The sequence below is a fragment of the Pelobates fuscus genome, chromosome 6 (assembly GCF_036172605.1).
Source record: "Pelobates fuscus isolate aPelFus1 chromosome 6, aPelFus1.pri, whole genome shotgun sequence".
NCBI classification, from domain to species: Eukaryota; Metazoa; Chordata; class Amphibia; order Anura; family Pelobatidae; genus Pelobates; species Pelobates fuscus.
Genome location: NC_086322.1, coordinates 177,595,617 through 177,667,705, shown reverse-complemented (window position 1 = coordinate 177,667,705; position 72,089 = coordinate 177,595,617).

Below are 72,089 nucleotides of genomic sequence, written 5' to 3'. Positions count from 1 at the left end.
ACATTCATTGAAACTCCACTCTGCAAAGCTCACATTTGAAGGGCAATATCTAAACTGCGACTGTGCCTTCATTGTTAATATCTCAGAGACATACTATACATCAAAATGTAGGTCTGGGTCTTGTGATTCTCACAATATAAAGCTCTTCACTGTAGGATTTATAGTTTTTAAAATACGACCGTTTGAAGATGGCAACCGCCAAAATACTCTGACCTGTGCAAGGCTGCAGAAGCAAGTGATGTCATAGACAAAGCCTTTTACACCTGCTAATTTTTTTATAACTGTATGTTTTAATGTAACTGTGAAGCACTTTGGGCAACAACATTGCAATTAAATGTGCTATATAAATAAATACTAACAGTTACTCCGCCCACTCTAGTTGTGGACTACTGGTGGAGGCAAGAACACTTCACACAATTTCCCCAGAAATTGTAGCTTTTCTAGTTATTATTATTCTTATTATAGCCAAATTTGCCACCCTAACTCCTCCCACAGTTTTTACACTACATAGACAAAAATATACCAAAACGTGCAGATTGTTCCCGATCGGATTGCTATTACTTTGTGGAACGTTTCGGCGAATGGTTCACGGAATATCGTCATTCTTGTGGCGAAATTTGTCCCATAGGAATGAATGGCAAAGCTAGAGTGGGAACTGGCAAAAGCTGAAAAATCAGGACATGATTTCTAAACTGCCACCACTCCCTCATTTTCAGGCCCACCTACAGAAATCTTATATCAAAACGTTCAGCTATCCCTGCTGCCACTAGAAATGTCCACGACTAAGCCATAGTCCTGATAGTTTTCACAATATGACCATTTGTTTGCAACTCACGCAGTCCATTGACATTCATTGAAACTCCACTCTGCAAAGCTCACATTTGAAGGGCAATTTCTAAACTGCGACTGTGCCTTCCTTGTTAATATCTCAGAGACATACTATACATCAAAATGTAGGTCTGGGTCTTGTGATTCTCACAATATAAAGCTCTTCACTGTAGGATTTATAGTTTTTATAATACGACCGTTTGAAGATGGCAACCGCAAAAATACTCTGACCTGTGCAAGGCTGCAGCAGCAAGTGATGTCATAGACAGGGCCATTTGCACCTGCTAATGTTTTTATAACTGTATGTTTTAATGTAACTGTGCAACAACGTTGCAATTAAATGTGCTATATAAATAAATAATAACAGTTACTCCGCCCACTCCAGTTGTAGACTACTGGTGGAGGCAAGAACACTTCACACAATTTCCCCAGAAATTTTAGCTTTTCTAGTTATTATTATTCTTATTATAGCCAAATTTACCACCCTAACTCCTCCCACAGTCTTTACACTACATAGAGAGAAATATACCAAAACTTGCGGATTGTTCCCAATTGGATTGCTATTACTTTGTGGAATGTTTCGCCGAATGGTTCACGGAATATCGTCTTTCTTGTGGTGAAATTGGTCCCATAGGAATGAATGGCAAAATGTTCAAAACTAGAGTGGGAGCTTGAAAAAGCTGAAAAATCAGGACATGATTTCTAAACTGCCACCACTCCCTCATTTTCAAGCCCACCTACACAAATCTTATATCAAAACGTTCAGCTATCCCTGCTGCCACTAGAAATGTCCACGGCTAAGCCATAGTCCTGATAGTTTTCACAATATGACCATGTGTTTGCAACTCACGCCGTCCATTGACATTCATTGAAACTTCACTCTAGCCAGCTCAAACTTGAAGGGCAATTTCTAAACTGCGACTGTGCCTTCATTTTTAATACTTCAGAGACATACTATGCATCAAAATGTAGGTGTGGGTCTTGTGATCGCTGTAGGATTTATAGATGGCAACCATTTGAAGATGGCAACCGCCAAAATACTCTGACCTGTGCCAGGCTGGAGCAGCAAGTGATGTCATAGACAGGGCCTTTTGTACACATGCTAATCTTTTTATAAATGTATGTTTTAATGAAACTGTGAAGCACTTTGGGCAACAACGTTCCAATTAAATGTGCTATATAAATAAATAATAACAGTTACTCCACCCACTACAGTTGTAGACTACTGGTGGAGGCAATAACACTTCACACAATTTCCCCAGAAATTTTAGCTTTTCTAGTTAAATCTGATATTGCCCATAGTTTACTGCCCTCTCATGGTTTCTGTTACAGTGCCCGATTAGCACATTCCTACGACAGTTCTTTGTAGTTTCCAGTTTCTTTGTAATTTCCTTGGCTTGTTTTTTTTGTTTGTTTTGAGCACCTCTGTGTTCCTGACCTAACTATTTGTTTTACACTATTATGTGATCCTGACATTGGCTTGTCTACTGACCATGATTTCTCCGTTTCTATATGCCACTCTAAGGTAAGCAATAAGTCTATTTTGTCTATTTTGTTTGTTTACCCAAGTTCTGTGTATTAGGGTGTATTCACCGTGACATGTCCCTCCCTTTGATTCCTTCATACTATATATTCATTAACATTAGTTGGGCATGACATTTGTTCCAGAGATGGGTAAAATAAACTCTATACACTTCATTGATATGCATTTATTCATCGAAGATTAAAAAAAAATTCTATATGAGACTTATCTTCAAGAACCAGTTATTAAGAATATCCTAAAAAAAATTGTATAGGACAAGGAAAGTGATGAATAACAACAATTGAGATAATTTATTAGAGGGACAGTGCTAGCTTAATAGAGTGGTTTTGATGTATAGATCATGCTACTGCAGCCAAACTGCTCAATTCTCTTCATTACGTCACTTCGTTTATGTAGCCCTAGCCTGAGCACCAATAGGTGGTTGTAATTTCCTGAGAGTGTAAGCTGAACATTTTCAGCCTATCACAGTGCCCATTGTAGGTATGAATCGGTATGGTTAGAAGGAAGTGTGTAATGTGTGCCTTAGCCACATCCCAAATAGGGCCAGGCTGTGGGGGCAGGGACCCTTATTTAGTGTTAATTTACTAGAAATAGGTTTAACACTGAATGCAGAGACAGCACCGCTGTACTCCGGGCACTACATCAAATTCAATTCGATATAGTGTACTTCATAATGAAATTTTGAATAAATTGACAAAATTGACAAAATCAAGAAGTCAATGTGAATTTCTGATTCTGAAATATGTCTATTACACCAAAAAGAGAGATGATTGATGGAAAGTAAGGTGAATGATGACTAGGTGACAGTCACACACTGTTGATTTTGTGTGAACTGAGCAATAGAGAGAAAAAGGAGAAGCAGTAAAACAAAACATATAACATTTAATATAGATTTTAATTTTTACCAATCTTCCTCCCTTTCTCTCTATTGGTTTTTTTTCTCACTTGATCTGTGAACCAAATGGGGGGAAACTATCCTTTCAGTGCACTGCAAAATATATAGATACTATTTATATAATGAATCAAAGCTTTTGCACTCCAGCTATATAATAAAGCAACCTGGTGCTCAGTAAGACATAGACATAACTCCACAGAAATGCCAGCATCGTGCTGTCCTGATGAAAGTTCCTGTTGGAAACTGAAATGTTAACTTGATGTTAACATTGATATTGACATGATGGCTTTTATCTGAATGTTATTTGAGAACATATTTGGCTTTACAATAATGATATCATGATTTTAATTCAATCTCTTTCACATGGATGTGTAAGAAAACCTAGAGGTGAGACTTTGTCATTGGAAATATAAGAGTATCTGTAAAATAAGAAGACATTTTGTTGTTAGCTATTAGATTGATGGGACTAAGTATTTATAAATGGAATGCGGTTTGAATGATTCTTATATGTAGACTGTAGAACGCCATTTCTGTCCAAGGATTCTACCCTTTGCCTTGTTTTTAGGAGTTACCGGCTGTAGCCTTTCTCTTGAAACTTTTTTTGACATGGTGGAAATACAGATACCCAATACTGAATAATTGCTGACTTAGAAAAAAAATCCCCAATACAGAATACTACTTGCTTGTATGAACAGACAGAGTTTTTATTTTTTATTTTCTTGGATCTAAGCTGCATGCATCTATTGAGCTGTTGGGTTTGCTGTTCAAATCAGTGCGTAAGCCATTCAGTTGTTTAGACACCTACATCCAAGTAATGCACAGTAGTCTCAGCAGCTCTATAAGTAAATTGGATATTGGGATAACAGGCATTTTAAAAGACTACAAAGTATTCCAATTGTTTACGGCTACCTGTTGAAATCTTAAAACAACCATCAATGTATATAAGCCATATTTTAACATGGTTGGATACACCAAATGAGTAGTCCATAATGTGAATGATGCCAGTCAGAACTTTACAACAAGCCCAGATCACATCAAATAGTATTATAAGTAGTGTGTCATCTTGTGGAGTTAAATAAACACTGTAGGCACTTCATCTTATTACACTTGTTTCCATATTAAGCATTGCAAAATATGTGTTATCCACTAGGTATACAACACCCCTTATGGTGAAATACATCTCTACAGTGTAGAGAAACAAGCAACTCCAAAGCATAGAGTACTATTTTAATATTAATGAGAGAAAAACAACACTCTTGTGCTTTGTTTTTTGCTCTCCATAAGTTTAAAGGGTAATCCAGACGTGGACCCCTTGCTCACGTTGCCTAGAGAGATATCAACTATGCCTCACTGATGATGCCTAACAAGGTTGAAACGATCGTGTAGGGTTGATGTGTCTCTTGTGTAGAGGAAACTTGCTGGCATCGCGGATTAGGACTGCCCGTATGGGTGGGACCAGTCTGATATGCTTCGGATATCTTCTCCTACTCTAATGAACCCATAGGTCTTACTGGGGCTGCTGGGGAACCACAAGATTAGCTAAAACCAGCTTGAGATCTGAGCGGGGACCCACTGAAGGGCAGGTTATTTCAGCTGCTGTCCATTCTCAGTACACTCATGCACTTTGTTTTTTGCTCTCCAGAATATTTTAATATTATCTGTGTATGTTAAATTTGAACCTACACTTTGGCCCTAAATTAACCATTTTCTTTATATATATATATCACATATTTCCTAGTATGTCATCTTTGGGTCACACACCCTTTAATTTACAGGAAATACTTAGATTCACCTAACCTCTTACTGTAGGTAGGGCACACAAATAAAACAAACAATGGATGAACAATTTAATTTCTTTCAGGATTCACAGTGCCATTCATGGTATAGAAAATAGTGTTTACAAAAATGTTCATTGATGGCTAGAGGACAGCCAATAAATATTGATTTTATTCACAAACTAGGTGAGTTGGTCCACCATACCTGCCTATGAGAAAAGGAACAGGCAGGGGGGATGATACCTACCGCGAAGGAGATAGGCAGATGAGCCTGTGCACTGTGACCAGCTGGTTAACCAGCTTGACCCTGGTTTCAGCATTGATCCTTCTGTGAGGTGACAGACCAAGAAAGGTGTTCCAGAAAATGTTTGTCATTGACAAGTTGCAATATCCTTGCAGACTTTCTTGCATAGGTAAAACTTGCACAAATATACGTCAGAGAATTAGGGAGCATCATTCCTCAATTTGCATTACTTTCTAGGATGGTATGTCTGACAAACCAGTTGCCAGTCCTTTTCTCCAGATGGGACATAAATCATAATCCCTATGATTTATGCTAATGTACCAGAACCAACCCGCGGTGGTGACCGGGCCTATGAATTACTTAAACGTGAGTGCTTCTGGATTTTCACGCTGAACAAATTGGCCCCTACTGATCTAAATGAAAAAGTCCCCTGCATTGCTTTCTATCAACCAGCCAGTGATAATGTGTATATTTATAATGCTATCCTATGGTTTGAAAAGCAATTGTCAACTATAACTTGCATAGCTCATTCTGTAGTTACAATGTATAAGGATATCTATTTTGCTAGTATGTATCAATGTGACTTGGTTTAGTTTATTTCAGCAAGTCTGAATAGTACCTGAGCATCAGTGAGAATTAGTAATTTTGAGTTCATGCAGTAGAAATTAGTCTATTTGAAGCGTATTAAGTGAATATGTCCCTGTCTGTGATTTGGGGATTTATATATCTCCTTTGCATTATAGCAGCCTCCTCATGTGTAGTTATCATCTTTTTTCCCACCTATATATTCTGACATAAGTATTTTTTTTAAATTCACATTTCCTGTGATATACATTTGGGTTAAATTTTAATCTCACTGTTTAATTTGTTTCCAATCCATTTCCACCTTTTCACCTGTCTTTGAACACGGCACAATGGTGGCAGGGCCGGACTGGCCCACCGGGATACCGGGAAATTTCCCGTTGGGCCGCGGCACCTGGGGCTGGGCTGACAGCCCTATTCATCACTGGCCAGGCTCCTGTAATCCCGGCCGGCCCGAGCAGTGCGGCCGCACAGAGCCCCATGGGAGCAGCTCGCACATGGCCGGCCGGGATTTAAAAAAAAAAGAGAAAAATATATATATATTGCAGCGGGGGCGGAGCTTACCGGCAGGCGGGGGTGGAGCTAAGCGGGCGGCGGGGGCGGAGCTAAGCGGCAGGCGGGGGCCCTGGTAATTGCAGCATGGGAAGCAGGAAGGAGTCCCTGCTTCCCCAACAAGCAGTCTCCAGGAGCTCCAAGCAGGAGGTAAGAAGCAGGTCAGTGTGTATGTGACTGTCTGTGTGTGTGTGTACTTAACTGCCTGTGAGTGTGTGACTGCCTGTGAGTGTGTGACTGTCTGTGTTTGTTTGACTGCATGTTACTGTCTGTGTATGTGTGACTGCCTGTGAGTGTGTGACTGTCTGTGCATGTGTGACTTCCTGTGAGTGTGTGACTGTCTGTGTATGTGTGACTGTCTGTGTTTGTTTGACTGCCTGTGACTGTCTGTGTATGTGTGACTGCCTGTGAGTGTGTGACTGTCTGTGTGTGTGACTGTCTGTGTGTGTGACTGTCTGTGTGTGTGACTGTGTGTGTAACTGCCTGCCTGTGAGTGTATGACTGTCTGCCTATGTGTGTGTGTGACTGTCTGCCTGTGAGTGTGTGACTGTCTGCCTGTGAGTGTGTGACTGTCTGCCTGTGTGTGTGGCTGTCTGCCTGTGTGTGTGGCTGTCTGCCTGTGTGTGTGGCTGTCTGCCTGTGTGTGTGGCTGTCTGCCTGTGTGTGTGGCTGTCTGTGTGTGCGCGGCTTTCTGTGTGTGCGTGTGTGTGTGTGGCTGTTTGTGTGTGGCCGTCTGCCTGCCTCTGTGTGTGTGGATGCCTACCTTTGTGTGTGTGGATGTCTGTCTCTCTGTGTGTGGATGTCTTTGTGTGTGTGCATTTGCGAGTGAGTGAGCTTCAGTGTGTGTGTGTGTGTGCGCGCGCACATATGCTAGTGAGTGAGCTTCTGTGTGTGTGTGCATCTGCAAGTGAGGGAGCTTCTGTGTGTGTGTGCCTGCTAGTGATTTTGTGTTTGTGTGTGTGCCTGCTAGTGAGTGAGCTTGTATGTGTGTCAGTGAGCTTGTCTGTAGGGATCATGTGTGTGAGTGTTAGTGAGCTTGTCTGTAGGGAGCATGGGTGTGTCTGAGCCTGTCTGTGCAGAGCATGTGTGTGCAGGGCCAGCCTTTGGGGTGTGCGAGCTGTGCGGCCGCACAGGGTGCCATGGCAACAGAGGCGCTGGGGCGGCCGACACAGCTTGCAGTCGATCACAAAGAGGCCAGTCCAAGTTATGAGGGGAGAGGCAAGCTGTGGCCAGAATCCGTTGCAGAATGAAGAGGTCTGTAGCATGGAGGAGATGGAGCGTGGGGGCACAACGTCCATGTGCTCCGCCTTCACAGGGAGCCGCGGCAGGATCCACTTGGTGCGTGTGAGGTCGGCAGCCGGAGCTCTTAAATAAGCGACGCGGCGGAGTGGGAAGCTCAATCCAGGGGCAGCAGCCATTAAAGTGAGTTCTAGTTCTTATTGCTTTTTTTTTTTTTACTAAATATATTGCCTTTTATTGAAGGGGTGCAGGGTTGTTGGTGATTGATTAAGGTGGCAGGGTCTGAAAAAGGGGGGCAGGGGATTGATGATAGGGGGCAGGAATTGATGGAAGGGGGGCAGGGAATTGGTTAAGGGGGCAGGGTCTGATGAATGGGGGCAGGGGATTGATGAAGGAGGGCAGGAGACTGGTAAAGGGGGGCAGGGGACTGGTAAAGGGGGGGAAGAGGATTGGTGAATGGGGCAGGGGACTGGTAAGGGGGGGAAGGGGATTGTGAAGGAGGGCAGGGTCTGATGAAGGGGGGCAGGGGTCTAGTGAAGGGGGCAGGGGACTGGTGAAGTGGGGCAGGGGACTGGTGAAGGTGGGCAGAGCATTGATGCAGGGTTCAGAGGATTGGTGAATGGGGGCAGGGGACTGGTAAGGGGGTCCAGGGGATTGTTGAAGGGTGTCAAGGTCTGACGAAGGGGTGCAGAGGATTGATGAAGGGGGTCAGGGCATTGATGAATGGATAGCCAGGTGTTTTGGTGAAGAGCGCAGGGGTTAAGTGAATAGGGGCTGGGGTTTTGGTGAAGGGGGGGAGGGTTTGTAGAAGGGGGTGGAGGCGGCAGATTGTGTGCCTGAAATTGTCTAGAGGGGGCCAGATTCGTGGGGTGAAGAAATTAGGGAGAGGGTATACATGATTTAACACTTAAATAGCAGATAATTGAGCAGTTACATAGCAGGGACATGCTCTATACACCTAAACTGCTTCATTAAGATAACGTTGTTTTGATGACTATAGTGTCCCCTTAATGTACATTATTGTTACCAGCCTATCCAGTTATTTATTATTGTAATTGTTTGCAAGATTGGGGCACAAGATTGGCTTGCACAGGGTGCCTAAACACCTAAGGACGGCCCTGTGTGTGTGCAGTGAGCTTGTCTGTAGTAAGCATGTGTGTGATTGTGAGCTTGTCTGTAGTGACCATATGTGTGTCAGTGAGTTTGTCTGTAGTGAGCATGTGTGTGTCAGTGAGCTTGTCTGTAGTGAATCTGTGTGTTAATGAGCTCTTCTGTAGGGAGCATGTGTGTGTCAATGGACTTGTCTGTAGAGAGAATGTGTGTGCATCAGTAAGCTTGTCTGTAGTAAGCTTGTGTGTATATCAGAGTTTGTCTGTACTAAATGTGTGTGTGTACCAGTAACTTTATCTGTGTGTCGTTGAGATTGTCTGTCAGTGAGCCTATTTGTGTGCATCGGTAAGATTGTCTGCATGTGAGTATGCGTTACTGTATGATTTTAATTACCCTGAAGGGACTAATATTTTGAATTAGAAAAAGTAATATACCAATAATATATATATATATATATATATATATATATATATATATATATATATATATAGAGAGAGAGAGAGGTGTGTGTGTGTGTATATGTATATAAATATATAACACACAACAATATATATATATATATATATATATATATATATAAAACACACACTACATAGCACAATGACATATGGGGCTGGCATAGATTTTTTTCCAGGGCTGCTTCGTATCCCAGTCCGGTCCTGAATGGTGGTTTTCCTACGTCCACTGAATGTGATTGAGGTCTGGTATCAGTTTCTTCTGCACCTATCCACCCTTTACTTTGAAGTTAACACAGCTGTCGACTCTACCCTTTTTTTCCCATTAATTTGAGTTTGGGCATGTATTTAAACTTTGCAATATAGGTGTAGCACTGTCTTGATAAAAGTCCACAGGAGGACTGAAAAGTTGATTTTGTTTGTTTGTGTGCCTTTATGCTGGCTGTTTAAATGAATACTTCAGTCACCATTACAACTTAATCTAAATGAAGTTGTTATGTTACCTGGAGGCCCCCAGGCATCCTCTTCCCTTAAGGGGTTAAACAGTGCCAAACTCAAGGTCCACCAGGTGGAATCTGGATTCTGAATCTGAGTTACAGGAAAGGCGCTGTGCTGCCGGACAGGGGCACCACTGATTGACTAGAGGGGTCAGCTAACACTCTAATCCAATCAGTATCTCCCCATTCATAGAAAATGTGAAAATTAATGAACCACATATCCTTTCACGTCTGTTAAATTATTTATATACTTGAATATTTCCTAAATCAGTTTCGTAAAAACACACGTTCATGCAAATGGCCTTTTCTTGCATATGATCATTAACATTTATATAGCATGAGCATATTATGCAGCTCTTTACAATCATAGAAAGATAATTATGTGAAGAAGACCCTTCTCAAACAAGCTTACAACATATGAGGATTTTTAATTGACGGATATATATCATTATGTGCCTTACACAAGGAAAGTTATGGGTGAGGTAGTCTGACCTAGATTTTAGCCTGGGTATCTCAGCTCTAAGTTGGTGATGTTGCCACTGCTCAACCAGTATATATACGTAATATAAACATGTTTTTTTTTTTTTAACTGTTCCCCCTTTCAATTATGTCTTTATATTTATGTTACTTTTTCAAGTGAAAATACAATCATTATAATTTGAAGGATGTATTGTGTAGTCACTTCAACCTCCACTTTAAATACTGCCACTAATGCTAATTGGGCTATGCATCAAACTTTTGATATGTCTGGATTAACGTGCTACATAGTAGATTGTGAGTAAAGCTATATTAAGATACAAGATTTTAACCTGGTTGAGCGGATATATACTGGTTGAGCAGCAGCAACATCACCAACTTAGAGCTGAGATACCCAGGTTAAAATATTATATTGCTTAACTCACAATCTACAATGTAGCACATTTATCCAGACATATCAATAGTTCGATACAAAGCCCAAGTAGTATTAGTGGCAGTATTTAAATTTGAGGTTGAGGTGACTACGCAATACATCCTTTAAATTATAGTGATTGCATTTTTCACTTGAATAGTAAAATAATGATGAAGAATTTTTTGAAAGGGAAACAGTTAAAAAAATATACACAACATTCTAAACTGTAACACATTCTACTTAGCTTATTTGCGATTAAGATAGGTTTGAGTACTTTCTTGATTATTCAGCTAGATAATAGGCTAATTTATCATTTAAGTCACAATTCTTCCACTAGCCGACAGCACTTTCAAATGTGAAAGCAAATCTAGAATCCCATGGTAATAAGTAGCATTTTTAGAATTTTGGAAGAGTGCAATAAATAATTTTCAATGAAATAATAAATAGTTGTACTTGTAAATGAATTACTAGTTGCAGTGAAATTTGCATAACTGCATTGTTATTGTGTATTTGTTCTTTATTTACCTTTGAAGTTCTAGAAACTTTGTTTTACTTTTCAAATATACTTGTTAAACAACTTGGTATTCAATAGACATACAAGGATAGACTTATCACAAGAAGATGTGAACACAGAGAATAGTGAATATAAAATATAACAAACTTTACAATAATCTATAAAAATTTAATTGGTATAAAGGTGGACTGGACATTGCCACTGATAAACACACTTATCAGATCTATCAGTTATTGCCACAGTATATATTTTTTTTATTCTTTGGACATAGCACATTGTGTTGGCATGTTTTTGTATCCTGTTCTGAGTTTGAAGCAGCCACTTTTACTTTCTGTAAAATTCCTGAATTACACAATAATAAATATATTATATAGTTTTTAATTAAACATTTTCTCTGTTGCTTTGTAGCTTGGTTAAAGGGATAATCTAAAGAAAAGAGATGGTTAAAAATGGGTACTCTCAGTTGGCAGAGGTGTGACTAGGTGTATTGAGCAATGAGAATGCAGGGGCCTGAACTATATCAAAGCAAGAGTTGCTGTTAGAGTGTCTCTCTAAGAGTGAATACTTTAATTTCCTATCAATTTTAATCTACAGTTGAAATCATAGTAATCATACAGTATGTTTAAACATATTTACTACAGATATATCTGCGCTAAAGTGAAATAACTCCTTGTTTGGGAAAATGTATATACATTGACCATCTTCAGTCTGGCTTCTGCCCTCTCCACTCTACTGAGACTGATCTTATTAAAGTTACTAACAACATTATTGCAGCTAAATTCAAAGGTCACTACTCCATACTAATTATTCTTGATCTCTCTGTTGCCTTTGACACTGTTGGTCATGTTCTCCTTCTCCAAACTCTCCAATCACTCGGCCTCTGTGACACTGCCCTCTTGTTGTTTTCTTCCTATCTCTCCCAATGCTCATTCAATGTCTCCTTTTCCAATGATACCTCCTCCCTTTGTCTTGTCTCAGTTGGCTCTGTTCTTGGTCCCCTCCCATTTTCTCTTTATACTGCCTCTCTTGGTAAACATATTACGTCATTTGAATACCACCTGTACATCCATGACACCCAGATAAATCTCTCCTCCCCGGACCTCTATCCTGCCATCCTGCAATGTGTCACTGCTTGCCTTTCTTCCATCTCTGATTAGATGTACTCCCACCTTCTGAAACTCAATCTCTCTAAAACTGAACTTCTTGCCTATCCTCCTCCTAATATTGATCCTCCTCTCTTGCTCTCCCTTCAAGTTGGTGGTACCCACATCAGTCCAACCTTACAAATGCATTTTCTTGGTGTTATATTTGATTTTGGCCTCACCTTTGAGCCTCATACCCAGTTTGTTGTCAAATTCTGCCAATTCAACCTCAAAAACATTGCCTGCATTCATCCCTTCTTACGCAAGATGCTACAAAGGAGTTTGTCCATGCTCTAGTAATCTCTCGCATTCACTATTGTAACTCTCTCCTTATTGGTCTCCCCGGAAGCCGCACTGCCCCGTTACAGTCTGTAATGAATGCTGCTGCCATACTGATTTTCCTTTTCAGTCGCTCCTCTCACACCTCTTCCATCTGTCAGTCCTTACATTGGCTTCCTGTATTATATAGAAGTCAATTCAAAGTTCTAACCCACAACTATAAAGCACCGCACAATTAATTATAGCAGCCTATTAGCCCCTCTCCCGTACTTGGCCCCTCCCTGCATTGCAGAACTGGATCTAACTTAAAACCCTGCATACCAACTCATTATCGCAACGCAGAGTTAGGCTATGTGTAGTTTAGTGGCACTTTATCCCTCCCCTCCTATTCATGAAAAACTTATAACCGGTTGACTTTACTTGTAGACTGGGAGGGAGGTTAAACCCATAGGGGTGTGAAATGTTGTGACACTCATATAAACGCTAACTGCCACACGCATACCCTGGGGAAGAAGCTAGTAAGCCTATATTGTTGTGGAAACATCAACTTATATTACTTCCCCTACTAAATGCCTAACACAACTCTACTCATTTTCTATATAAAATGTGCCAGTAGTCTAAGCGATTGCATTTAAAGGTCATGTAGCTAGTTAATCCTGATTTCTTTTACATTAATGACTGTTAAATGTGTCATTGACATACTAATGTACAAAAAATAAAGAATGTCAAAAAAATAAATCCAAAAATGTAGTAAATGACATTACAATCCAGTTGAATCAGGGCACAGCCAGGGCACACATTGCACATGAATAGGAAAATAGAAACTTTTTTTTTTTCTCCTTTCATCTGAATGATTGCCAGGTACAAGGGAGAGATGCATTGATTGTCAAATGAAGGCATCCAGTTGCAAGATAAAGAGGTTTTAATTTAAATGTTCACACTTCATAAATACATATTTATTAAAGATAAGGGATAAGTAGACACAATATCAAAAATCCTAGAGAGTGATGGCTTCCCTTTAAAAGGGGTGAAGTAAATTCCAATTTCATACTTGATTATAATTATATATTCAAGAAAATATCTGCACTTCCATTTTCAATAAAAATCTAATTTTATTTCATAATTAATAGTAAGACAAAATGCAAGTAAGTTTATATATACCCAGCAAATCAATAATTGATCCTCAATCAATACTACAAGCAGTTTTTATCCATATAACAAATGTATATAGTACAAATTAATTTATATGTATATAATAAATGTATATTAGTAATTAGTTAACCAAAATTCATACACGTAAAGATCAAAATATATAAATTGCTGTACAAAACATTTACCTAACAAGTGGACAGAGCTTGACACCCAACGTTTCGGCTGCAAGGTCTTTGTCTAAGTTTTGTCAAAGCCTTGCAGCCGAAACGTTGGGTGTCCAGCTCTGTCCACTTGATAGGTAAATATTTTGTACAGCTATATATATATATATATATATATATATATATATATATTTTGATCTTTACTTGTATGAATTTTGGTTAACTAATTACTAATATACATTTATTATATACATATAAAACTGTGCTTGAGGATTACTTATTCATTTGATGGGTGTATATAGATTTATAGAATATATGACTATTGATATACCACTAGAGGGGTAGGTCTTGTATACCCTTTGCACCCAAACCCTTGTATACATGCTGTACATTAATTGGTTACCCCTACGTACTTTATTTTTATTGATTATAATTAAATATTTTCTAACTGATAAGAATTAATCCTTTGTGAACTTGTTAATTTTGATATTTTATTTATTTTTCATTAATCTGATCACTTTATCTTTCTAATTAACAAAAATAATGGTCAAATACATAATATTATTGCACTGCATTAGTTTGAGATGTGTATCATCAACCTAACTTTCTTTTTCTCTTTTAAGCTTAGGACATGATTATTTTATAGCGTAGCAGCAAATCAGTCAGTATATATTTTAGTAATAGCTTTTTACCAACATTACAGAATGATATTGGAAAAAAATATTGTTCAACACATGCCCAGATGCAAGTAAAAAATAAAAAATAAATCCCTAAATATTCTAGGCTTAAATCAGAGAAAGATTAGCAAGTGGTAAAATTTCAGCGTCAGGGCCTAATCCAGTTTTTTTTTAACCCTCCTCCTGACTCCACTACATCTAATTGCCACCCTAGTCACCCCCAAATCCTCCTAAGCCCCTCATATTACCTATTTTTTAATCTTCATTTCATGCCCGGACCTAGGTCCTGGGCGCCGCCATCTTTGTGTGGGCAGATGAAGTCCCTGTGGGAGACATCATCTGCCTACACTAGATAGCGCTGTGCAATTCCTGCATGCCCAGTTAAACACTTGGGCATTCGCTTTTGTATGAAAAATCGGACAGGAATTTCGTATATTCATTCATTCATCAGAAAGACGAAGGAATGAATACTGTAGAAATTTCAGATGAACAAACAAACACCATCGGTGTTCGTTTGTTCGTTCACTTTATTAATAGGAGGGAGCTAACAGCATGCAGCTCCCTCCTTGTAATATGTAAAAATAGAAGCGGTAACAGCTGTGCTCCCCGCCACTTCCTAAGCCTCCCATGTCCTCCCTCACTCTATGGGGGTCAATATGACCTCCATATTAGCATGAGGGAGATTGAAATCTCCTGAATGACCCTACTCTCTATGCTGCGAGTAGGGGCATGTCTACTAGACAGTGAGCAGTGTATGCTCACTTTAAACCCCCCCGCCCCACATCCCCTCCAACAAGACTGGTGGGTGGTTGCCCCAAATTAAAAAGAGGAGGACCTATTGTCCTCCCCAGACCCCCACCCATGAGCCGCTCATGGGTGGAGGATCTAATAGACAATAGGGGGGGGGGGCTATTGTCCTCCCACCTTTCCCCACCCACTGCTCATGGGTCCTAAAAGACAATGGGGGGGCCTCAGAGTGCTCTGAGCCATTTTACACAGCGTAGGAAAATTCCAGACTAACCAATAAGAGAGCTCTGATAGGTAAATTTTGAGCCTTGCCTGATTGGTGTCAGGTTACCTTGTGTATCAGTCAGGGGCATGTCACAGACTGGCATCACATTGCAGGGTATTGGAAACATTCCTACCAACTCTCAGCTTGTCCCCAGCGATTCTCACACCAGCTGTGATAACCCCGCCTCCTTGCGATAATGAGCACCAAGGTCATGACGATGAGAACGCCACTGCCTGCCAATGTGTTCGAATGAGAACATTTTGGGTGCGTGGTTACCTTCCTAATTGAACACGGTATTTAAAGAGAAACCAAGGAGAGTCTCATTGCCCTGTTGCGGTTCTTGATAGACCCAAGAGCACGCATCTCGTATTGGTATTCTTGCATTCTGACTTTGCCTTAGTTTGACTATTTCTCCTTCTGTGTTCTTTTGACCTCGGCTATTGCATTATCGTTGATCCTGATGATTTCTAGTACTCCGACCTCAGCTCGCTATTGACTATCCCTTGTATGTGTAGTGTTAGTCTAGCCATTCTAAGGTCTGGTATACATTACTAGTATTTGCATTCTGCGTGTAGGATTCCCGAACATTCCTGACAATTGGTAACTTGCAAAGCTCAAATTCAGAGCACTCTATCAGAGCACTCTTATTGGTTGGCTTAAACCAACCAATCAGCGTGCCCTGAGTCACATAAGCCTTTCCACGCCCTGCGGAGTTAAGTCTGCACAGTTCCCTCGCTGGGTGCAGATGCATTTTTGGGGGGGGCGTCGTTTTTTTTTTTGGTTCGACGGGTGTTATGGATTTTTATTTGGCCTTTTTTGGGGGTGAAAAAAGAAATCAAATGGTAAGTTATTTTTATTTATTTACAGGTATTTAGTTTTAATGTCACCCCCCCTCACTATTTTTAGGGTGAGGGGGGTAGGTAGGTTTTGTATAATTTTTGAACCGCTTGCTGATTTTAGTGCAGCACTGTATAATGGTATTTAACCTCCCTGGCGGTATGATTATGTCAGGAATTTTGTACCAAAAGCGGTACCATTTTTTTGCATGGAAATTTGGTGTTATGTATTGTAGGCCAGTAATTACTTTCTTAAACCTGACCAAAAGTACTCTCAGATGTGATAAAGTTCGAAATATAAAATCATGAATTATAATCTAATAAATAATATACCAGTTCCCATTTTCTGTTCCTGGAAAACTTGCTATGCAGAGTAGCTGATTGCTGCTCGTTGTAGCGATTTGTCTCCGTGACAATCTTTTCAATGACGTCATCTGTGAGAAATAATTTTAGGTATGCCAAAGGATCATTGTGCTCAACGTCTACCTTCATCCCAGGTGATCCAGTAAACGGAAATCTTGGCGGTGGTACCTCATCCATACCGCAATCAATAAGGCACCAAGTGCGCACATCACTGAGCTCGGGTGCAGAATCGTTGCTGTCGCCACTTCTCTGGTCACTGTCAGAGTCGGATGACGAATCTTGCCACGAATCGCTATCGCAGTCGCTCAATTCTGCGAGGGGCTCTGTGTCGCTGCCGCTGTCACTCATCTGATCCAAACCCGCTTTGGAGATGCTAAAGTGACGCTTTGATGCCATGGTAAAAAATGTATTTTATGGGCCGAAATTACAGCAAAAAGGGCAGGCAGGGCAGTGTAGGATGATCAAATTTCAAATCTGAGGTGATACTGTGTCAAATCTGAGGTGATACAATGTAATCTGACAGGATTTCACTGTATCACCTAACTTTATGTGTGTGTGTCACTTTTATGCTTGAAACATTTGAATTACCCGCCCAGTTCCGCCCCCATGAGCCTCTGCGGCTCACAGAGACGGAACCAGGAAGTCAGATGGAGGCATCCGCCGGGGCTCTCATCGGCAATCACAGCGCAGGGACATTGCTGGATCGAAAGGAGAAGGTAAGGAGACTCCGCTGCCAGCTCTGTTATCTACCCCGAGCGTGACTCGGGGTTACCGCTTCTGGCAGCGAAAATTAACCCCGAGTCACGCTCGGGAATACCGCTAGCCTGGTTAATGACTCACCCCTGAGAATTTGGGGTGGTTGAGATAATACATAAAATAAAAAATAAAAGTATATGGTATAATATTGTTGACACAGTGATCTTAGTGATAAAGGTGAGTGATAACAAACTCACATGGTAAAGAGCCTTTAGACATAGGCTCTATACTTTATAGCTGGTGTGCTTTCAGGTAACATACAACCCCTCTATGGATCTTCTGTATGTGTTGATATCTCTTCCGAATATTGTATATAACAAAGAAAAATGGAGAGAAAATACTCTTAGTGTAACAAATTAAAAACTTAATAGTGAGTTTTAACACATGCATAGGTGTGCTCACCTGACATACAGCCTTCCAAACTGGCTCTAATTACAAACGTTTATGTGTCTGTTCTGGTAGACACTTTCCCTTAGGTACCCGGTAATGTAGGAGCTGGATCCGCTTCTTTAAATGCACTTGGTGCTATTTATTAATAAATTACAAATAAAAATACACTAGTAAATATAAAAAACAAAAGTTAAAATATAGTAGTTGCTCCTGGATACTCCGAGACGCGTTTCTCCTATGGCTTTCTCAATAGGCTGTGTTCTTTGTTCCGGCTTCCGGGATTTTGAAGGGTGTTCAGGACCTCCTCTTTTGCCGCTCCTCCAATCGGTGTAGTCCGTTCATATCATATCCTCCTACTTGATCATCTGTCTCTGATGCTGTGGTGATCACTATGTGGAATCTCCAAACTAGCCGATACGTCACTTCCAGGTTTCGGAACTACAGCGCCCATAATCCTTTGTGCTTGTACGTTCCGGTATTTTCGGCATTGTGTAGAAGTTCATGATGATAGAAAATACATGTATATTAATTTATATATAATTCTACAAAGTAGATGATAACATGTCATATTGGGAAAAATGTGACTTAAAACCTTTTGGTAATACTGTGCAATAAAATTGTAATGCAATTATCTAATATATTTTGTATAAAAAATTATATAAAAATACGATCAATTAAAATAAATAAAATAGACCTGATGTTCAATTAAAGTGCAATGTTGTACCTATTTGATGCATGAATTAGACTTCCAAATATTGATATTATAATTAGCAAATTTAAATTATAATTCATATTGAATGTAAACTAAAAATAAAAATTAAGTGCTATATTTGTCTAAAATGTTTATGTTAAGCAATGGTTTTCTAATTAAAAGGGAAAGGCAGGAAATTCACAAAAAATGACATAATTAGAAATCTAAATTTAAACCATGCGGAGTTTGAGTATGCAAGTCAAAGAAGGTGAGTAATCAAGGATGATCAGAACAAAGCTGAAATTCTAAATAATAATTTTTCTTCAGTATATAGGAAAGAGAAATCTATGATTGTTGATTTGAAAATCCCTGTAACAAAATCCTTACAGCAAACAAGTGGTTTGTTAACACAGGAAAATGTGCTTCAGAAATTATATAAAGTTAATGTAAACAAAGCCCCAGAGCCGGATGGTATTTACCCAAAAAAACTTAGGGAGCATACTGTATAAATATCCATACCACTCGTTTTATTTTTTCACGATTGTTTTCTTTCAGGAATTGTACCACAGGTTTGAAAAAAACAGATTTGATGCTTTTATTTAAAATGGTTCAAAAGCTCAACCTGAAAACTACAGACCTGGAGACTACAGAATAATTAATTTGAACAATAATATCATTTGCAGGAATCAACATGCCAAAGTCATGCCAAACTAACTTAATTGCGTTCTATGAATAAGTTAGTGAACCAGTAGATGTGAGCTACTTGATTTTGCTAAGGCATTTGATACCGTTCCACACAAAAGGTCACTAGTAAAACTGAAATCAGTTGGTTTGGACAAAAAATAATGAAAAAAAAATAATGAAAGAACACTGGCTTATAGATTATAGCGTGCAGAGAGTAGTTGTAAATGAAACATTTTCAAATCAGGTAAGTGGAGTGCCTCAGGGTTCTGCCTTAGGTTGACTTCTTAATCCGTTTATACATGATCTTGAAGTGGGCATTGAAAGTAATTTGCTGGTGTTTGCCAATGACACAAAACTGGATAAGAAAATGTAGTCTGAATACGATATAAATTCTTTACAGAGGGATTTGGATAAATTGGGGGAATGGGCAGGCAAGTGCAGGTGAGATTCAATACAGATAAATGCAAAGTCATGCATTTTGGAATAAGGAACCCACAAGACATGTATACATTAAATGGGGGTTAGGCATGACATTAAATGAATAGGATTTAATAACAATTATAGATCACAAACTCGGCTGCTATATGCAATGCCGGTCTGCCATTGCAAAAGCTAGTAAGGTGATTTTATGTATAAAAAAGGGTTTGATTCATATGGTCCCAATATAATTCTACCTCTTTACAAATCAACAGTAAGACCATACCTAGAATATGTGGTGCAATTTTGGACCTCAGTTTTATAGAAGGATATTGCAGAACTAAAAAAAAAGGCAGAGGCGAGCTAGTAAGGGAGATGCAAAGCATTAATTGAAAGGCTAGAAAAACTGGATTTATTTAATTTAGAAAAGAATGTGGGGATATGATAACATTATATAAATATATACATATGCACAACCCTTTTTTGTAGGAAGCAGATAAAATGTTGAGCCAGAAGGACTTGATAAAATCAAATAAAGGTATATTTATTAACTCTTAAAAACAGCAATACAACAAGGCCTCCATATCCTCTTTAAAATGGCTAACTTGCTTCTGATTCATTGATGCTCCCGCTTTGTGTCCAATCACAAGCGCGATTCAAAGGGGAGTTGTTCGTCCAACTGTCTCACTTTATTCTATTATTCCTGGGAGGAAGTGAGAAGACCAAATAGCGCCGCGTCACATCAATACATTTTTGCCATCTTGTGTACTTCTGCATCCAGTCTTTGTTCCACAGAGGTGACACAACTGAATGCCTGCCACGTCACTTCCAAATGTTTCAATATGCCCATGTTTGTGGAGGGAAAACCTCGGTATATAGAAGAAATCCTCAATCCTACAAAGTCAATCATGTGTAGAGTGCCAAGGAAGACACCATAGTGACTCTCCACACATAAGTATTATGACACAGTTCATATAATTAAGGGCAAAGAAAGGAAAAGAGAGTTAGAAAAGAAAAAAATACATATTTCTATATATCACTAACTGATATAATATGAAGGAAATTAACAACTGTGTACCTGAAAATCCACTATACTATAATCTATAAAAATCTATGCAGAATATGTATATAAATATCCACTGTAACAGAGCTTCCTGTACCCCAGTTGGGTACCTCCGCTGACGCATGCTCCTAGTGCTTACCGAGGGCTCCAAGCACTTCTACAGACACCATAAGTACTGTAGACCCCACGAACCACCGCAGCTTGGTTGGGGTCTCGCCGTCTCCTACCCACCCTGGACCTATGACAAGGCTCCAGGTTCCAGTTGGTGAACCTCTCTTCCTCCAGAGAGCGAAGCAGGAACAGCTCTTACAAGAGTTAGTAATTATTCAAGGGAGTATGATAAGCATAGCAATCCCTTGTAGCAGTTTCCCCTAATAAGAGACAAGACTCTAGATTGGGGGTAAAGTTAGAACTGTTTAATGTAAGCAAGCAATTTATACATACACTTAAACCTCCAACAGCCTCATTTAAATGCAATAGGTTACATAGAGCACTATAGTACAAGGAAGGGTGGGGTCAGACAATAGCAAGGGCTGATGAGAGATTGAGGAGGGACAAAGCAGCCAGTTTAAACTGATCTGGCAGTGTCCCTGGGAAAACGCCCTGCCTGGGAAACAATAGGACAGCAAAAAGGGGGAGGGGAAGAGGCACAGACAAGCAATACACTCTGAGAGATAATTCAGCCAGGAACTGTACAAACTCAATTATCTCCAGGTACAGAAAAACACACAATTTACAAACACCCCAAAAGTACAAAAGTACCCCTAAGATCCATGGAAACCACACAAGAGTCACATCCTCGGATAGCCCTGATTTGGGTGACCAACGTATCCAAAAATCACCCAGATCGGTTCAGTGGTTTGGTTTTTCCATGGAAGTAACTTTTTAACATGTCTTTTGCAGGGCAATAGTCACAGGGCAGGAGGCTGGTAAACAGGCCCCTCTAAAAACCAGTGGCAATGTCACTTTCGCCACATACACAATATTTAAAAAAAAGATATTCAGAAAAGAGGAAAAATTCACGAAAAACACTATTCCCCAATATCTACAACACTATACATATAAAACCAATAAATACAATCATGCATCTAAAGTGACCAATAAATGTCTATACAATGATTCACACTAGATAAAAGATTAAATAAAAAGGGCTATAAATGTGACATAATTCAAAGTCACTGTTAAGACCATATGGTAATAAAGAGTTCACAGTAAATATCCATCTCATTTTACACTGACCTAATTTTATAATGAAGTCATCTCCCCTCCTTTAGTTCTTATTTTTTGAATGCCAAAAAACTGGACCTGTCTCGGGTCACTATTATATTTCATCTTAAAATGCAACAATAAATTATGTTTTTTGAAACCATACTTTTGGAAAACGAACTCACATGTTGCTGTATACTAACAATAAGTTCTACCAACATACCCCAGCCCACATGCACAAGCAATTTAAGTATATTACTTTCTTTGTGTGTTATGTAATCAACTCTTTGACAGGGAAGATTTACTTTTTGTTTTGTGGATGTGCAAGTTTTTTTTTATAAACTTATTTTTATTTTTAGTATTCTTGCAGGCTTCACAATTGCCACAGCCATAGAAGCCAACTGATTAGTTATAAAACCTCTTTCAGCTTAATATGGTTGTTTACTAGACTGCCATTTAAACTTGGTACCCCTCTGTATACAATAGCAAGTTTGGCTGGGAGTATTGAGTTCAATATTTTGTTGTCCTTTATCAAGTTAGTTTGTTTTTTATGTTTCAATAATTTGTCTCTATCTTCTAAACTAAATTTTTGCTAAACCTTGTTTAATATATTTTCTTGAGCCCTTGCTTTTAAAATTAATCAAAATCTTACGTTCCTGTGTTTGGAATACCTTTTCATCTGTACGTTTTGTTTTATCGTATTTGAGATTTTGGAACGTTCAACAGCATATAAGAGAAGTAAAAACTACTCTTCTACATAACAGTGGATGTCCACTTTCCTAAAATAAATTTTGGTCTTGATTGCACATCCCTCTATATAAATATTTAAATCTAAAAAGATTAAGAGATGTTTTGCTGTATTCACTAGTTAACTTTATCTCACAATCATCATTTAAAACAGATAAAAAGGAAAAAAAGAGATGATTCACTCCCCTTCCAGATAAAAGAAAAAATATATCATCTTTGTTGTGCTGATAGAGCACCAGGGACGGATCCCATCCGTCATACTGTCATATATATATATATATATCTCAATACCTGGATTTTTCACTATTTTAATGAAAGTTTGGGAGATGATTAAAAAAACAGAATTCTCAAGTAAGTAACATCTAAAAATAAATAAATTATTTCTTACTTAAAATCCCTAATTGTTTCCCTTTATCAAGTTTATTATAACTGCTTTTTATATAATTTGTGGGTCTTTGGCAATTTCTTATAAGTGCTGCTATCCCCCAATAATCTAAAGGAAATCTTATTTTTCCATTAAAACTTTGCTCCCACCCTTAACTGTTGGTTTGATAACCAAAATGTCCCCTTTTTAAAAATTCTTTAAAGCTAACCTCTCTTTATGGTTCAGATCAAACTCTTATTTTTATATATATTTTTATATATTTTGTAAGTCATGCATTTGCATTTTTTTAAAGCCCCCACCCACTGGCTGCTCACTGTTTACTAGACATGCCCCTACTTGCAGTATAGTGAGTAGGAGCTGCATTTACTAATACTAAGTAATCTTTACTTAGTATTAGTAAATTTGGCTGAAATACCAATTTAGGTCTTTCAGCCTTTTGGTAGATAGCTCAATACCGTGGGAATTAGTTAGTTATCTACTAAGTGGCTGCTTATTTTATATTTTATGTTATTTTAAGTGATTTCCCTATCCACATTTGTTTGCAGGGCACTTGTCCTACTCTTACCCCCATTTTACTTCCTTTTGCAGCCCTCTAGCCCTTTCCAGGAGTTTTAGAGCCATTTTTGTGCCCAAAAGTTCGGGTCCCCATTGACTTTAATGAGGTTCAGGTTCTGGGTCAAGTTCGAGCCCGAACCCGGACTTTTTTCCGAAGTTCAGCCGAACCCGCCGGACCCGAACATCCAGGTGTCCGCTCAACTCTATTTAACACCTAATGTTTTTTTAGAGTGTTTTTATTCCAATGTGTGAACTTTCACAATTGTGCACACTGCACTATGGGCTTTTATGTATTTTGCATGCATACAAGAAAATGTAATTTTATCTTGGTATATGGTTCACCTTAACTAAAGATTTTTTTAAGAGATATATTTTTACATTGGTATTTTTTAGCATATTTTACATAGGTAATATTTAAAGTGATTGGCATATACCCAGTATATATATATATATATATATATATATATATATATATATATATATATATATATATATATATATATATATATATACTCATAAATGAAAAAAATCAAAATGCACTCACAGGTCTTCAAATTAGTGGACAAATTGGTGCTTTATTTGGTCATCAAAAAAGTGTACAAAAATCAATCGACGTTTCGACCCTGCCGGGTCTTTTTCAAGATCATAGAGTACATGACAGTACTGTGTTTATATATCAAATACAAATCTAAAAGAAAGTGCACTTACCCAATGGTGAAGTGAGGAGGAGTGAGTCTGTCCGTTACAACCCGGAAGTGATTGGAAGCCGTATAGGACGTCACGTGATCGGGACGTCGGGCGGAGTCAAAGTGGTTGCCGAGGCAACAATATACACAGAACATGATTACATGCCGGGCACAAGTGAAGCATTAGGGAGGACTAAGTGAAAACTGCTGAAGGGTCTACTTAACCCTGATGCCAGAAAAGAGCACTGGTAGACAATAACCAGTGCTGTGCAATACTGTGCGTGGTGTAAAAAAACACACAAGTGATAAAGTGTAGCCACCAAGTGAATGCAAAGTAGTGAGAAAATATATATACATGACATCCTAAATAAAATGAAATAAAATAAAATCAAGAGCAGAGAACAACATATATTCATACATTGCTGTATATGTAAGGTTTGTGCAAGGGTACTGGATCTTGCATGTTCTATGCACTAAAGCATATTATAAGATGTACTAATAAAATGTTAGTACTAATGAGTATGTACTGGACTGCACAGATGACACTGACTTGTTCAACTGTATACATGTACTATCTGAGTATATTTCCTTTCTAGAGGACTAGGATGATCAGAAGGACGACCTACTAAATATCTAACTACCCACAAATAGAATAATCTGAAATACCATGTAGACAGAAAAAATAAAAATAAAAGAGAAGTAAATAAAATAGATGACTGGAAGCCACAAGTAGGAAAATTTAGCATAGTACCTGATATAGACACACGATGAACTGAAAAGCATGTGATTGCTGTATACAGAAGGAAAAACTTGTAGTATATAAAGAAACAGCAGTACAACATGGGTCTAATGTATATGAAAGCTAGACTCCAGCCACAAACTAAAAAGACACCTGTCTCTAAATATTATCCTCAAAAGGATTGATTCCTCAAAAAATCATAATTATAGCATGCTTATAGCATGTGATTGCTGTATACAGAAGGAAAAACTTGTAATATATAAAAAACAACAGAAAAAACATGGGTCTAATGTTTATGAAAGCTAGACTCCAGCCACAAACTAAAAAGACACCTGTCTCTAGATATTATCCTCAAAAGGATTGATTCCTCAAAAAATCATAATTATAGCATGTGTTTGCTGTATACATATCAAAATGCCACAAGTGAATGAAAACACAGGGACTAACCATACGCAACACTCCTGATTCTCTGAACCATGATAGGAGGCCTTTAGGGAAAACATTTGTTAATATACTAAACATGCTATAAGCATATCATTACTACCTACATCAGTTCAGGTATGTGACAGTAGTATCCGCCTGAGCTTAAACAAAAAGAAACTGTGTTACAGGCTTACGCCAGTAATTGTAACGTATGTTTGCTTTATACATATCAAAATGCCAAAAGTAAATAAAAACACAGGGATTAACCATACGCGACACTCCTGATTATCTAAACCATAATCAGTGGCCTTTAGGAAAAACATTTGTTAATATACTAAACAAGCTGGAAGCATATTATTGCTACCTACATCAATTCTGGAATGTAGCGGTAATATCTGCCTGAGCTGAGAAAAAGGAAACTCCATGCTTCCGCCAATCATTGACATAAAGCCACTGGTGAAAAGAAATGAAAAAAAAAAAAAAAAAATAAAACCCATGAAAAAAATAATAAATGAAGAGTATATGAAAGATATAACAGAAAAAATGAAAATGAAGGAATCTTAATACTACAAGGCTCACAGGAACATTGAATATACATTGTTTTCATTTAGTCCCTTGGGTGTAACTGTGTCCAAGTAGTGGATCCAATAGGATTCTCTCTGTAGAAGGATTTTAGAACGATCACCACCACGGACAAGAGGAGGTACATGATCAATTCCGATAAATTTAAGTGTGGGAAGATGGTGCTGCATAGCCAAAACATTTTTAGCCACAGGTTTTTCTGTGGTCTGGTCCCTATATGCCGTCATTATTCCGGATCGATGACCCCGCATCCTATCACGTAATGTGAGGTCTGTCTTCCCGACATACGATAGTCCACATGGACAGGTCACCATATAGATGACATGGTCTGTCGTGCAAGTGATGTAATGCTTGATCGGTATCCGTTTGCCCGTGTGTGGATGGGCAAATGAAGTGCTGGTCAGCATATGGCTGCATGTTACACAACCAGTGCACTTAAAACAGCCCTTCTTTTTGATCCATGTTTTCTTAGTATAACATTGAATGGGGTCATTGCGAACTAGTAGGTCCCTCAGATTACGGTTTCTCTTGTAGCTAATCAAGGGACGTTGTTGGAAGATTGAAGGAAGATTCTTATCAGCTTTATCACGTCCCAGTGTCTGTATATCGTGTTTCTTATTTTTGTAGTTGCTGTATGGTAGGTCATAGGGAGAAACAATTGTGTTTTCATGGTTTTGGTGTTGGCACTGGAATCTAGGCGTACTCTGGCTCTTTGTTCAGCAATCTCCAATGTGCGGGGGGCATAGCCTCTGTCGATAAAACGTTGTTTCATTTCTGCCAGCTGGATGTTCATGTTAGAAGTATCACTATTGTAACGTAGGACTCTGAGGAACTGAGAAATGGGTAAAAAGTCTTTTAAATGTTGAGGGTGAAAACTGGTGGCTGATAGAATGGTATTTCTGTCTGCTTCAATGTTATACTAAGAAAACATGGATCAAAAAGAAGGGCTGTTTTAAGTGCACTGGTTGTGTAACATGCAGCCATATGCTGACCAGCACTTCATTTGCCCATCCACACACGGGCAAACGGATACCGATCAAGCATTACATCACTTGCACGACAGACCATGTCATCTATATGGTGACCTGTCCATGTGGACTATCGTATGTCGGGAAGACAGACCTCACATTACGTGATAGGATGCGGGGTCATCGATCCGGAATAATGACGGCATATAGGGACCAGACCACAGAAAAACCTGTGGCTAAAAATGTTTTGGCTATGCAGCACCATCTTCCCACACTTAAATTTATCGGAATTGATCATGTACCTCCTCTTGTCCGTGGTGGTGATCGTTCTAAAATCCTTCTACAGAGAGAATCCTATTGGATCCACTACTTGGACACAGTTACACCCAAGGGACTAAATGAAAACAATGTATATTCAATGTTCCTGTGAGCCTTGTAGTATTAAGATTCCTTCATTTTCATTTTTTCTGTTATATCTTTCATATACTCTTCATTTATTATTTTTTTCATGGGTTTTATTTTTTTTTTTTATTTTCATTTCTTTTCACCAGTGGCTTTATGTCAATGATTGGCGGAAGCATGGAGTTTCCTTTTTCTCAGCTCAGGCAGATATTACCGCTACATTCCAGAATTGATGTAGGTAGCAATAATATGCTTCCAGCTTGTTTAGTATATTAACAAATGTTTTTCCTAAAGGCCACTGATTATGGTTTAGATAATCAGGAGTGTCGCGTATGGTTAATCCCTGTGTTTTTATTTACTTTTGGCATTTTGATATGTATAAAGCAAACATACGTTACAATTACTGGCGTAAGCCTGTAACACAGTTTCTTTTTGTTTAAGCTCAGGCGGATACTACTGTCACATACCTGAACTGATGTAGGTAGTAATGATATGCTTATAGCATGTTTAGTATATTAACAAATGTTTTCCCTAAAGGCCTCCTATCATGGTTCAGAGAATCAGGAGTGTTGCGTATGGTTAGTCCCTGTGTTTTCATTCACTTGTGGCATTTTGATATGTATACAGCAAACACATGCTATAATTATGATTTTTTGAGGAATCAATCCTTTTGAGGATAATATCTAGAGACAGGTGTCTTTTTAGTTTGTGGCTGGAGTCTAGCTTTCATAAACATTAGACCCATGTTTTTTCTGTTGTTTTTTATATATTACAAGTTTTTCCTTCTGTATACAGCAATCACATGCTATAAGCATGCTATAATTATGATTTTTTGAGGAATCAATCCTTTTGAGGATAATATTTAGAGACAGGTGTCTTTTTAGTTTGTGGCTGGAGTCTAGCTTTCATATACATTAGACCCATGTTGTACTGCTGTTTCTTTATATACTACAAGTTTTTCCTTCTGTATACAGCAATCACATGCTTTTCAGTTCATCATGTGTCTATATCAGGTACTATGCTAAATTTTCCTACTTGTGGCTTCCAGTCATCTATTTTATTTACTTCTCTTTTATTTTTATTTTTTCTGTCTACATGGTATTTCAGATTATTCTATTTGTGGGTAGTTAGATATTTAGTAGGTCGTCCTTCTGATCATCCTAGTCCTCTAGAAAGGAAATATACTCAGATAGTACATGTATACAGTTGAACAAGTCAGTGTCATCTGTGCAGTCCAGTACATACTCATTAGTACTAACATTTTATTAGTACATCTTATAATATGCTTTAGTGCATAGAACATGCAAGATCCAGTACCCTTGCACAAATCTTACATATACAGCAATGTATGAATATATGTTGTTCTCTGCTCTTGATTTTATTTTATTTCATTTTATTTAGGATGTCATGTATATATATTTTCTCACTACTTTGCATTCACTTGGTGGCTACACTTTATCACTTGTGTGTTTTTTTACACCACGCACAGTATTGCACAGCACTGGTTATTGTCTACCAGTGCTCTTTTCTGGCATCAGGGTTAAGTAGACCCTTCAGCAGTTTTCACTTAGTCCTCCCTAATGCTTCACTTGTGCCCGGCATGTAATCATGTTCTGTGTATATTGTTGCCTCGGCAACCACTTTGACTCCGCCCGACGTCCCGATCACGTGACGTCCTATACGGCTTCCAATCACTTCCGGGTTGTAACGGACAGACTCACTCCTCCTCACTTCACCATTGGGTAAGTGCACTTTCTTTTAGATTTGTATTTGATATATAAACACAGTACTGTCATGTACTCTATGATCTTGGAAAAGACCCGGTAGGGTCGAAACGTCGATTGATTTTTGTACACTTTTTTGATGACCAAATAAAGCACCAATTTGTCCACTAATTTGAAGACCTGTGAGTGCATTTTGATTTTTTTCATTTATGAGTATATATATCTGACGCCAGCAATTTGCACCCAGGCACATGTGATATAATTAATTATTTTTGGAGGAGAGTGCCAAGCTTCCATTTGTTTATATATATATATATATATATATATATATATATATATATATATATATATAATATATATTTTTTTATTATCTTTTTCCTTTATCATTTTCGTTTATTCACTACATTATATTTATACTTTTATTTTGTATGTGAGATTTGGAGTTTTAGCCTTGATGGTGCAGATCACTACTAGTTTCGGATTACTAGGCTGAGTCTAGTGGTGCCTGCTACCTCCACAGGTGCAATTGGTAAAAGCTAATGATAGAACACAGTTTTTTCCCTTACCCTAAAAAAAGAAGGGATTGCCCCTCAGTGTGGAAAAAAAGTTGCCATTTAACACTTTTGGACAAACGTTCTCGTCTCAACAATGGGACAAAGCATTAACCTGGCAACATCAGAGTTTCTTCAGCTCACAATACCAGGAGACAAACTATAAACTGTTATCACTGAGGTACAAGACTCCAACTCTATTTCATAGAATATACCCGACGACAACCCCAACATGCTGGAGATGCCAAGCAGAGAGAGGGACGACAATACATATCTGGTGGGAATGCCAAGATATCACCCCATACTGGGAGATGGTTAGAACCAGGGTGGCGGAGATCTAAGGAGACCCTGCCGATTGGTCAGCCGAATTGGCCCTCCTGCATATATCCTCGCAATCTATATCGCAATACAAAAAAAATCTATATATATATATATATTTTACGGCACTTGCTAAACGCGGCCAAGGCACTTATCCTGGTTTACTGGAGGAGGATGGAGATACCCCGCGAGGAGGAATGGATCTGCAGAGCACTATCATCACCAACCCTCTGCTCTGCTTAAGGGTGATAATGGATGAGGAAGCACTGATGGTAGGTTGTGACAACTGTGCAGAATCAGATACAGTACGAGTGGATTTGTTCTAGTACATTTTTCTTCTTTCCTCAGTAATACAGAATTATGGCATGATGTTGCTTCATGCTGCTGGCACTAGTGAAATGATCCGTCATCTCCTACTCACCTCCTTGCAACACAATTTACACTTTGCACTTCTTGAAGGCATTCAAAGTGATCCCAAAGTATGCTTTGTTGGTGCAAACCTCAACCCTTTACATTGGGTTGGCTGGAGATGCAGGTTAATTTGCATTGGTGGCAGTAGAAGCTGTCCCAACACTAACCAGACTAACACGTGGTTCATTAATGCTAACAAAAATGTTGATAGTGCAGGGATGGTGATGTTGATGGTGGTGCTATAGATAGTGGTCATTGTAACACTGATAGTGGGTGAGCTACTTGTGCCAGTGGGAGCAGGTGCAGATACTTTCTCAGCTATCTCCGCTGGAGGAGATGATTCTACAGCAGATACAGTTGGAATTCGAGATGGTAGACAAGATGCAAGTGGTGAGTCCACACTAGCTGCCAGAGAAAATACTGGGTTACTGCCTATCCTCTCCACATTTTCCTCTTCCAATTCCTATGGTTTATCATACTCATAGTTAAGTAACTTAGGGCCATAGGTAAAAGTGCTATGTCTGCAGTGGAGAAGTAAACATAATTCTAACCACTTCTTAGTAACTGCCACCGACACCAGACATGGGGGACACTACTTTAGTACTCCACTGTGAGTCTTAACTAATGATTGACTCTGATGACACCCACAAAATAGATTATGTTATGCTCTGCATTTGTTGCTTCTCAGTTGCACCAAAAAAATATAATGCTTTAACTAGCTGTAGAAAAATGTAGAAGGTTGGGGCATGGGGGGACTAAGGCCCCATCCCAATGCAATGGTCCCTTTTCTAATGACTGGGCAGCAGTTGCTAGGCCCAAAAATGTTAGGAGGTTTGCCCCCCACCTGGATGAAAGTTTTATTTATTTATTTTTTACTTTTTTTATGTGGTGGCTGGCTAGCAAGTGCTGGCCAGCCACTTTATAATTAAACCTTGTTCTTGCAAAATTGTTTTCTTTAACTATTTGCCCACTGACTGCCAGATTGCCAATGGGCATGCAGTACTTAAAACCATCATTAACTTGCATTTATCCTGTGTTTAGTGAGTAACCCCAAAAGCTGCTTATTTCTCTTTATCCCACCCACCAAAAAAACCAACAAACACTCTTTTCTGTAGTCCATCTCCATTCCATCCAAACAAAAAATGGAAAAATTAAAAATGAGCGTGTCACTTCCCTTGAGATTTTGGCAGGTGTCTATTTGGAACTCATTTTGGAATTCTTCCAATCAAATTGGAATTCAGTTTCAAACAAATGTCCATGTCTGGTTGTTATGTACCATGATATTGACACGGTATATATAGGTATTGTTTCTATACCATTTTCCATTAGGTAATTTTGGCACAGTCATCTTGCTGAAATTCATTGCAGTAATATGACTTCAATTTCATCTTTAAGTCTAAGCCATAAAATTATATTGTGATACCTATCTTGAATTCATGAAAATACATTGTGCTTAGTTTAGCATCTTTTTTATGCCATACACACACTGAGTCTATTGTCAGGGTCTTACCTGAGATGGGAGTCTTAAGTACAGATATGTATGTTCACCCGTGCAGATAGACACAGTCCAAGGTGACCAGATAAGAAGCCACCTGGACTGTGAATCTGTGCACGGAGGCTGTGCAGGAAAGGATTCCAATGCAGTACCGGCAAGGACATAAACAGCAGGATAATCAAGGGATAGCCAAAGTCAAAGGATGCCAGAGGTCAGGATTACGAGAAGTGTAGCCGAAGTCAAGGGATGCCAGAGGTCAGAAGCCGGGGTCAATATGAAGTAGAAGATCAAGAGACTGGAACACAGGAACGGAACACACACAACAGGTTCAAAGACTTGATAACGTTCCCAGGGTGAGGCTGTGTTTATATACCCCGCTGATGACTGATCAGAGTCAGGTGAAGCACAGCAATAGACAAAGTCCAGCCCCCAGTATTGCATACAAGCCAGGATGAACAGGACTAGAAATATTTCCAAGGACTAGGAACTGCTGTAGCTCAAAGGTAGATATCAGGCCCGGGACCACAAAGTACCCAGGTTAAAATCCCCTTTTGGGCGGTTCTGGGGCGACCATGTCATGACAACTATACAGTGGGCTTTGTCTATACCTGGTGTAATTATATATTTTTTATGTTTTCTTAAATGACTAAAATAGTGCATTATATGTTTAGTGTTTTCGCCAAAACATGATAGACAGGGACTATATGAGAAATTTCTACATACAAACATCAAATTCTTGAGAAACCTCAAGCATTAGCATATAAGGTATAGTTAAAAATAAACTGCTAGTGATTTTTTTTTCCCTTTGAAAATTTTAGCATTGCATTTATTTCCTTAAGGCTGGAAATGTCTTCTTTTTGCATAAAAAAAATATTTGGTACTGGAAATAGATTTTCAATGGCCCCAAGAGTTATTCAAATTTTTCTGCGTAAGAAATTGATGCATCAGCATTTTAATATCTGTTTGAAGGCTTCATCCATTTCCATCACTGTGATCTTCTTTGCTTTGGATCTAAGTGTTTGACTTCATGCTTTAAGTTCCAAATTTGTCACAATGAGCAAATAGTCTTTTAAGATTAGGACTGTTCCCAAAACCAGTTGAACTCAGATATTTTGGAATATAACAGGAATGACATAGAGTTGATTCTGACATATGTAAAATATATTAAAAGCTTACTCCAAGCACTATGACAATGTCAGTGATTTGAAGTTGTCATTGTGCCTACAGTATGTATGTCAGTGTTTCACTATGAAACGCTACAGATACAGAGTTAACCCCTCTGCTGCTAAAGGTGCAACTCCACTTCTGGCAGCATCACTGTAGCATCTCAAGCCAGCTCAGAACAGGTGTAATGTTAATTGTGTACATATTTTGGGCGTCTGATGTCACCATGCACAGCATGCTGGTTGCGGGCATTCATTAGTGGCACAGGTCTCCCCTCTTAGTCGCCCATGTCCTCCTCTCAGCCCACCTTCCCGGATATCCCTCCCCATCCAGACAAGGGAAGTAAAGTTCATAGATGAAGATCAGGCAAAAGGAAGAACTTGGTGTCAGCACTGGACAGAGTTAAAGGGCCACTCCGAACCTTTAGCTTTAGCTTGCTGAAGTGCTTTATGTGGGAAGCTTGTGTCCTCTTTTTCTTAATTTTGCAAACATGTCAGATTTCAATAAAAATTGGCACTTTTATAAATTAACCTTTTATACCCCTCGACTTTCAAGCAGACAACAGGTCATGTTACTCCCTGGTTTGCATAGCTCAGTGGAGCTAAACTCAAGAGGTCCTATTACCTCCTGGTTTGTTTAGCTCAGTGAAGCTAAACAAGGCAATAATACTAAAATTGATAATTTATGAATAGTAGTATAGGATTAATTAATTCTTAAAACGATACTCCCATCCCATAATAAGTTATTGGGGGTTGAGGTCTCAGGAGCCATCTTTGCAAATGTAGTGGCCAGAGGAGAAGCAAGGAGACAGTGCTGGTGAGCACCTGGGTACAACTTTGTGGTTAAACTATTCATAAACAATTTAATTCCCTTAGGTAAGATGTTGTCCAGTGTCTCCAGCCCCCATATTGACTGGAGTTAAAAAGACACTATAGTCACCAGAACAACTGCAGCTTAATGTAGTTGTTCTGGTGACTATAGTGACCTTTGATAAAAAATAATACTTCCTTATCAAAGGTATACACATTGCTCAGTCAACAACATCCATTAGAAAGAGATTATACTCAGGAACACAGTAGTAAAGATATGACTACCTGACTGTAGTTTCTCTTACTGTCTGCAGCCAGGCTATAAATTAAAAACCACTCACTCAGTGCTGTTGGGGTTGAGATTTTTGGCATACCTTTGATAGGGAAGTCTTTCTAGCACAAGGGGGCATTGCTTATGGTGCAGCCTTCTGCAAAAATACATATTTTAATCATATTTTAAATATAGATAGCAAGGATTCAGTACTGATGAGCACATGGGGACAACTTTGGAGTTAAATTATTCTATTATTTATAAACAACATACCCCCTAAGGTAAGACGTTGTATATATAATATATATATATATATACATATTATCTTAGGATGTCTGGGATATAACACTATCATTGACCTAAGTAGGCTATCCAACAAATCTCTACTCCAAGAGTAGAGATTTACTGCACCAGCAAACACTAGAGACATGCTGGAGAAACAGTCTATTTAGAAGATTAGAATGGACTTTTAGCTTCAAAACAGCTTCAATCTTTTTAAAAAAAAATTTGCCATTCATGTTTTAAACTGTTGTATATTTCTCTATTCTTCTATAATAAAATCCACTTGATTCAATGAATTAATTGAAAATCAACTTTTCACTTAATACTTCAATGATCATTGGGGATTATTGTACAAAATTGTATAATAAATTAAAATTATACACACCTAAAGGTAATTATGTCCTTCTTAGGAAGCTGACCAAATGATCTGTCATTTTTACATTTGGAGTTGAAAGCGTTCACTACTATTCGAATTATGGCATTACTTAAAAAAAATAAAATTAAAAAAAAGGAAATTACTTAAAGTGGATTAGACTTAAATTTGTTATTTAAGTATTTGTGTTGTATTTACACAATAACATTTTAATCATAATTGTCTGTATTTGCTGTAGTTATTTTCCATTGTGTCTTGTTTTTAAGTTGTTGCTGTGTAAAAGTAGACATTATTTTTAATTATTTTGCCACTTTCAAAATGATCTTTGATTTCTCAAGCTGTGTAACTTGATTGATGGCTGAAATCAGCCACAATAAACATAGTGAGAACAAATGGGAATGAATGAAACACTTTAAACTTACATTTTGATATTTCCTCAGATTGCCAATAAAAATAGAGCCCTGTTCGGTAAAATATTCTTTATATGCACAATAGTAACATATACATCCATACCTTAAAGAATCCAGGATTAAAAAACAAAAATATAGTATTGTTTTATATTATGGAAAATTATGTATAGCACCTACTCTAAATAAATGACGTTTCTCATCTTCTTTGTTTCTTCTACTAGATCTTTTGTTGTTCTCAATAGTTCTGCTGCCAACTATCATCTATCAAGCTCCAAAGAGTTTCATTATTAAAGCTCACAGTAAAGGTTACGTGAAACTCCCCACTTTGAGTCTACTTTTCAATCATGTCAACTCACACTGGCACGCATAATGCACAATGTGAGGGCTTGCCAGTGTGTATTTTTTTATATCAAAATAGGCCTCTTTTTCCTGCTGTTCAGACATGCCTGCATGCTTCTTGTTTCTGAAATAGTGATTCAGTGATGCTTTAGAAACAACCTGACTGCTGTCTAGATGACTGTACTACCCACCCGGTGCCCCCCTTTCCCAATGACACACAGAGACCGTATAAAGTTGGGTAAGGGCATCGGCCACAGCTTTATTTAATTTTTCCATGCCAGCAACATAAATACTGTCAGCTGTTGGGGTGATTGCCCAACAGACAGGTCTATCCCCACAAACCATGAGTCCATGAGCAGCCTGCCTCCGCCATCAGCTCCCAACAGGCTGCGACTCCCCAAGCCTCCTCGGCAACTCCATCACTTCTGCCTGCGCTGGCCAGGACTCCCGCATGCTGTGACAAAACAAGAAAAGACAACCAACAACAAGCCCCAGAAACAAAACCCACATTCCTTCAATAACCAAATGTCCTAAGGGCGGGAGGGCGGGAAAGTCAGGATCCCTGCACTTCCAAGAGCTGACTGGTAAGTCCCCTCCCCTCACTGTCCTTATAACTGTCTTCCATCTTAGCAACTATGTATCCATATATCCCCCTCCCATCTCCTCTTCCTTTAAGACTCCTTATCCTAGCCGCAGTCATGTCCCCCCTTCCTTGTCAGTCCAGGGAGGTGTCTTGACTGCTGTCTAGATGACTGTACCACCCACCCGGTGCCCCCCTTTCCCAATGACACACAGAGACCGTATAAAGTTGGGTAAGGGCATCGGCCACAGCTTTATTTAATTTTTCCATGCCAGCAACATAAATACTGTCAGCTGTTGGGGTGATTGCCCAACAGACAGGTCTATCCCCACAAACCATGAGTCCATGAGCAGCCTGCCTCCGCCATCAGCTCCCAACAGGCTGCGACTCCCCAAGCCTCCTCGGCAACTCCATCACTTCTGCCTGCGCTGGCCAGGACTCCCGCCACCGCGATGCCGACTTCCCCTCACGCCTCCTGCCGTCATCGCGCCCCGCGCCGACAGCGCAGCCTCAATCCCACTCTGCAAACCCGTGTTCAGGATGTCCAACCCTATCTCATTTAAGTGGACCCCATCCCTCCTCATTAAGTTCTGGTTCTCTCCTTCCAGCTCCACGTGTCGAACGACCACCCCACCTAGCCGCTGGACAAATTTCCCCACTGCAATGTTCAGCTTGCGCCGGCTCTTCTCCAAACCGCGCGAGTGCGGCAGCGCGCGCCAGCACGGCCTGGAAACCACCTCCGACCAAACCAAGGTCATGTCCGGAAACAGCGCCATGCACCTCGCCAAGTCGTGCCGAATCGCGTGGAGAAGGTCCACAGTCCTGGATACCCCCAAGTCGTTCCCGCCCGCATGGACCACCACCACCACCGGCCCTGACACAAACTTACGGAGCTCCACGAACTCAGGATATACTTGCTGCCATCGGAGGCCCCTAATGCCCTTCCACCTGACTCGGGCCAAGTCCACTGAGAACCCCAAATTTCGTCCATAGGCCCGGTCTTCAGCTCGCCTAGCTGCCCAGTACACGTAGGAATGCCCTAGTATCCACACGTACCGGGGCCGCCCACCTACAATGAGAAGAGGGTTACAGCATATGAGGTCGGACATAAGACTTAAAACGCCCCGACTCCCATCTTCCAATGCGTTTAATGCCCGCAGCCGAGTAACCCAAAACACTTGCCTGGGTAGCCGCCCCAATCCGAAAGGAATGGGCCGAAAACCCTTGACTTTCCATACCACCCGCGGCCAATGCTCTCTTCAGCATTGCCGAGAACTGATAGCGTGTTAGGGGAGACCCATCCGCGTGAGCCAACAAAGGGCCTCCCCGCTCCGGGCGCACCTCCAGAAAATCGTGAAAAGCCCCGACAGGACAGACGACATCCCTCGTGGCCCCTAAACGAACCCAGGCACCCCGGGCCGCCTGGTCCGTCTTAGAGCGCCGCACAAAAATGTCAACGGAGGAAGTAGACCACCGCACATCCGCCAATGCCAAAGGCGAGGCCTTCCCCTTGCTCGGGGCTACCAACTCGCCGATGCGAAAGGCTCCAAAAAAGCAGACCGAGAAGGCTACGCGAAACAACTTCGATACATAATCCGAGCCACAGACCCGCGGCAAGACTAAAAGAATCCGCCGCAACATTTCCACCGAAATCGGACGACGACGATCCGGGCGACGCCGCAGTCGCCACCCCTTCACCACCCTCTGGATCCCAAATTCCTTAGTAACATCCCGCCAGCCCATAAATCGAAACAAGAAAGACAGGGCAGCCAGCGCCTTCTCCGCTACTGCGCAAGACCTACCTCTCCTGACCAAGTCATCCAGCAACACAAGAGTCGCCTCCGTACGTCCCATTTCCGTGGATACATCCCCGTCCCGTGCTGCCGACAGCCACTGTTTCCACACTGCCCGGTATGCCTTCCAGGAAGCCTCTGCCAAGGAGTCCGATACCAAGCCCATCAGGCCTCGAAATCGAGCTTCCATAAGGAGTCCGGACACTGCAGACCGGTCCGCCGCGCCTCCGGCGCTGCCTCGCGAAACCGTTCCCACTGCAAGCGAGACAATGCATCAGCCACCACATTTTGCACACCCGGGACATGTTGCGCCCGCACCCAAACATTAAACTGAAGACTAAGGAGCACGAGGTGACGGAGAAGAGCCAAAACTGGTGGGGACGAGGAGGACGATCGGGCAATCACATGAACCACACTCATGTTGTCCGTGTGAAAGACCACCGTGTGATTTCTCAGCTCCTCACCCCACAGTTCCAGCGCGACCACTATCGGAAACAGTTCCAAAAAGGTCAAATTCCTTCGAAATGGGGAAGACTCCACTCCCCGGCGCACCACTGACCCCGAAAATACGCTCCAAAACCAACGGACCCCGAGGCATCGGTAAAAAGATCCAAGGCAGCATTGGTGGTGGCCTCCCTCAACCAGCAAGAGTGCCCGTTGTAACGTCTGAGGAAGGAGCTCCACACTGCCAGATCCGCCCGAAGGCGCCTCGTGATCCGAATGTAATGGAAAGGTTCCCTCACCCCCACCGTGGACAAGGACAATCTACGACAAAATGCCCGACCCATCGGTAACACCCGACATGCAAAAACCAAGTGCCCCAACAGGCCCTGCATCTGACGCAACTGAACCTTCTTGGAACCTTTGACTAAGTCCACCAACCGCAGCAACCCCTCCAACTTCTCTTCCGGAAGCCGGAGAACCATGCTCTCGGTATCAATTTCGATACCCAAGAATGAAAGGACCAACACCGGGCCAACCGTTTTTTGTTCGGACACAGGAACCCCGAACTCAGACGCCACCCGCCGGAATGCATGAAGCAACGCTGTACAATCCTGGGAACCCGACGGACCAACAAACAAAAAATCATCCAGGTAATGTGTCAACGAACACAGACCCGCAACTCTGGACGTGACCCACTCCAAAAAAGAAGAAAACAGTTCGAAATGATAACAAGAGATAGCGCAGCCCATGGGCATACACATATCATAATAGAAGCAACCGTTAGCGAAACACCCCAACAAGTGAAAGCAATCCGGATGAACCGGCAACAAACGAAAGGCCGATTCAATGTCCGATTTTGCTAATAACGCCCCACGACCGGCCTGCCGCAGGAGGAGCAATGCCGAGTCGAAGGACGCATAACGTACCCTGCACGCATCCCTGTTGATGTCATCATTGACCGACGCCCCCGAAGGGTACGAGAGATGGTGAATCAATCGAAAAACTCCCGGATCCTTTTTGGGTACCAGACCCAGCGGAGACACCCTCAGGTTGTGGAATGGGGGGGAATCAAAGGGGCCGGCCATGCGGCCCCGTTGAATCTCCGCCTCCAACTTTTCGTGTAACAAACCCTCTTTACCCCGCGTGGACCGAAGATTGTCCGCGAACTGGCCCTCGTCCGACAGCACAAAGGGAATCCAGAAACCCGTTGTGAAACCGTCGAACAAAAGGCTAGCAACGTCCCTCTTAGGATACTGGACGAGCCATGGACGCATCTTTTCCACGCTCACTGGAGTCCTCTCTGCGAGGAACGTCGTCCCTACCAGAGCCCTTGTGTCACGTCTAAACATTTGTTATGAAGGAACACAACTGCAGATTTCGTATAGTTTGAATATTTATTATAAAAAGTAAAAGGTAATGACTTTAATTCCAATTTACAGGTACTGTTGTTTTAAGTAATAAACGATAACTGAAGTCCACAATTACAGGCACTGTAGCTTTAAGTAGTAAATGAAAACTGAAGTCCACAATTACAGGCACTGTAGCTTTAAGTAGCAAATGATAACTGAAGTCCACAATTACAGGCACTGTAGCTTTAAGGAGTAAACGATAGTAAATTGCAGACACTGAATCAATAAAGAGTCTCTTAGTAGAATCAACGGTTTAGGTGATAAGCAGTCACCATAGCTGTTCCATAGACTTTAACCGAAGCAAGACAGATGCAGCTAACTGAGATAAAGTATGAGTTGAAGTTAGCTGTAACGGTTTTGTATTATCGAAGGATTTTGGAGACAGGAAATAACAGCTTGAGATGCAATGCTTATCACAGAGGTTTTACTTAGCTTCCGGCACATAGAACACTGGTTCCCGAGATCTCCTCAGAGGCGTTTATCCTGGATGGAGAGTGTTAAGCTTTTAGTTGTGGATGAGGAGAGGTGAAGGGAACTTGCAGAGTCTTTCAGTCCGGTCTGGTAACAGAGGTTTTCACAACGAAGTTGTAGCCGGTTCGTGAGTACGGAACGTAGTTCAATAATCCAGCCTAGATCAGCTGGTGCAGTCAGATTAAATAGGCAGACCGTGTCATAAAGGGGTGTGGCTAGGCTCCGTGGAACCAGGAAGTAAGAGGATACCATAGTTAAGGCATGACACCTTGGAGGCAGATGGTCTGCCCTTCTTGAAACAACGGAGAGCCGGGTGGGCTCCCCCACAGTGGGCACACTCGTGCCGGAATCTGCAGGAGCTAAACCACTTACAGTGGCTCTCGTTGAAGAGCCAACAGACTCCCTTCCTCTGACCTGCCGACGTACCCGTGGGGACGCCGGCCGTCCCCGAAAAGGGAGAGGGTCTACACGGGGTCATAAGTAGCAGCCACAGGCTGCCGTCCTGCACCCCAAAACCCATACCCGGACACGCCGCCATCTTCTGGCGGAATTGCTGGTCGTATTTGAACCAGCATTGCCCTCCATAAACTTTGTAGGCGCCCCAAATTAAGTCCAAATAACCAAATAAAGAGGGGGCCCTCTCAGGGAAACGGCGCACTAGCACGCTGGCAAAGATATTAAATCCTTGCAGCCAATTACCGAACATACGCGGGATAGCCTTACCCTTTTCTCCCTCCAATTGTTCGCCACGTCGCGGTCTGTCCACGGACTCCTTGTCTGGCGGAACGAGAGAAAGGAGATCCACATACTCACTACGAATAATCTTCTCTTGCACCTCCGCTGGGACATGTAAACCTATGGGAGCCAGTTCACACCCTGGGAGAAAGGAACAAACCCCAACCCCATGACCCCTCAAACTATCCGCACTACCTGGACCCTGAGCCCCTAGACCAGTACCCCTGGCTTGCCCCTCCACTAACATCCTCAGCAGGCGCAACACCTCGCTATCCTGACCTGAACCCCCTGCAGCACCCCAGGCGCCTGCGCATGCTGACTCACCAAATGAGGGGAGGCGCAGGGGCCGTCCTCCATCACCTTCTCGCTCCTCCTCAGACTCCTCCTCCTCACCGGACTCCCCCTGGAGCCTCCCAGCTCCCAGAGGGGCTGCAGCCGACACGGCCTCCCGACCGCCGGCATCCTGGCAGTACTGCAACCTTGGGGCTGCCGCCTGATCCGCGGCACCCCATGAACCGGCCGGTCCTGGGGACTCCCATCTCCTTGGGGCTGCTGTCCGGCTCACAGCACCCCTATTGCTGCCTTCTTCCGCCGGCGCTTGTGGTCTCCGGGCGCCCGGCATCCTATTTCCGGCGCGGGCACCCACTTCCGGGTTTTGCCCGTCGCCGGCGCGCCGGCCGTGCGCGACCGGCGTCGTGACGTCACTTCCGGCCGCGCCGGAAGAGAAGGTGGAGGGCTCCTGGATCTTCCCGCCGAATCGCCATCTTGGAAATGGCTGCCGGACGCAGCCGCAGCCCTCACCTGGGACCGGATCGCTCGGGGGGACGACACCAGGCTCGGCTCCACATTTCCAGCCACTCCAGCTCGCCGGCTTCTTCGGCCTTCACGACCTCCTCTCACCGGGCTGGGAGACAGTCGCGACGGCGGCCTTGAACGCCTGGCCCGCCGCCCACCTTCCACTGGTCGAGCCTCTTCACCGGGGATGCCATCCATGCCGGCCAACACCTCTGCTAACGAGCCTGCACCATGTGCAGCCCGGTAAGCCTGCAACAGGGCCACCAACGATTCCTGGGAAACGTCCATCACTCTCAAAATTCAGGAACAGGTAAGTATAAAATTCTGAAGAATAATATCTATATATATATATATATATATATATATATTTTTTTTTTTTTTTTTTTTTAAGGGGTCAGCAAAGAAAGACAGATGAAAATCTGAAATTCTGAAAGTCAGGATCCCTGCACTTCCAAGAGCTGACTGGTAAGTCCCCTCCCCTCACTGTCCTTATAACTGTCTTCCATCTTAGCAACTATGTATCCATATATCCCCCTCCCATCTCCTCTTCCTTTAAGACTCCTTATCCTAGCCGCAGTCATGTCCCCCCTTCCTTGTCAGTCCAGGGAGGTGTCTATCCAAGAGAAATTACTCAAAGAGTCATTTGAACTTTGCTGTAAGTGTACTTCACCCCCGCTCCCCAAAAAAGAGGCAACGTTGTTAGAAGTGTATAGTTTCTCTGTAACGTATTACAGGCTAATACACTTTAACAATGTTTTATAATAACATGTATATAATATACAATTATTTATTCTTAAACATATAGAAAAAGTATGGAGTCTATTCATGTAACACCAAATTAACTATAACATGTATTTCATTCAGCTCAATTCTTTTCAGTTTTGCTTATAGCAATTTCTCTAAAGTTCACTTTATTCACTATTGAATTGAAACCCCATTAAGCATAATAGGCCCATATTATTTTTAAATGAAACTTACTGCTGCAGTAACAATTATTGGAATTTAGCCCTTTTTGAGTGTAAACAGATTACAACCAATTTCGACCCACTTTACAGTTGAAAGTCCCTGCTATAAGAAATAAAGATGTTGCTATGGTAAAAGTTTATTATCGGGGAAGTAAAGGGACAGTATAGGCACCAAAACAACTTTGGCCTAATTAAGCAGTTTTGGTATATAGATCATGCCCCAGCTGTATATGTGTTCATGTCTTTGTCATTTAAGAGTTAAATCACTATTGATTCACCAGAGCAGCAACCTATAATGTTTTATTTGCAGTTGCTCTAATAAAAAAGCATACTTAATACGAAATCATTCAATTAAGTTAACTCATTTACACAAGTCAATGACAAAAGCATGCCGGATGATTTGCCGACTTGCTGTACTTATAATTACTAGTCACTTTTTTTTAACTTAGCTGAGCAAAGTGAGTCATTTACTATACACATGTTTTCAAAAGGTTCAACCTTAATGATTCCCCTCTCCCCCCCCCCCCCCCCAACCATCCAACCCCCCAAAAATTGATATTTCATAAAGATAAAAACTTTGTTAAAATACTCTCATTGACTGTGTTGGAATATTTTGTCCTGTCCAGCAAGCATAATAAAATGTCACACTATAGAAATATTGCTACTAAATGGGATTTCTGTAGTGCATAAATTAATTGGTCACCTAGAGACGATATAGCTGTCTTGAGCATGAGAAGGGTTAATTTAGTTGTGTAGGAATGTACTAGGTGTGAGAAGATTTACAATGTGAATTCTTCTTTTTGAAGCTCGACCTCCAACAGTGTTCCTCTGCCAGGTGTGAAACTTAACACACAAATTGCCTGTGGGTCTAGCTTCTACTAGACTAGCTGGCTAGCATACTAGATGCCTGTATTTCTTAATAGATATTGGAACTTTTTTGATATGCTAAGTGACCATTAGCAGTCAATTCTCTGCCAGAAAATAATAATAATCCAGAGGTGAATAATGGTGCCTCCTGACATACATATTTAGAATAACAACAGCATACCCTACAAATGGAATACAGGGGTCAATATCTAGTTTTTAGTAAGCCAACACTTTTTCCTTTCCAGAACCCCCGGTACAGAAGATACCATTACTTTAACAGCTAGGTGAGTATTTAAGATTTTATGTAAACTTATCCTTTTTATTATTAAACGGTAAATATTTTTTTGTCATCTATTTATGTATGCACTGTGACTATTTTTGCTTACTGCCTTTGTCTAGTGAAGAATCACATTACTTGAAGAAACCAATTTCTTAGTATTTTTGATTACATAGATATTTTGCTAAATTGGCACCCCATTTATAAATTGCCTTGGTGGTGGCAGCTTTTGACTTTAGAGTTAAGTGTAGGTGGTGTTAAGCGGGATCTTTTTATTATTTTTTGTCTAGTGCAGACAAAGTGATTTTTAAGCCTTTCACACCTGTTATCAAGTTGTGAGCATGCTTGGAATAGTGCGTGTTCCTGGCAATTTTGTCTTAGTATTTTGTCTACACTTGACAAAACTTGACAAAAGGCAGAGAGCTACCTTTGTTAAATGTTGTCATTCTCTCCAAAGCTAGTCGGATCCTGCATAGACATCATGTGTGAGAGTACAGCACTGACATGGGCTCCTGGCAGATGAAGCCCTAGGACCTGATGAGGACATGCAGGAAGACCATGGTGTTGGCCACATGGTACAGGTTAAGGTATCTATAATCCCCTACACCCCATGGCCAAAAGACACCTAGTGGCGCAGTCACCATCAGGGGTCTTTGAAAATTATGAAAAGACCCTAAATAGTGACAGACCCACTTTCATCAGACTTGGAACAGGATGGTTTACAGGACTCCTTTTTAACTGTATGTGTATTTATATTATTTGATTTGATTTCTTTATTCAATAAATTTTAATTTTATATACACCAAGAAGTCCAGTGGACCTCCTATTTGCTGCTGTTCAAAGAAGTGTAGTAGCCCCCTTAAAGGCACATTTGCTTATACACCAAGAGCCAGGTCTGGGTTCCTGAGAAGGTGAGAAGACATCTATTTATTGCACTTTATATATTTTTTCACTGGGATTTATTGTACTAGAAACCACATTGCTTCCTTTTCCCCCAACCTTCTTCTCTTCCATATATTAGGATTATCTAAGTAAGAAGAGGTTCACTGTCACCTGAGTACACGCAGGCGAAAGTGATCTGAGCCTGTCCAGAGTAGCTCTTTTCCATGTGAGAGTGCCCATTGAGATTATACACTCAATGCATTTTTTTAAATTCATTACACTATATTAGCTCTGGAAAGCTACATTAACCCCTAGGGGTAAGTGTAAAATATTTATATATATATCTATATATCTACAAGGTAAGAAGGGCTGCACTCACCTAAACATGCATATATTACAGGGTACTACTGGGACCAAAATACAAAAAATATACAAACCAGTGCACTCGCTTATTAACTAAACAGAGATTTCAAATCCTAAATAGTACTATTTAAACACCTCACCTGAAAAATAATGGGAGAATGGTTACATTACATGATCACACATGGCATAAGCCTGTCAACTGCATCAACTAAACAGTGATTTCTCATTCTAAATAGAACTACTTAAAAACACCTCACCTAGATAAAGAATAATGGGGGTTTGGTTACATTATATGATCATACATTGCATAAGCCTGCCAACTGCATCAAAGTACCCCATTCTTGGCAGGTCCTACACTACCACCTAATGCTTGCCCTTATGAGATTAATCCACTTACTTGTGAAATACTTCCTTCCTGGGACTCTCTGCAAGTCAAGGTTAAATAGGATCCTGGAACGAGACACCTGTGACAGAGAGGGGTGCAAAACCCAGGGGCAAGCATTAGGTGGTAGTGTAGGACCTGGATGAGGTACTTTGAATGAGAAATCACTGTTTAGTTGATGCAGTTGACAGGCTTATGCCATGTGTGATCATGTAATGTAACCATCCTCCCATTATTTTTCAGGTGAGGTGTTTAAATAGTACTATTTAGGATTTGAAATCTCTGTTTAGTTAATAAGCGAGTGCACTGGTTTGTATATTTTTTGTATATATTTTTTATATATATATATATATTTTTTTTTTTTTCACACAGTCTGTATCTTTGGGTATCCATTATAACCTATATCTGTAAGATGCTGATTAACCTTTTTAAGACCTATGTCCTTAATTCAACATAGTTCTATAATGTTCTACGTATACTGGTTAACCCTTTAAATGTTGTCTTATAACTAAAATCTTATAACACGGATTAACCCTCTGAATTGTGTTTTTATAACCAATGTCCTGATTAAACATAGATTTGAGATATACTGTATATTCCTTTTAATGTTGTCGTTGCAACTCTCTGCTTTTCTGAGTCTTTGTGATCAAAGATGGAAGATCTGTTCACCTTTTTCTTTTTTTTTTTTTTTGTTCTCCCACTGTGCACGCTCAGTCTTAGCATTTGTCAATACATGGACTTTATTTACGGAGGCTGCTACTTTAATCCATTAGCATTCTGAAATAATTCCACATCCCTAGAGTGTGATGCAGAGATAAAATCACAAATAAGAGAATGAGGGATGTTTGAATGTTTTGAAGCATGATGCCTAAGAATTATTTAAGGCAAAAAGAGTGTGGTTACGAGAGGAATTTAGTAATTTAGGGGTGGAAACTGGATAGGAAACGATGAGTTAAGGGGTAGGGAGTGTGGGATTAGGCTAGAGAGCAGGAGGGGAATCTGTCACAATCTGTTTGACAATATATCTTTCCTTCACTAATGGTGTTTATGTCACGGATGAGATTTTCTAAAGCTGTCCCTTTCTGTCTCGTGGAAAAAATAAAAAGATGATGACCTTGATAGACCTGATAATGCTTTTCATATGAAAGAAAGCATTTACTATAGACAAGGTGTGGTTACCTAGAGAAAGATAAATATATCCTTAAGAGGTGTGATGACAAAGAACCATGAAACTACAGTTCGATTTGTGCATCATTCCATATCTTCTGTGAGCGATTATGAGCTCCAAGGTCTGATAATGTTCATAGCAGAGTGTCCTTGTCGCTCCTTTATTTCAACACCCACTCTTCTGGTATTGTAAACAGTGCATTTAATGGACACGAAAAAAAAGTTTATATTCTTAATAAAATCATAAGCCTACTATATTGTGAAGGGAGAAATACTGATTTAAATGGTTAAAAGCATAATTCTTAATGAATCAAACATTATTATATATGTTATACAATTTTTATTTGGTGCAACCACATAGTTCATGGTTAGCTAGTCAGCGACGTTGTCCCTAAATAATATGTTACTGCACGTTATTATATCTACTTTTATATCATAAATATCTAAAGTTAAATAAAAGTAAATATATAATGATTACCTTTTCCCTGTTCTACTAATTTATTGTCACAAAGTTACCAATTAATGAAACATTGCATCATTCTGTCTCTATAACAATGAAACATTTGCATAGCTGGAATTAATAGTCATTTTAAAGTTCACACATATTTTGCAGCATGCAGTATAATTTGTAAGCAAAAAATACAAAAAAGACAAAAACAAAAACAAGCTTGATATGCTGAAAACAAAAGAAGATTAGGGGCCTTATGGAATTAACTTACCGTACATTCAAGATTCCATATGTACAAAAAAGGGTGATAATTTTAATTAAATTATAGACATATTTGAGTGATTCTCGTTCTTCAATTTATTCTAACTTTCCTTGTTCAAGTTATTTTTGTTGCTATTAAAATAGCCATTGTCGTTATTACTATTCAGTACATGTCCGCTCTCCATCTAAATGACATTAACCGGCTCAGTTCACTGCCAGCATAGCAATAGTCCTTAAGCAAACAACTACTATAGTCAAACCCTGCTGTTTAAAGACCTCATCAGGAAGCACTGATATCTCCTTTTCATTGCTTCCCTCCAGGTACAGCTATAAGGCTCTTTTAAGAAATTCTGTGATGCCTGAACCTTGTCAGTTATAGTATTAATGAAGCCATTAGGAGATTTAATTTTTGAGAGTGGTTTCTATATTTTGATATCTGCTACACGCTGATAGCTTACTAATCAAGGAAATCTGGCGTCTGAAGAATTGAATACAAATCCTTCTATTTTACACTATTTTTCCAGTTTAGATTTGACCATTTTCTGCCTGTTCGCTCAGATCTTCTTAAATACAATCAAGGACTAAATAGAATGGACACACTGTTACATTAATTCATTCAAGTTTAATGCAAAGTTGCTATTTTTGTATCTAAATTTGATAACGTGACAAACATAATCAATTAAATATAGCTTTGATTACACGTGTATGTAGATTATTTGGTACATATAAAATCAACATTTAGCTACAGTTACTGACACTAAACTAGATAATTGACATATCCGTTGCCTGAAACAAATAGCAGGAATATTTATTCAAATAAGGATGCCCTAGAAAGCTAAAAAAACAAACAAACAAAAAAACATGCTATTTTTTTTTATCATTGACAATTTTTATTGAATTTTTGGGGTACAGAAGAGAAAGGGGGATATGGGATGTTGGTTGACATTTTATAATTCACATACATCTCATCTAACAACCTTCACAAGGTAATTAAGTACAACACATTAACAGTCGGTTAGTGATTACAGTATGTGTATCCGCTTATGTGGGTTTCTCAAAGGCTTGAGGAGCCCTTGTTCAGCCTCATAAGGTGCACCGACGGTTGGACACTTTCTACGTATAATGTTCGAGAATTTAATGTCTGGTGCATCCCTAAGGAGAGTTAACTGGGGATAACTTGGGGTAGTTGGGGAAGCTTAAAAGAAGAGAGAGGGAAAAGGAAAGGGAGGGGTGGAGGAGTTAGGTCTCCCAGGTGGTTGGCTGCTGGTAATTCTTTTTCAGGAGTTTTAGTTCTTCTTATACATATGGTGCGAATTTTGTCGCAACCAGTTTTAAGTCAAAGCTCACAATCGTTCAGATGGGTACATTAGTTTACAGGTTCATGATTGAAGGGGCACAGCTGTCGATCCGTAGTTTTTTACCACTGTCGCTCATTTGGGGGTGACTTTTATTGTCTATGTAATTGTGCCAGATTTCCCAGGCCTGTGACCAAGTTTGTTGTTTTGTGTTTTCTGAACAGCGTGTTGCGAGTTCGTAACGTTTAGTCATGTTTATTGTTTGGATACATTCAGATATTTGGGGTTGTGTGGTAGATTTCCAGTTTCTACTGATGACTGTTAGTGCAGCCAGAAGTATGTGGTATATTAGGTATTTGTGCTTACGTAGGATACCCTTTGGAAAGAGCTGGAGGAGGTACAATTCAGGTGTGCGAGGTAGCAGTATTTTTGTGCTATCCTGAATAATGGTAGCTATATTGTCCCAGAATGTTGTTAGTGAAGGACATTTCCACCAAATGTGGAGCATTGTGCCTTTGTGTTGTTGACACCTCCAGCAGAGGTCTGAGGCTTGTGGGTATGATAATTTTAGACGTGTAGGCACCAGGTACCATCGGTATAGGATTTTTCGGGATAGTTCCATATAGGATGTACATTTGGAGAGCGAGGGATGTGCTAGAAGGATCTCCTCCCATTGTTTCGCACTAAGGGTATATTCAAATTCCCTCTCCCACGCTGCGATAAATGAGAGTTTTGCGTGGTCTTTTGGGGGGTGCATTGTGTGATATAGTTCAGATATCAGTTTTTTGGGGGTTGAGAGACGTGAGCATATTTTCTCTACTATCGTCAGCTGTGGCCCCTGTACATTATCATTTATTGTCAAGACTTGTTTGTTGAGCCAGGATTGTAACTGCCTATAGGAGAAGGAAGCCATCCGTGGCAGCTTGTATGAGGATGATAGATCCTCGAAGTGTCTAAGTGTGTTTCCTTGGAGCAACTGGTGTAGGTGTGTCACACCATGTCGCTGCCATAGGGCATAGTTGAAGTTTGATATCACATGGGGAAGTGCTTTTATGGGTGTGGCGGGCGATATTTTATGTGACCAGCCCAGTTTGCGGCAGTATTTGTCCCATGTTGATAAGGTAAGGGCTGTGGTTGGGAGTAGTTTGGCCATGTCTGGTCTCTTGTGTCGGGGAAGCCATGCTAATATGTTGAGGGGTATGTTATCAGCAGATTGCGCCTCTAGGGTCATCCACTGGGTTGGTTGGTTCCGATGGCAGGCTGCCAGTATGGGGCTTAGGATTGCCGCCTTGTAGTAACTTTCTAGGTTGGGTACTCCCATTCCCCCTTGTTTGCGTGGCATGTATAATGTGCTTTTTGCTACCCTTGCTCTCCGTTTGTTCCATATAAAGTTTAGGAGTAGTTGTTGTGCCTCTTGTAGAAATCTAGATGGTAGTTTTATGGGTAGTGTTCTAAATAGGTATTGCAATTTGGGTACTATTATCATTTTAATTGCAGCTATTTTCCCTGTCCAGGATATGAATTTGTTTTTCCAGCTTAACAGCAAGTTTTTTATTTCAGTCAATTGTTTTTGGTAATTTAATTTGTAGAGGGATGCTAGATTTGGGGTAATGTTAATTCCTAGGAACTTTAGGTAGTCGTTGCGCCAGTCGTATTTAAAGGATGTGCGCAGTCTCTCTAGATCTACTGCCGGTATGTTCAGTCCCATCGCTTGTGTCTTATTCATGTTGAGTTTATAGTAAGAGCATTTGCTATATTGGGTTAGTATACGGTGAAAGTTGGGTAGGGATATGTGCGGTTGCTCTAGCGTTAGAAGGATGTCGTCTGCGAAAAGCGTGAGTTTATGTTCTTTCCCTGGGCTAGTGATGCCGTGAATATTCGGGTCGTCTCTAATGAGTTGTGTAAGAGGTTCTAGTGAGAGTATGTAGAGGAGAGGCGACAATGGGCAGCCTTGTCGCGACCCGTTCGTGATATGGAATTGTTTTGAGCTAAAGCCTCCGTTTGTGACCTTCGCCGTTGGCTTAGAGTACAAAGCTCCCACCAGTCTCAGGAAGGTTTCCGGAAAACCATATTTGAGCAAAACAGCTTGGAGGAAGGGCCAGTGCAACCTATCGAAGGCTTTCTCAGCGTCTAATGATAGCATAACACACTGGGCCCCCCCTCCACGTCTCCTCTGTAATAGGTCCAGTATTTTCCGGGTTCCGTCTGCTCCCTGTCTGCCGTTAACGAAACCTACTTGGTCGTCATGTATTAGGGTTGGGATGATGCCTGACAGTCTGTTTGAGAAGATCTTAGCCAATAATTTAATATCTGTATTGAGCAGGGAGATTGGCCTTAGGTTTTGACTTTTATTGGGGGGTTTGCCCGGTTTGGGTAGTGTGGCCACGTGCGCCATAAGCATGTCTTGGGGCATTTGGCCTGTTGTGATGATATTGTTGAAGGTTTTTTCTAGGTATGGGGTTAGGACATTTGTCATCGTCTTGTAATAGGCATTTGTGAGACCGTCAGGTCCCGGTGACTTGCCCTGTGGGAGTGAGTGTATAGCTTTCTGTATTTCTTCTCATGTGACTGGGTGTTGTATTATATGTATTTGTTGTTCTGACAGAGTTGGCAGTGAGGTCAGTTGTAGGAAGTTCTGAATGTCCTGAGGTGTGGGTTGATGTAGACTAGGGTCTTCTTTGAGGTTGTATAGTGTGTGATAATAGTCTGCCATAGTATCATTGATTTCTTGTGGGTTGTGGATCTTAGATCCGTGGGGTGTGAGTAGAAATGGAATTTTGGCATTGGATTGTTTTTGGCGTAGCATGTTCGCTAGGTGTTTGCCTGCTTTATTTCCTTGCGAGTATGTGGTTTGTTTTAGTTTGTGCAGAATGTGCGCTGTTTTGGAGATTGCCATGTGATTGATGCTTGATGTGGTGGCTTGGATTAATTTTGCGTGTTGTGGTGAGGGTGTTGCTATATTCGCCGCTGTGGTATCCCTCAGGGTTCGCAGCAGGTGTAAGTGTTCCTGTTGTGTTTTTTTATGTAGATAGGAGGCTCTACTGATAAAGAGCCCTCTGATGACTGCCTTGTGGGCTTGCCACACAGTGGTTGGTTGGACGTCTGGTGTGTCATTTATGTGGAAGTACGTTGACAATGCTTCTGTCATTGTATTGGAGAATGTTTTGTCCTTTAAAAGTGAGTCGTTTAGCCTCCACGGTGGCCGTCCTCTGTGTGGGTATTCCTCAGTCAATCTTAGTGTGATTGGGCCGTGGTCCGACCATGTTATATCTCTAATCTCACTATGTGCCATCTTGGGGATCAGTGTGCCTGAGATGAATATGAAGTCTATCCTTGAATATGATTTGTGTACTGCTGAATAGAAGGAGAACATTTTCTCGGATGGGTGACATGTCCTCCATGAGTCATAAAGACCATAGTCCCCCAATAGTTTATTGATCGCTTTGCTTTGTGTTTTAAGTGCCTTAGATCGTGGTGTCATGGATAACAGCGTGGTGTCCATATGTGGGTCGAGGGGGTGGTTGAGATCCCCACACATTATAATCGGGGCATTTTGGTTAGGAGGAAGTGCAGAGAGCACCTTATGAATAAAATTCCGTTGGTGTACATTGGGGGCATAAAAGCTTGCTATAACGTATTGTAAATCATTTATGAGGCAGTGTATTATCACATATCTACCTTGTTTGTCCCTAATTACTTGTAATGTTTCAACAGTTAATGAGGAATGGAGGAGGATTGAGGCTCCTCTTGACTTGGAGGAATGGGTTGCATGGAATTGGTGAGGGTAGTTTCGTAGGTCGAAGTTAGGCACCCTTGAGGTGACAAAGTGGGTCTCCTGTAAGCATACAATGTCCGCTTTGATTGTTTTTGCCTCTTCCAGCATCATGCGTCTTTTGTGTGGGGTGTTTAGTCCCCTACAGTTGTGTGAGTATATGTTCATATAATGGGTGGATGATGGAAGGTGTTTGTTTGCGTATCTGCATTACATACATGGTGATATTGAGTGAGCTGTGGTTGCTCAGTATACTCCTGCATAAGTATGTTGTTAAGCCTGGGAGCGGGGGGTTCATACAGGGTAGAGGGGAGGGAGGGTAAAAACCAAAGTATATACAAATGGACCCGAACGTGGGTCATGGCTTTGTGGCTTTGTGCCACGGGGGAAGGACGCTTGATCGGCGTCTTTATTAGTGTGGCCGTTAGGCTCTTTTTTGTAAAGTATGTTAATCTTGTCTCCACAGATTTATATTTCCGTAGTGGGTTTGTTTTACTTATATTGCTTTTGCGCTGGTGGGTGGGTGGACTCAGGGGGAGTTTGGTTTTGCCTCATACAGGGTGTTTTGTGGGGCAATTTTCCATGTACCTTCCTTGTTTCCGTCATAAGTCCCGCCATTAACCCAGTAAACTCTCTCTGCACCATATTACTCTAGTGTATAGTTTGCGTAACGTAGCTTTTAAGAGCGTGTTGGTAATGGGATGGCAGCCAGGCAGGGATATCTGATGCGTGCATATTGGTCACCTTTACAATATACAATATACATATACATATAACATTTTTTGTCATTGTGCATGCATTGAACAGATTTTCTATATGTACATCCCTTGCCTCTAGCCCCTCGGACTGCCCTCACGAATCGTTTTAAATAGTTACGTTACTATTACCAGTGAGGTGAACGAATCCCCCTAATTAGTCTGTTCTTGTTCTATTACTGTTACTCTGGGTCAATCTGATTGTCGCTTATGAGGGCCCTCCGCCCACCCGCCCTGGGAAAGCATATATGTTGGAGCTTGGTTATGTAATAAGTAGTTTGCTTAATCAAAGCAATTTAACACATTTTAACTTAACTAGCACTTAATAAACACTTAATAAACAAACAAAACAGGATATAATGACATCTCACGTGTCCCTGGGTACGGCCTTAGCGGCCTAGTCCTCTGAGTAGTTCATGGCGATTTGGATCTTTCAGGGGTTTGACGCCATTCTGGTACTAGGCGTCCTGTTGGGCCCGCTGGAGTCGTTGAGGGGTTTGAAGGGAGCCCCCATTCTTTTAGCAATCGGGTGCCTTCGTCTGGTGTGGTGATCGCTTTAAGTTCGCCATTCTTGGTAATTAGTAGTTTAGTAGGGTATCCCCAGCGGTACTTGATCCCTGCACGACGCAGCTCCTCAGTCACCGGGTGGAATTCTCTTCTGCGCCTGAGTGTTGCCGCCGATAAGTCCGCCAGGATCTTGACTTTTGTGTAGGTCGCAGGTGGTTCCGTGCGGTTTCTGCTGGCTCGCATCACTGCCTCTTTTATGTGGAAATAATGTGCCCTCATTAGAACATCTCGTGGGACGGAATCAGGTAGGTTTCGTGGTTTGGGCACCCTATGAATCCTATCTAGTAGGAACATATCTGTGGGTATGTCCGGAGCGTATGCCTTTAGTAGGCCCTGTGCATAGGCTTGTAGATCAGTCGGCAGGACACTCTCTGGGATTCCTCTTAGTCTGAGGTTATTTCTCCTTGATCGGTCTTCAGCATCCGCCATGCGTGCTTCCATCGTTTCAATTTTTTGCTCCAGCCTTGTGACATGATCTGCCATATCATTGTGTGCTGTGGCGTATTCGCTCAGCTTAGTTTCCACATGCGCAGTTCTGTTGCCGACATCGTGAACTTCCTTACGGAGTTGTCCTATGGAGGATTGCCAGGTTTGTATCAGCTTTTCGGCCATGGCTGCCATTGCCTCATCCAGGTATGCTTTGGTTATGTTATCCTGGGTCGTATGCGAGGGGCCCATGTTTGGAGCGCTTCCCGCCCGTTGTCCGTCGGCGCCATCTTGGATTGGGCCACGGTCGATCTCTGGGCTATGTGCGTTCTTGTTGGCGAAAAAATTCAATTTTTCAGCTTTCTGGGAGTTCTTCTTTCCCTTTAGGCTCGCCATCCTGTGTTTTTTGCTGGTTTTTAGGTGTCTGGGAGACGATGTCATCGGATTTTAGGAGCCCGGGTGCCGGAGCAGTTTCCTATGCTGCCATGTTGCTCGGCGGTCGGCCACGCCCCTTAAAAACATGCTATTTTGACGTATCATGAATATTAAAATTTGGCATCATGACATTGTGAAAAAAATGTATTATTATTTTTAGTATTTAAGTAATAGTCCTATGTTTATAGAAGTACTACTTTTTAGTTACATCCAATTTTTGTTTAATAAGATATTACACACTGTAGCCTGGGGATCTTGAGAATCATCACATTTAATAGGTTTTCACAAATAAAAACAATGTTGAAAGTATAATATACTTTTCAAGGTAACCAAATAGAACACAAATAACCCATTGTAGTGGGATAAGGGCTCTCACAAATTCTTGCTCACTCTGTAGACAGCTCTTGACATTTTTGAGGTTCTGCATCAAAACTGATTGACCACATGTGCTACAGAAGGAAGGCATGATCCAGGAACCTTAAAGGACAACTATAGTGCCAGGAAAACATACTCGTTTTCCTGGCACTATAGTGCCCTGAGGGTGCCCCCACCCTCAGGGCCCCCCTCCCGCCGGGCTCTAGGGGGTGGAAGGGGTTAAACGTACCTCTTTCTCCAGCGCTAGGCGGGGGACTCTCCTCCTCTTCTCCCCCTCCTCTCCTCCTCCTCGGCCGAATGCGCATGCACGGCACGAGCCGCGCGCGCATTCAGCCAGTCCATAGGAAAGCATTCACAATGCTTTCCTATGGACGCTGGAGTCTTCTCACTGTGAAAATCACAGTGAAAAGCGCGGAAGCGCCTCTAGCGGCTGTCAATGAGACAGCCACTAGAGGCTGGATTAACCCTATTATAAACATAGCAGTTTCTCTGAAACTGCTATGTTTATAGAAAACATGGTTAAACCTAGCTGGACCTGGCACCCAGACCACTTCATTAAGCTGAAGTGGTCTGTGTGCCTATAGTGGTCCTTTAACATTTTTCAAGTATTCTAAAGAAGCTCTGTCCCCTTTGGAGGTCTTTGAATATTGTCCTGCTTGGTGTGTAGGTCCATCAGAAGGTAGATCTGCATCAGAAGGTAGATATTCTTACCTGAATGTATTCCATGTTCTATCTTCTATTTTTAGCTCCTATTTACGTAGAAATCACTCTGAGCAAAACACATGGATAGAATGGCGTATTATGGCATTTTATCAGATGTTGTGCTATGCAATTTAAAAATACATAGTGTCCATGATGTAAAGCTCCAGCCATTTATAAGAGGACAAAAGACAAAAAACATGCAAAGTTCAGCCATACTGGCCTTGATTATGTATTTCGTGTACATGATTATGACCAGTAGACCGACCATTTTTATGCTCTGTTGTCCATTTTGATCTGATAAATGTCTGAAGCTTTACATTGAGTAGCCTATGTACTTTTACTATTACAGCGTGTTTGGGATTGTAGGTTCCTCACATAGCCCTGATGTTTTAGGCATTTTTCTCATCATTTTATTTTTGACTATTCCATTCTCTTTTAGAACCTAATGATTCAAAAATAGTTATGCCATGCAAAAAAAGCAATTACATTAAATGAAAAGAAAAAAAAAAAAAACTTTTCTGATTTTAAGCCCTGGAATGCCTATTGACTAGAGATGAAAATCTATGTTAACTGGGTAAATCATTAAGGCTCTAAAACATATTGTGAGCTAGGTTAAATGCCATTCTATATTGATAACATTTATCAATTCTCCCATTTCTAGGATTTGATTAATAATCTGAGCTGTAGACTGTAAGTTTATTTGAGCAGGGTCTTCATCAACCTATTGTTTCTGTAACGTTTTGTAACTATCTCATTTATTGTTAAATTCCCCCCTTTTATAATATTGTAAAGTGCTGTGGTATACATATAACAATAATAATAATAATAATATTAATAATATAAAACATCTCTGTAACATACGACACTGGCAGGCTGTACAAAATAAATGTAAAAAGCTAAATATTTACTGTTATCTTAAAGGACCACTCTAGTGCCAGGAAAGCATACTCGTTTTCCTGGCACTAGAGTGCCCTGAGGGTGCCCCCACCCTCAGGGACCCACTCCCGCCCGGCTCTGGAAAGGGGAAAGGGGTAAAAACTTACCTTTTTCCAGCGCTGGGCGGGGAGCTCTCCTCCTCCTCTCCGCCTCCGTTCCTCCCCGTCGGCTGAATGCGCACGAGCTGCGCGCGCATTCAGCCGGTCACATAGGAAAGCATTCATAATGCTTTCCTATGGACGCTTGCGTGCTCTCACTGTGATTTTCACAGTGAGAATCACGCAAGCGCCTCTAGCGGCTGTCAGTGAGACAGCCACTAGAGAATTAGGGGGAAGGCTTAACTAATTGATAAACATAGCAGTTTCTCTGAAACTGCTATGTTTATAAAACAATTAGTTAACCCTAGCTGGACCTGGCACCCAGACCACTTCATTAAGCTGAAGTGGTCTGGGTGCCTAGAGTGGTCCTTTAAGTTTTTAAGGGTGCTTAATATCTCGCTTAACCCCTTCTGGTTCAGATAATTATCTTGTAATTATCTTATAATGTAAGACTCATCAGCTTATCACAGTTACTATCTCATCACATTATTTGCGTCCTCACTCAAGACTGGTTTGGCCAGACCAAACAAAAGACAACTTCCACAAAATTGGTCATCAGCTATTAAAGCAACACTACACGCACCATAACCTGGTAAAATAGCCAAACCATTTTTCTCTGGGTCTCACATAGATGCATTTTATATTTTTAGCCTTACCTGCCTAGTAACAGGTCTGTAAAATTTTGTTAGCCATTTTGGTAACGTGGTTTGAATTAAAAGCCTAGTACTCCAAGGACTCAAACTGAGACATTTTGAATGTTCATTTGAAATGTTATTTTCTAACACTGTTTGCTACTGTTGTTTTCTATTTTACAGCCAATTGAGGTACTATTATTGGTAATGGGTATCCAATTATCAGGTCTTAACAGCTTTTGATTTCAAATTACATAGGAAGAGCTCTTACACTTTATTTCTATATTGCATTTATTTTAAACTCACTGTGTAAATAGGAGCCACTTGCTTATTATATTTTGTTTATTTCTTTGTTTTGAGGTTTTACATTCTGTTTGTATTCTGTACCCTTGTTTTTATATTTATTGTTATTAGGCGTCAGAGCTAGATGGCTTCGCTGTTAGGGGAACTTAGAAGGTACTTATCCTCCACTGCTTCTAACTTTTTTAAAGGATAATTAAAATCAAGTCACCTCAAACTCAAAAAAGATGAGGGAATAGTATTAGGAAGAAATGTTATGAACTTGAAAAACTATTAATTAAAGAAATTAAATTAAATGACATAAAGCAAGTTTACAGAAATATTTGACTGAAAGCAAAATACCTAGAGGTTTAAGACTTCAAAGCAACCCCTATTTAGACAGATAGATCTACACTGTGCTAAAAGTGGGGAATATAGCATTAGAAGATTTTTCACTAGATCAAATTTATACGGAAAACCAATTCATAATTTTAAATGAACCAATTGACAATATTATGGGAATGTTAATAAAAAATGAAGAGTTAAAGTAAAATAGAAAGTATTATACAAAAAAAGAAAGAAAAATAGAGACACCTGAAACGCGAGGCATCAGCTTCATGCTTCAGAGGCAGTCACAGCCCAAAATGATGGCCGAGGAGAGTGAGGGTGTGTCGGCCCCCTCAGACCCGCCAGATCATGGTGGAACATGCTCTTCCCAGGAGCAAGGTACAGCAGTCTCCACACACATTGACTCCCTAGCAGGAAACCTAGAAACTAAACAAGACATTCAGGCATTTCTGCTATACATTAAAAAGCTGATGACAATGGACATAGCAGAGATCGAAACAAACATTCAACACATTACCGATCACATGAGGGCCACAGAGGAGGATGTGATGGACATCCTACATGAAGGACTTACTCCTTAAGCTCCAATTCAGTCATCGGGTATTTACCTCCCAACTGTAGTGTAGTTCCAATGAGCAACCAAGAGACCATAAGAAACTGTGGTCTTACCACTAATTCACAGCTGACAAGCACCCTTAATCCTCCTCTCCCCCCCGCCCCGCCACCCCATTTGGTTAGAGGTACTCTCATATGAGACAAGTTTTAACGCCTGAGCCCCTAGTTATGTTTAGCTATGGCATCTCACTACCCTGACAGCTCTGTATAACATTTTCTGACTATCCCTCTCATACATTATTCTATGTTTAGAATTTGATCATGAGTTCTTAAATGTATAAAAAATGAAGAGACTGAAAAGGGATGGCAAAAAGGTCCTCCCAATTAAATATATAATAATACATTTTATTAGCCCCTCTAAGGAGAAAAATGAAAAAAATAAACGAAAAGAGATAGTGACAAAAGTGTATATACAGTGAAAAAATATACATAGTATATAGGAACCGTCTAGTTTTATAACTATAGACTATATAAAGATATAACTTTTTAGTGAACAAATAAAGAGATCCTATAGTGCCAAGAAAACAAGCCCATTTTCCTGGCACTGTAGGCTCCTGGAGTTCCCCCCTACCTCGGGGCCCCTTCAGCCACTTACCTGAATCCAGCGCCAATGTCCCTCTGTGCTGGGTCAGGCTCCGCCCACACTCCTATGCATATAGTGCAGTGCAGGGTGTGTATAATGAATGTAGTGTGTTTGTAGTGAATGCAGAGTATGAATAATGAACATAGTGTGTTTGTAGTGAGTGCAGAGTGTGTATAATGAATATAGTGTGTTTGTAGTAAGTGCAGTGTGTATAATGAATGTAGTGTGTTTGTAGTGAGTGCAGAGTGTGTATAGTGAATTTAGTGTGTTTGTAGTGAGTGCAAAGTGTGTATAATGAATGCAGTGTGTGTAGTGAATGTAGTGTTTGTAGTGAGTGCAGAGTGTGTATAATGAATGCAGAGTGTGTATAGTGAATGTAGTGTGTATAGTGAGTGCAGTGTGTATAGTGAATGTAGTATGTTTGTAATGATTGCAGAGTGTGTATGGTGAATGCAGTGTGTTTGTAATGAGTGCAGAGGGTGTATAATGAATGCAGTGTGTGTAGTAAGTGCAGAGAGTGTATAGTGAATGTAGTGTGTTTGTAATAAGTGCAGATTGTGTATAATGAATGTAGTGTCTGTAGTGAGTGCAGAGTATGTATAGTGAATGTAGTGTGTGTGTGTAGTGAGTGCAAAGTGTGTATAGTGAATGTAGTGTATGTGTGTGTAGTGAGTGCAGAGTGTGTATAGTGACTGTAGTGTGTTTGTAATGAGTGCAGAGTGTGTATAGTGACTGTAGTGTGTTTGTAATGAGTGCAGAGTGTGTATAATGAATGTAGTGTGTTTGTAGTAAGTGCAGAATGTGTATAATGAATATAGTGTTTGTAGTGAGTGCAGAGTGTGTATAGTGACTGTAGAGTGTTTGTAATGAGTGCAGAGTGTGTATAGTGACTGTAGTGTGTTTGTAATGAGTGCAGAGTGTGTATAATGAATGTAGTGTGTTTGTAGTAAGTGCAGAATGTGTATAATGAATATAGTGTTTGTAGTGAGTGCAGAGTGTGTATAGTGAATGTAGTGTGTGTGTAGTGAGTGCAAAGTGTGTATAGTGAATGTAGTAAGTTTGCAATGAGTGCAGAGTGTGTTTGTAATGAGTGCAGAGTGTGTATAATGAATGTAGCGTGTTTGTAGTAAGTGCAGATTGTGTATAATGAATGCAGTGTGTGTGTGCTGGATGAAGTGTGTGTGTGTGTGAGCGTGCGTGTGTGTGTGTGCGCTGGGGGATGTGTGCGTGTGTGTGTGTGCTGGATGATGTGTGTGTGTGTGCTGGATGATGTGTGTGTGTGTGTGCTGGATGATGTGTGTGTGCTGGATGAATTGTGTGTGTGTTGGATGATGAGTGTGTGTGTGCTGGATGGTGTGTGTGTGTGTGTGTGTGTGCTGGATGATATGTGTGTGCTGGATGATATGTGTGTGCTGGATGATGTGTGTGTGCTGGATGATGTGTGTGTGTGTGCTGGATGATGTGTGTGTGTTTGTGTGCTGGATGATGTGTGTGTGTGTTGGATGATAAGTGTGTGTGTGCTGGATGATGTGTGTGTGTGTGTGTGCTGGATGATGTGTGTGTGTGCTGGATGATGTGTGTGTGATATGTGTGTGTGTTAGGGGGGGAAGCATTTTTTTAAAAAAATTTGTGTATGTGCATATTTTATTTTATTCCCCCCTCCCTGCTTCTTAACTTGTCAGGGAGGGGGGAGATCGCCTGGTGGTCCGGTGGTATGGTGGATGGAGCCAGCCGCTGCACACGGGCCCAGCACACTCTGTGTTCCCTTTCCAGCTCTAACTCTCACGAGACTTGCCTGCGTGCTGTGCGGAGCGTTGCCATGGTAACCTGTGGCAACACTCTGACAGCCGCGGGTCTCGCGAATGTGAGCTGCAGCTGGAGAGGGAACACAGAGTGTGCTGGGCCCCCGTGTGCAGGTAACATGGCAGGTCCTGCACGATCACTAGCGGGAACGGCGTTCTTGCTTTGGTAAAAGTGCAGGAACGCCGTTCCCATGCGTTCCTGCAGGACTCGAGCCCTGAATAAAAGCCAATAAAAACATCAAATTATTACATTACTATATGCATAAATTAAAAAATTAGCAACCTAAATAATATAAAGGAGTCTATTTAAATAATGACACTGTATGTGCCAGACTGGCCTGCAAACAAACCTCTTTAGGACTATATTTACCGTACACTTGAAAGAAGGACACTCTTGGTGAAGAAAGGGCTGTACCAGTCCGGTATCCTTTAAGCCTGTTAGACCACAGCTTGGCTCTCAGTAGCAACAAGGACAATAACTGTGAATATGCTCTGTTCCTCCAATATAGGTTGCTGAATGCAAGGAGAAATATCCACACTCACAAATTGGCTTGAGCCATAGTAAAAAAAAAACAAAATAATAATAATTATATATATATATATATATATATATATATATATACATGCATGCATTATGCGCTGGATTCTGTATTTTTTTATATATATATATATATATATATATATATATATATATATATAAATATCTCTTAGTCAAACTGTTTCATCTGTTCCACAGAATTTATCAAAATTTGTGTCATGCTAAATATCCAGAATATCCAGTTTTGGGGGGTGATCTGTATAAATAGCAATCAACAGTTGCAGCTGCAATTAGCTCCTGTACAGTAAATCATTTCAAAAGTAACTGTAGCATATAAAGCACTCCCTAAACAATTTATATAACGATATATATTAAATATAATATAAATCAAGGAATTATAATCAAATTATTTTGGCCAAAATACTTACTTAAATCTAGTAATACCGATTTAAATTAGGTTCTGCAGAATAAAAGAAACAAAAAAATGTAATGTGTAAGACACTAGTTTATTTTGGACATATTCATTCTGTCTTTTGCTTGATTTTATTTATTTTTATTTTTGTTATTATAATTGTTAGTTTAATTTCCATTCAGTTACACATATGCACATACAAATTGCTTTACAATTTCAATAACTTAATATCATTAACTTTATTAAATTATTAATATATGTATATGCTTGATGAAAATAGAAATAAGGGCAATAACAATAGCATATGTATGAATATATGCACAATTATTAAGTAGTCATTGTAATTAGTTATACACAGTTTCTATCTTGACTATATATCTACCCCATAATGATAATTTACCCCATAAATAAATAATGGAAGCTACTATGACCACTGATTTTAAGTCACCCTCTAATTACTATTCCATGTCCCAAAATAATAAATATATCACTATATAAATCCCCCCCGTCATCCATGTATAGTGTGTGTGTATAGGAGTGTAGTGATTGTATAGGGGATTTATTAAATTAATAATGATTTAAAAACAAATATTCATTCTTCATTTCCTATTGTTATCTAGTTGGGAGAGGGGCATGCTGATCTGAATCTGGTCTGCCCCTCCACTGGGTACAGACCATGCATAACTGTATGGCAAGCAGGGCCAGCCTTTGTGGTGTGCGAGCTTTGTGGTCGCACAGGGCGCCATAACAACAAGGGGCGCCCTAGCAGCCAACACAGCTCGCAAGCTGAGTCCATCCTATTACATGAAAAATGACTCCCTGATGGTCCAGTGGTGCACATAGCAGGAGCTGCAGCCAGATCATCATAACTTCTCCCTCGCGGTTCTGGCGCTCAGTTAGTGAGTCAGAGCACAGCCTCAGAGATTCCCAGCCTGCGCTCTGACTCAACACAGTGCCAGAATCTCGAAGGAGAAGTTATGATCAGCACTCCCTGCTATTCACCTCCAGCCCACCAGAGGCCGGCACTGGAGGCCAGGGACAGAGGAGACTTGTGATTGGGCACCTTTAATGTATTTGCATGTTATATATTCACAAATGGCTCTCAGACATAGTAGTAAAATATGACTTATCTTTACTTCAGCACACACACATAATGACATAACACAAGAGACACTAACACAACAGAACAAGTGCATAACTAACTATGCTGCCATCTACTGGAAGGTGGACTATGTAATCCAATACATAACACACCAGAGAGAAGGGGCACTGCATGGAAGCAGAGGCAGCTTGGGACAAGGTAGGAGACTAAGTGGCTGCATTGAAATACAGCCACGATTTCCCAGCCACAGAAACTCCCCCGGTCTGTGATTGGGAAAGAATCTGCTGAGTATAGGTGTTGTTACATCAGCATTAGTCTGCTGGTATAACACTACCTACCTATCCTGTCTGTCATATACCCTCATCTGAACCCCATTTCTATTAACTCACCCATGAACATGCTATATATAATCAGTCTGTGTATGTGTGGGACTCTGAACCCATAATTGTGAGTCTATGTATTTATGTGACTGTGTTTGTGATTTTCTGACTATGTATGTGACTTTGTGTGTCTTAATATATGTGACTATGTTTGTGTCTATGAATGTATCTAACTGTGTTAATGTGTGTATATCTGTGACTACATTTTGTGATGTGTCTGTGTACATGATTTGTATAGATGTGTTTCTGTGCATATATGAGGCTGCTTGTGTGATGATTGTGATGGTGTCTTAGTTCATATCTGACAAGCTTCTTCACTAAAACGACAATTGTCAGGAAAGTAAATTTCAAAGTCCGCTATGCTTCCTCATTTTGGTAAATAACCTGGTATGTATGTATGTGTGCCAATGTATGTGATGGCATGTGTCTGTTTCTGTATGTGAATGTGAGTATCTATGTATATGTCAGATGTGATCTGTGGATTTGTATGTGTATTAATGGTTAAGCGCTCTAATGTACTTTTATAAAGGGGGTGCATACATCACAATGCATATACAGCAAATTGAAATAAGGAAAATAGTTTACATAGAAACTTTAAATAAAAAAAATACACAGTTTATACAAATTAGTTTGTAGAGAAAACAATCTAGAGTTACCCAGTGTACATGACTGTAAGAACTGTGTGTATGTGACTATGGGTGACTGTTATTACTTATACTGTGTAAATGTGTGATTGATATGGTATGCATATGACTGTGTGTATGTGTGAATATGTGTGTATTTGACTGTCTGAGTATGCACTGTGTACATAAGTGTGTGATTACTGTACGTGTGTTTGTGTCCATGTTCAGTATGTAGTTCACGAAACAAGAAAACCCCAGGCATTGAGCGTTTAAATCTTGACAGCCAAAGGAACATAACACAATGTTTCAGTCAAAATCTGTTACCTTATCAATCCATGGAGTATAACACAACATTCCATAGGCAACATTCCATTAGAAAGGATATCAAGATGTAGAACATTGAGTGCCAGGACTTTTTTGTTTTGTGTACTACGTATGTCTGGAGATGTGTCAGCCTCCATAGTTTGAAGCACTGCATTCTTTTTGCTTTATATATCATTCAAATTATACAGGTTTACAGGTGTTTCTGTGATTGGAGTGCAGTTCTGTTTATTTGATATTGATGTGTACAGTATGACTGTGTGTGTTTTGTGTATATATGGAACTGTTCTTGTCTTTGCATGTGACTGTGGTTATGTCCATATATGTATGTGATTGCATGTATTGGCATTTATGCATGTGAATATGTAGTTATATGGGGGGTGCAGACAGGGTTAAGACATACAAGATTTAAGTGGGATTAAGAGACACACAAGAAGTAACAGTGCGCTAAGAGACAAGATGGTAAAAGGAAATAAGAGACACACAAGGTGAAAAGTGAGGATTAGGAGAGACACACAAGGAGAGTCAGGAAAAAATGCACACGTTAATAATGAGCACCACACAAACACCGAATCTACTTTATTGGCATAGTAAGGAGTAACCTATGGAAAATCAGCTGAACTGGAAAAAATCTCCAGATCAGATATATTGGCCTAGATATTGCAATTCCCTTACCCTTTAACAGGGCCAGGAAAAGGGTGTGACCAGAGAGGGGCATTGTGAGGCGTTTTCGCACAGGGCACCAAAACTTCTAAGGCCTGCCCTGCTCGCAAGCTCAGGGACTTGCAGTGTCCTCTGGTAATCTGCGTCAGCGCACTTATTATCCCGATATAGGAAGACAGCTACTTATGGTCTGCAGCCAACAGAAGTGCATGCCAGAAGTGCCAGACTGCCTCCCCTACATTACAGAGGAGCAGCCTAAGTATGTCACATAATACTGTGAGTGGTTTTGCTTTGGAGCTCTGGATTATACTTATTTACCTTGACCTCTTTGCAATACAAATTTGTAGTAATGTGCTGTTTCTCCATTGATAACAGAGCTCCACAACAATAAAACTCCCAGTAATGTGGAGCTCTGTGGCAAGATCATACACTACACAACAATACAACTCTAAGTAATGTGTCTATTAGTGTATCACCGAGCTCCCTAACTTTAAAACACAGAGTAATGTGCATTTTATATACCAGAGCTCCACTTTAATACATCTCACTATAATATGATGTAATGTTTCTGTTGTCTGTGTATGTGATAGGTGTGATGACTGGGTTGTGATATGTATGCTATGTGTTGGCTGTGTGATATTTGTAATGGGTGTATTAACTGTGTGTGATATGCATGTATTGGCTGTGTGTGATGGGTATTTAATTCAGATAAAAATATGCATTTAGGCCTATGTGTATTTTTTGTATTTTTGCAGAGTTATGTGCACACAGTCCCACAGTCAGATGCACACAGTTATACATATACAATATCAAATCCACCACATGCACACAGTCGCAGGCAGATAGTCACATACACAGGATCAGGCAGAAACACACAGGTACAGGCAGTCACACACATACACAATTACAGGCACATAAACACACTCACACACAATTACAAGAAGACAGTCACACACAATTACAGGCAGACAGTCACACACACACACAAGTATAGACAGACAGTAACATACATGCAGCCACACATTCAGTCTTACACATACACTTACATGCAGGCAGTCACACACACACACAGTCACACACACACATACACACAGGCAGATAGACACACACACACACGCATACAGCCACACACACACACACACAGGCATACAGCCACACACACACAAGTACAGACAGACAGTAACATTAATGCAGCCACACATTCAGTCTTACACATACACTTACATGCAGGCAGTCACACACACACACAGTCACACACACACATACACACAGGCAGATAGACACACACACACACACGCACACAGGCATACAGCCACACACACACAGGCAGACAGTCACACACAGGAAGTCACACACACAAAGGCAGACAGTCACGCGCACACACACACACATTAAGACAGTCACACACAGGCAGTCATACACACATACACACACAGGCAGACAATCACACATAGTTACCTCTGTTCATTTAGGAGAAGCGGAGGCAGTGCAGCTCCTGGAGACTGGTTGTTGGGGAAGCAGGGACTCTTTCCTGCTTCCCCTGCAGCAGTTACCCGGCACTTTTAGCTCCGCCACCACCGTTAGTTTAGCTCCGCCTCTGCCACATGGTAAGCTCCGCCCCACCACAATATTTTTTTTTTATAATCCCGGCCGGCCATGTGTGAGTTGTGTCGGCCGCATGGCGCCCCCTGCTCCCGTGGCGCCCTGGGCGGCCGTACGTCTCGCACACCCCTAATGCCAGCCTTGACTATATATATCAAGGGCACTATTTAACCTTGACCACCAGAGAGTTCCCAAGTGAATTAATATCATAAGAGCAGGCATTAGGTTGCTAGAGTAGGACCTGCCAAGAATAGGGTACATTGACAGGACCCCCATTATATTTTACCTAGGTGATGTGTTTTTAAATAAAACTATTGCATTCTGTGAGACTTGAAATTGCTGTTTAGTGAATGAGCGAGTGCACTGGATTTTGTATAATATTTATATATATATATATATATATATATATATATATATATATATATATATATATATATATATATATATAGATAGATATAGATATAGATATAGATATAGTGTCCAAGTAGTTGGTGTCTATTTTCTAACAAACCTTTAACCCCTGTATCACAACTCAACTTTGAATTCTATGTGTCGCCTTGCTCAGAAATGCTTCAGACTTGAGAAAGGGAGGTTCTCCCGAAAGCTTGTCATTAAAAAATCCTGTTAGCCCAATAAAAAAGGTATTACAAGTGTGATAAGGTGAATGGGGTGGTCTGTGAGGGAGTCTATATTTCAACAGCATTGTTCAGAGAGGCATATGATTTTTAACCCCAGGGGGAGTGTATGTTTCTGTGTATATACCAGAATGAATATTTAGTTATGGGCCCCTGGGGTGGAACATTTGGAGAGCAGGGTGGGCCAGTGCTCCACTCCGCAGTTTAGCGGTTTTCTTGGAAGACATAGATCCAGGCCAGGGTTTTTGGACTGTCTCCAACCTACTGCTCAGCTGCAGGTAATCAGCTGCAGCAGTGGGAATAAACCCCTCCCTGCTAGGCAGGTAAGGGGAGAATGTTTGTATCTCTCTGGAAGGCTGGAAGCAGCAGGCTGACTAAATACTGGAGCGCTGAGAGCAGACAAAGAACTAGGTTGGTGAAACCAATATTGTTTTGTTTTAGTTTAACCCCTGAGAGATAGGGAACCTAATGTTAGTTAGTGCTCAGACGAGCTAGGTTTTTGTTTATAGGGATTTGTGTTATATTTATGTTTTCATTTACTGTGGTCTCCTTTGTGGATTTACAAATACAGTGCCTGGAGTATATGCAATTACAAGGACTGTGCCTGTTGTTTACCCTAGAGGACCGTGCTACCTGCAAACAAGGATCACACAAGATACAAATGTCATCTGTTTTTTACACATATAGATATATATGTAATGGGAGAGTGGGTGATCCAGAGCAGGGTTGCATGTGACAGGTGGAAGGTCATGGGGTGTGTCTCTGCTCCCCTATTTAATAGCATTCCTCCTGTCCCTCCTCGCTCAATTGTACTTTGCTCCAGGTTGTGTTCATATCTGATATTTGGCCCTTGCCTATTTACTGTTTACCCATATAAGAATCTGTGCTGCCTGACCTGACCTGGCTTTTCTGTACTGAGACCATGGAATTGTGCTATCCAGATCCCTGCTGCATTGTGGGGTCCATTTACTAAACTTTTACCTTACAATAGTGAAACTAAGGCCTTATATGCATTGAAAAGGTCATAACATAGGGATGTGCATGGGTAAAAAATTTGGTTCGGTTCGGAAATTTGGGTAAGGAAAAAAATGTGTCTGCTTCGGCCATTCGGACCAATGGCATTCGGTTCGGCACTTCCGAAATTCGGGACTTCGGAAATCGGCAATTTGGAACTTCAGCAATTCGGCAATTCAAAAATTCGCTAATTCAGACTCTAATCCTAATGTACATTCGGAATGAAACTAATTACACGTATCTATCATAGCATATAGTAATCAAAGAAGCTGATAAAGGTGGTGATATTGTTATTCTTAATAGGCATGATTGTTTAAAAGAGAACGTTTACTGAGTAATGCAAAATTTTATGTTAAACTATCTAAGGATCCATCCACTCTTTATAAAAAGGAATTCTTGAATTTAATGGACAAAGCTTTTATTAAGGGTACCATCACTAAAATTGAGACAGCTTCGGGTGTTGTCCCCATATTTCATCTAATACCAAAAATTCCTAAAAGTGTCTCATAACCTCCTGGTAGAAGCCACAGAGGTTTTAAATTTTGTTCTGTGGAGCAATGAAACATCTAGAATGTTTTGGTCCAATGGATTAGTGGTATATCTGGAGGAAGAAGAATAAAGCATATGCTGAAAAGAATACTCTGAAAAACAAAAACCCACAAACTCCCTACTAGGGAGCGTCTACCAGTGAGTGTCTACCAGATATCAAAAAAAGGGGGTAACCCTGGTTAAACTTAAAAAGAAGAAAAAAATTATCGGGGATTCTCACTAGTAGATCCAAGATCACAATAAGGATATCTAAATAAATGGTCTACATGAAAAAACAGAAAAATGAAAAATAAAAAATACTTTATTATGAATATACAATAAACCTAACTAGTCACTTAAAAAACACCCAGATATGTGAATCCCAGAGGGGAGCTATAAAAGCTAAGAAAGTCAGAATACCATATTGAGCAAACCAGCATAAAATTGCCTGAGGTAGGATGAGAAATAATGCAGGTGGCTAATGCTATATAAAAAATGGATATCACACCACCAAAAATAAAAATTCCTCTTATACCTCTAAAGAGACCGCTGTGGTTGCAGAGTATCTACATAATTACAAATAGTTGCAAGATATTCTAATTGGTAGAGCCCACCCAGTGTTAAACTACAGTAGCGCTCATACCAAGATTGTAAAGAGAGGAGACACTAAAATATGTATGAAAACACTGGACTTGGTGCAGGTCCACCTAGCATAAAGTAGCTAAGAGTGCTAACTGGTACTAGATAGAGAGATACCTAAGTAAATTTCCTCCCTATAAATCGTTGACAAGGCTACTAAGTCTGAAAATGCCTCACGGATAATCTATCCTTCAATAGAATTCTTGCAATCAGACCATGGAGTCAGACAATAAAACTAAGTGAATCAGCTACTGAGTCTGAACGCTCCCTAGTCGGTAAACGGCTGCAACATTAAAGCTCCTATTAAAAAAACTGACAAACCCCCCATAATCAGTGAACTGTGCTAAACAAAAAACGTGCAGAGTGAAAAAGTTACATATCGCCTAACGCATTTCGGCGCTACTAAAGCGCCTTTAACAAAGGCAGAATGAACTGTACCTGCTACAAATTGTGTATATGCAGGGAGGGGAGGACCGGGCTCAATTCGCCAATCACCACTGGTGGGGGGGGTGCTGACGTTCGCGCCAAAAATTAGATGCTTGGAACTCACCGTTTAACTCAGCCACTCCCCTCCTAGCCTTGCGCCCATCAGGTCACACCCTCGGCGATACTCCGCCTTTTATGGGTGTGTCCTCCTTTCGTTGCCGATACTTCCCCCCTAATGTGTATCATCTCCATGGTAACTGAGTGTCCGAAAACTACACAGCACTTATTAACCATAAATCACAAATGTATTCCAGATACTATTGGAATACTAAGTTATATAATATAATAACATCCTTTAATATCCATTCTAATGATACATTAGGAGTTTTATACATATATTTATCATTAGATCGGCTAAAACATTCAAGTAAATGGACTGGCAGTAAATATTAAATACACCATAAGAAGTCTATTCAGGTACAGTATTACAAAAACATTCCCTTCTTCTCAAAATAAGATCCAAATTCCCACCTCTTCTACCCTTACAGACCCGTTCGATACCCGCAAACTTCATCCTCTGGCTCTGGAAACCTGCAGCGTGTGGTAGATGGATTTATTGCAGTATTAGGATATCCTAGGAGATAACATCATGCTGTCTGTGAGGAAGCAGAAGCTTGGGCTTCATTGGACCTTCCAACAAGACAATGATCCCAAGCATACTTCAAATTCCACCAAGACTTGGTTGCTGAAAAAGTCCTGGAAGATTCTACAGTGGCCATCACAGTCACCTATGAATCCCATAGAAAATCTCTGGTGGTATTTAAAGAAGGCAGTTGTAGCATACAAACCCAAGAATATTACTGAACAGGAGGCCATTGCTCATAAGCAATAGGCTAAGATTCCTCAGGAACGCTGCCAAAAGCTGGTGTCTGGCTATGCATCTCGTTTGCAGCAAGTCATAACAGCAAAAGGGCGCTGTACTAAGTACTAAACATGCTCGTCATGAAGGGGTTGAATAATTTTGAGACAGGAGAAGTCATTATGAATTGCATTTTCAGTTGAATTTAGGGAAACCTCTTGAAGCATTCATTGTGTTGAGCTATTACAATTGCTTTTGTTTGATTTGTTCATTGCAAACAGCTGAAGGTCTGTAAATCTTGAAAATAAACCCAATTTTTGAGGGGGGTTGAATAATTGTGATTACAACTGTACATAATATAAGTATTATGTATATATTTTGCAGTGCACTTATAGGCACATTTTAAGTTGCTTGGTTTATTATCAAGTGAAGAGAAGTAACCAAAAATTGAAAAAGGTGCAGTAAACAATCTACATTTACATATTTATATGCTATATATTTATTAACTGTATATAAATATAGATTATTCATTGCTCCTCTTTTTTTCCCCTCTTTTGGTCACTTTTCACTTGATCTGGAAATAAAATCAACATGTAGTGACTGCCCCCTAACCATCAATCATCTTTTTTTTGGTACCTCAGGTGGAACTCCAAATCATGAATCAAACAAAACGGTCTGCCCATTGTCCATTTTGTTTGTTTGTTGATGCGTCCATATAGCAGTTTGTAATAATGACATTGGGATGACCTGACGATCACCCAAAATCAGATGAATCACAATTAGTTTTATACTAATTATAAAGCTTTGATTTCATAGAAACATAGAAACATAGAAACATTTCAATGTGTGTTTATTTCTATGTGTAGTTTAGATGTATTTTGCTCCCTACATCTTCCCAAATGTAAGTTTTTGTATAGATGAAAAGTTAATTCTATACACATTTTCTAATACATAATTGAACTCATGTCAGTATTCTTTTTTTTATTATTTGAAAATCACTTTTATCAAGGTTTTAATGGCACTTCAAAATAAGTAATTTCATGTTTACATAAATTGCATTACAACAACAAAATAAAACATTATAGATCACATTTTATCAGGAAATACACACAGTGTATGCAGAGTCCCGAATTGTTGCTCAAGTTTCCCAGAGGCAAATATCGCCACACTCATATCAAGTCTACCTAATTAACCATGGGAAAACATAATATGTATGTACATAATTAAACAGAAAGACTTAACTGTCTTATTTGGAATAATAAACATAGTGTGAAACCTCAAAGACCAGTTTAAAGTTGAATT